The following is a 72,089-nucleotide window of genomic DNA, read 5'->3' as shown; positions in this document are numbered from 1 at the left end:
ATATAAGCCCAAAACACTTCTAGGGTTAGGGTTAAAGACAAAGGGCTTCACCAATGACTCTTAGACAGGAACTTTATGACCTTAATGGCCATCACAAGTCTAGATCTGAAGTAGCAACTTCAGATCTAAGCCTCAAACTCGAGATAACTCCCAACAAGCTAATGAATCCTACATCAACCATCATTCATGAAATAATAAGGAAGTAGCTTAAGGTAATGTCCTCTTACCTTAGAGATGAGTCTAAACTGATGTAGACTTCAGATCCACAAGCTCTCTTGATGCTATCCTCAAATTCCTCCAACTTCTCTCACCAATTTCTTCTTCCAAGCTTCAATCTTCTCAACAATGGAGTCTCTCACGATTTAGGGTTTCTCTGGAACACTCAGGGAAGATAGAGGCTGAAATGAAGGCATATTATTCTTTAAATAGGGTGCAAACCCTAGGAATTAGGGTTTCTCATTCCAGCACGGACTTGTCGAGTCCAGCCTCCGACTCGGCGAGTTCGGTCACTTAACATGTACCCGACACACGCTTAGACTCGACGAGTTGCAGCTCCTACTCACCGAGTTCCTCTTTTCCAAACTTACACTTTACCCCCCTGAACTCTTGATTCTGACTTGGGATGTTACAAAATGGGCACTCTAGGTCAATCGATCTACGATGAACCATATAACATCAAATCCCTTCGCCGTTCTCGACAGCTTGGTAATGAAGTCCATCGTGATATGTTCCCATTTCCACATGGGAATTTACAGGGGTTGCAGCTTGCCATGCGACCTCTAATGCTCGACCTTAACCATCCTGCAGGTCAAGCACCTATCGACGTACCAAGCGATTTCTCGCTTCATGCACGGCCACCAGTAGCTTAAACTCAAATCCCGATACATCTTGGTGGCCCCCGGGTGAATAGAGAAGTGAGACTTATGAGCCTCCTCCATGACTGTCTGTCTGACCCCACCCAACATCGAAACCTATACCTGACTGCATTGATTCAATAATCCTCGACTATCCTACACAAACGGGTGTTCTCACCCTTGATCCTCTCCAACTTCCAGTTCTCCGGTCGCATGCCCTCAACCTGGGCATCTTTGATCAAACTCACAAGCGGAGAATCCACCGCTATCCTCATACATACCGCTGGGGTTGAAGACCCAGCTGACTTGCGGTTCAAAGCGTCCGCAACCACATTCGCTTTACCGGGGTGGTAAAGGATCTCACAATCGTAGTCTTTGACTAAATCCAGCCACCTACGCTGCCTCATGTTCGGGTTTGGTTGATCCTTGATGTGTCTCAAACTCTTGTGATCCGTATATATGGTACAACGAACCCCATATAAGTAATGCCTCCATATCTTGAGAGCGAACACCACCGCTCCTAACTCCAGTTCATGAGTAGGATATCTCGTCTCAAGCGGCTTTAGCTTCCGTGGCGCGTAGGCTATCCACCCGGCCTCTCTGCATAAGGACCGCCCCCAAACTTATGATGGATGCATCACAGAATACCATAAAATCCTCAACTCCCTTCGGGAGTGTCAAGACTAGAGCCTCGTATAAGCGCTAACGGAGGGTTTCAAACGCCCTTTGCTGCTCAGGGCCCCACCGTAAATCTACCCCCTTCCTCGTCAGATGAGTGAGGGGTACCACAATCTTGGAGAAATCTCGAATAAATCTCCGGTAGTACCCTGCTAATCCCAAAAAGCTCCTGATGTCCGAGGGAGATCTCGACACCTCCCACTGCATGACTAACTCGACCTTGGCCGGGTCGACCAAAATCCCCTTCTGATTCATGAGAAGTCCTAGGAACTAGACCTCTCGTAACCAAAACTCGCACTTCGAAAACTTAGCATACAACCGTTCTCATCTCAGAACTTCCAACAACTCCCTGAGGTGCTCCTCATGCTGCTCACGAGTCTTGGAATACACCAAGATATCATCTATGAACACAATGACTGAGCGATCAAGCATCGATCTGCAGATCCGATTCATCAGTTCCATGAATACTGTTGGTGCGTTGGTGAGCCCAAATGGCATCACCACGAACTCATAATGACCATAACGAGTCTGAAACGTGGTCTTCTCCACGTCCTCCTCTTTGAACCAAACCTAATGATACCCCAACCTCAAATCTATCTTGGAGAACCAAGATGCACCCTGCAACTGATCGAAAAGATCGTCTATCCTCGGGAGTGGATAACGGTTCTTCACCGTCAACTTGTTCAACTCCCTATAATCAATGCACATCCGATGCAAACCGTCATTTTTTCTAACGAAAAGGATCGGTGCTCCCCATGGAGAACTGCTAGGTCGAATGAACTGCTTGCCCAGCAGTTCCTGTAGCTGTAAAGACAACTCCTGCATCTCGGGTGGCGCCAATCGGTACAACGCCTTGGCGATAGGAGCCGCACCTGGTACAAGATCGATCCGGAACTCGACCTGCCTCTCCGGAGGTATCCTTGGAAACTCCTTCGGGAACATGTCGGTAAACTCACTAACCACTAGAACCTCTGAAACTAAAATCTGATCCCTGACCCGCGTATCCACCACATACGCTAGATAACCCGCACACCCGTGATGAATGTCCTGCCGAGCCCTGGCGGCTGAACAAAACCTTAACCCCACTCTGGTGGCCTCACCACATACGATCATTTTGTAAGGGTCAAAGATCTGTTGTAATATGTCGAAGACTTAAGATTATTTTACAAGGCATTTTTTGTAACGAAGCGTACTGTTTTAGTCCTTGTAATTTTTTGTGTGCTTTCATATTTCCTATAAATAGGGAGATTACTTAGAGTTAGATAAGAGTCTGGTATGAACTTGTCTATTTTCTCTCTGTAACATTTGAAAGCATAATAGAGCTGAAACAAGATCATATTTACATCGTGTGTTCAATTACATTTTAGTTACTCTGATTTGTTACATTCTTGATTCATCACATCTTCAATTGGTATCAGAGCAGGAATCATTATCTATGATCTGATTTTCACTTTGATTTAAAAGGTTTTTGAATCAAATTTTTGGTTCAGAAAGTTTATGTGCCTTTTGAAGTGAAAAAGCTTTCTAGATCTTCAGTTGTGATTCGATTCTACAACTGATTTGTTGAATCGAGTGTTCTATTTGTTATTTCAGTTCAATTCAACAATTTGCTTTCAAATTCTCTTTGATTTCTCAAAAATTCTCAAAAAATTTCATCCATACATCAATGGTGAACTTCAATCTCAACACGATGACTTCATTATGTCATTTGCTAGGATCCTCAACTAAGATTCCTATGCTTATTCCTGAATACTATGATCAGTGGGCAGATCGTATGCAAGATTACTTGAATGGACTCGATGAAGAGCTCTGTTCATGTATCTTTGGGAATGTTAATCCTCCGACAAATGTTCAACCAATTGGATCATCGTCTGGAACTTCAAGTGTAGGTGATCAATCTGATCGACTGAAGAATCTTGAGAAAAGATGCATAAGAGAGTTACGTGGTGCATTACCTCCAGTTGTATATAACTTTGTCAGGAGTTGTACAACTGCAAAAGAGATCTGGAATAATCTCAAAGACAAGTTTCAGGGAAGTGAGAAGACAAAAATAAATTCAGTTAAAGAAATTTTTGATTGAATTGAAGGAATTTAAGCAAAAAGATGGTGAAACAATTTAATGTTATTATGATAGGCTGAATGAGTTGATCTACAAATGTAATTGTTATGGAATCACGAAGACTGCTATGGAATTTAATCTCATCTTAGTTATGGGACTTCGTAAAGAATGGAGGAGTGTTAGTATGATGGTGAAAAATCAACAGAGTTTCGCCACATCTTCGCTAAATGATTTGTATAATCAACTCAAAACTCATGAAAGTGAGGTGAATGAGATAGCAGAAGAGTCGAAGCTTAGTCTGGGAGGTCCATTAGCACTTGTCTCTAAAGTGTCTGAAAAGGAAGCAGTCGAAAAAGGTGATTCTGATGATGAATAGGGGTTTATCATGAATTCAGATGATGAGGCGGTAGCTTTTTACTAAAACAACAGAGTCAAAAAGTTTTTCAAGAAACCATTCGTTCTAAAGGTGAAGCAAAGTGAGGGAAAAGGTAATTTCGTGAATAAAGTTGCTGGTGAGGAGAAGAAGAAGTATGAGAGGTATGATGGGAAGGTTGATGAGGAGAAGAAAAAGAAGAAACTGAAAGGAGATTCGGGTATGGATTGCCATTATTGCAATGGAGCAAATCATCTAGCAAATGATTACATGCTTCGTAAGAAGGATGAGAAAAAGAATAGAGTAAAGGATGAAGCATATTATGTGGAGAGATTCGAAGAGGTGCGTACGAAGTCGAAAATTTTGTCTTTGGTGGCTCAAGGTGAACAGGAGGATGATGGCACGTATCAAATTTGGTCTTTGGGCTCAGATGATGAAGAAATGCATAATCCTACGCATGGAACCATGTATGTGAAGCTGGAGGAAGATTCGGACGAAGAGGTGACATGCCTATGCTTTGTGTCAAATTCTGCTAATAAGTCTCCAATGACAACCAAGGTACGTAATATTCTTCAATCTTTCAGTATTCCTTTAAGTGCATATGATTCTGAAATTGTTGCTTTTGATGACACTGTTTCTTATTTTGATAATTTGGTTGTTTCTGTTAGCAATGCAGCTAAGAAATTAAGCAATCAATTGTTAAAGACTCAGAAGAAGTTAGATTCGAAAATTGTCAAGATATACTGTAATTCCTTGTCTAGTGATGTAAAACTCTTATTAGTTCAACGAAATATATAAAGTAATTATGGTTGATAGGGATTCCTTGTCTAGTGATGTAAAACTCTTATTAGTTCAACGAAATATATACTGTAATTCTGCTAAACGTCTATATGGCAAATTAACTGCACAACATCATTCGTGTGAAATTAGCAAGGAACAACATAGGAAATTATTATCTTTCTTAGCATATGAGAGAGAGAAGGTTGATAATATTTCGTATGATTGTGAGAAAAATATTGCTGAGTTTGACAAAATTCCTGATGATAGATATGCTTATGGAATTGTCAAAATTGATGAATGTATGGATTCAAATGAATTAGTTAATATTGTGAATGATACTTTGACTAAACCAGAACAAATCAAAATTTTGAAAAAGAATGAGAATTCAACATCTGATTCTCAATCTAATTTTGCCGATATTGAAGATAACTTTGACAATATTAGCGAAATTAGTGATATTGAGGATGTTGATTGTTCTCAGTTTTCTGTCACTAATATTGCATCAAAATCTAAAGGAAAAGAAAAACTTAAGGATTTGATGGTTAAGATTGACACTGACAAACCTTCAACTTCGAAAGTTTGTGATCCTGATTTTGTGGATATCCGAGATAGTCAAACGGATAGTAGTGATGATGATAATGATGAAGATAATTTGCACAAAAAGGTCTCATCAATCAAAGATTTGAAAGAAACTGAAATTCCACGTGTTGTTGTTGATCAAGTGATTGGGGACACTGAAAATTTCGACAAAGTGTTGTCTGAAAAAGGAGCCCATTATTTGGAAACAAATCAAGTGGTGTATCCAAATTTTAAGTGTACTAATGATGTTGTTTTTCCAAATCAAGTGTTTGTCACTACTGGAAATGTAGATAACATTAAACCAGAAATCAACAAAATGGTCAAAGATGACAATAAGAAAATAACAGACGAAGGATTCTTTTCAAATAAGAGCACTGTCGAAAATAATCTAACAAAGAATTTGTATGTTTTTCAAAGACAAAAACCACAATGCAAATGGGTTGAAAATTCTAATGTTGTGAGAGAAGTTACAAAAGAGGTTGTTATGGAAAATGAAATTGTTTTCAAATTAAATTCAAAAGAATTTAAAGAACAAATTGACAAGTTTCAAAAGAAAATGAAATTTCAAAAAGACAAGCGCGAAAGAAGATTTTTTTGGCAAACTATGGAGTCTTGAAAGAAACAAAATGGTTTGACATTGCAAACGTCTAAAATCACAAAGTCTAAATCTGTTGAGAACAAGTCTTCAAATTTAACATCTTATTCAGATCAAAAGGAAAATTTTGCTCAATCAAAGAAAACAAAATCTGAATTTTATCCAAAAACAAATTCTTCGAAAGATCAAAATACAAAGTTTTCAACAAATATTAAAAATATCTCAAAGAGTTTTCAAAATCAACCCTCAACACAATAATTTTCTTCTAATCAACAATCAAGATTTTCTCACAAACAAAAATTTCACAATCGATTTTCTCAAAATAAAAGCATTGGAAACAATGATGGAAGACGATATACAATGGCATTTCGTCCTAAATCAAATGTTGATTTCGTTCCACAAAAACCGAATTTTTCAAATCCTTCAGGAAAACAAATCTTTAATGTTTTGTACACAAAAGGGTTGTATCGTCACAAAAACATTGATCATTGGCTTGAAGGAAAATGAAGAATGTATCAATCAAGGAAATACTCTCAACAACAAATTCAAGAAGCTTATGAGAAGTATGTGAATACTTTGTTAACTGAAAGCTCATCTTCAAAAGATTCGAATGTTTCGGTAAAAACTTGGCAACCGGTTTCGAAAGAAAAATGTCTTCATACTCAATCTAAAAAGACGAAGGCATGTGTCAGTGACAATCCCAAACTAACAAAAACTTATGTTTATGTTGCTTTACCTAGTCATGTGGACTTAATTGATAGTCTCAAAACTAAAGTTTGTGATTAGGTTAAAGGTTATGCATTTCATTATGTTTTTAAAGCTAATTTCCAAGGACCCAAATAGCCTTGGGTGCCTAAATTCTTTCAATGATCGTAGGTGTTATGTGACGAGTAATATGATGAGAAATGGTATATCGATAGTGGGTGCTCACGTCACATGATTGGACGAAAAGAAAAATTGAGAGATTTTAGAAGCTTTGAAAATGCAGGTGTTGTGAATTTTGGAAACAATGATAAATGTCAAGTAAAAGGATGTGGGAATGTAACGAATGGACAGTTTACTATAAATCGCGTTGCTGATGTCGAAGGTCTGAAACATAATTTGATAAGTGTTTCACAACTCGTTGTGTGCACTGGCAATCAAGTTGTATTTAACGAAGAAGGGAGTATTATCTCAAAGGTTGAATTGAATGAAGTGTTGCTAAAGTCAAAACGTTATGGCAATACATTTACTCTTGATCTAAAATTGATTGTTGGGAAACCTTCAGTTTGTTCACTTTCGAAAGCCACATCTGATGTTAGCTGGTTATGGCATCGTCGTTTATCACATTTAAATTGTCGCAATTTAAATTAGTTGGTACTTGATGATCTTGTTCGAGGCTTACCAGTTTTAAAATTTGACAATGATACCTTATGTGCAACTTGTGAACAAGGGAAACAACATAGGAAAGGACATCCAATTGTGATAGATTCAAAAATTGTGGAACCGTTATGGACCATCAACTGCTGAAACTCTCAACCAGAAACGATACATTTTGGTTATTGTTGATGATTTTTCTCGATTCACTTGGGTGTATTTTCTCAGGTTAAAATCTAAAGTCGCTCAAATAATGATTGATTTTATCAATAAAATTGAGATGAGTTTGAAAAAGAATGTTCGAAAAATCAAAAGTGATAATAACTCTGAGTTCAAAAACAATATGTTGGATTCGTACTTAATTGAGAAAGGCATTTCGCATAACTTTACGTCTCCATATACACCACAAAAAAATGGTGTAGTTGAACGAAGAAATAGATCACTTTGTGAAGCAGCCATAACAATGTTAACATATGCCAATCTTCCTCAATATCTATGGGCCAAAGCGGTGTCAACAACATGTTTTACTCATAATCTCTCTTTTATTCATCAACGTTTTAACATCACTCCGTGTGAAATTATCAATAACCGAAAACCAAATGTTAAATTCTTTCTTGTGTTTGGATGTAGGTGCTTTATCATGCATCTCAAGGATAATCTTTCGAAATTTCAAGCAAAGGCTGACGAATGAATCTTTTTGGGATATTCGCACAACTCGGTGGCATACCGAGTGTTGAATAAACGCACACGCAAAGTCGAAGAGACATTTAATCTTACTTTTGATGACTATTATGTCAAACAAGTTGAAAAACATTTCGAACAAAAGCCGATTATTAATGAATCAACAAATGAATCTGAAATTGTGAATTCATATGATTTTGATTATGATTTAATTTTTGGTGTTCCTGATAGGGCTGTGGATGCTGAAGTTCGTGTGAATGATAACCAATAATCTGAATCTTCGAAGCATATTGATAACTCAGAACCCACGCAAACTATTGTTGATAGGATTTCAAGCACGCATTCTCTAGAAGTTGGCGAAAGTATGCATAATAATCCAGTGGAGGGGGAGCACTTGGATTCGAATACTCTAATTGAGGGGGAACATTCTTTCGAGGGGGAGAATGGTTGAAGATGTTGAGGGGGAGCATCTTGTTGAGGGGGAGCATCAGAATGGTAATTCTGTCGAAAGTAGTCATAATGATGATGAGATGATAAGTCTTGATCAAAATGATGAATTTCACGAAATAAATGATAATGTTTCTATTGCAGGATCTGAAAATGAAGTGATGTACGAAGATGCACCTTTGGAATTTGAACCTGCATATCCACCGTTAGAGAAATGGACAAGGACTCATCCGAAAGATCAAGTCATTAGGAATTCTCAAGATGGAGTATTAACAAGAGCTCAGATTCGTGCAAAGAATGAGGTATTAAATACTCATCAAGAATTTTGCATGTTCAATGTTTTCATCTCAAAATTTGAACCAAAAATAGTTAAGGTTACAATGGAACACTCAGATTGGGTTGTTGCAATGCATTCTAAACTGGCTGAATTCGAAAGAAATAAGGTTTGGAGATTAATTCCTAAACCTGAAAATGTTTTGATTGTCAGGTTAAAATGGATTTTTAAAAAACAAAACCGACAAAGATGGAAATATTGTACGAAATAAATCACGATTAGTCGTAAAAGGATATTCACAACAAGAAGGTATTGATTATGAAGAAACCTTTGCCCCTGTCGCAAGACTTGAGGCTATTTGAATATTTTTAGCTTATGCAGCTCATAAGGATTTCGATGTCTATCAAATGGATGTGAAATGTGCTTTTCTCAATGGTGAACTCAAAGAAACTATTTACGTTGAACAACCTCCAGGTTTCGTAAAAGAAATGCATCCTGATCATGTGTACATTTTAGATAAAGTTGTATATGGGTTAAAACAAGCACCAAGAGCATGGTATGCAACTCTTACAAGTTTCTTAAAACAGTCTAAATTTAAACAAAGATCAGTTGATCACTTGATCCTACATTATTTCAAAAGAAAGTTGCGAACCATCTAATGCTTGTTCAAATTTATGTTGACGATATTATTTTTGGCTCTACTGACCCTGCTTTATCTAGTGAATTTGAAAATTTAATGAAAAGCCAATTTGAAATGAGCATGATGGGTAAAATCAATAATTTTCTTGGCTTAAACATTTATCAAAGCAGAGAAGGCATTTTCATCAATCAGGAAAAATATACAAGGAATTTTCTCGGAAATTTTGGAATGGAAAATAGCACGAAGCTAAGAGTATCAATGACAGTTGGCACAAGGCTATCACCTTCGTTAGAAATGCCTGCGGTTGATCTTATTATACAGAAGCATGATAGGTTCATTACTTTATCTTACCGCAAGTAGACCTGATATCATGTTTTCTGTATGTAATTGTGCTAGGTATCAAGCAAATCCACGAGAACCACATTTAACTGCTGTGAAGAATATCTTTCGTTATCTCAAGGGAACAATTTCGTTAGGATTGTGGTATCCTTCGAAAGCAAGATTTTTTATTCAAGAATTTTCAGATGTAGATCTAGGAGGGTGTACTTTGGATCGAAAAAGCAAAGTGGTGGCTGTCAATTTTTGGATGGAAAGTTGGTTAGTTGGCAATTGAAGAAGCAGATGTGTGTTTCGATTTTTACTGCTGAAGCTGAATATGTTGTAGCTGCTACTTGTACTTCACAAATTATTTGGATCCAGAGTCAGTTGCGAGATTATGCGATTAATATGAAAAAGATTCTATTGTACTGTGATTCACAGAGTGCTATACGCATTTGTCATAATCCAGTACAACATTCGAAAATAAAACATATTGCTCTTCATTATCATTTTATCAAAGATCATGTGGAAGATGGCAACATTGAAGTCCATTTTGTAAAAACAACTGATCAGCTTGCTGATATTTTTACAAAAGCTTTGGACAAAAAATCATTTGTTCAAATTTTGACAGGTTTGGGAATAATCGAAGCAAGTTCAGTTCTAGGAGTGATTTCGAATGTATAACAAAGGAGTGTTATACAATGTGTTGATTCAGAGGCAATTATACTTCATTCAGAGGTTACTGTTCATAGTCAACGCTTCGCCACGCTTCGAATTCGACAAAATGCGCATGTTGGTTTTGTGGTACAACCTTTTGTTAGTTTATCAACTTTTCGTTAGTTTACAAATTTTCGAATGTTTGAAAAAATTTCTTTAGTTAGTTTGTATCTTAGTTTTATTTTCAAAAAATCAAAAATTACAAAAAGATTTTTTTTTTGTCATTTTATTTTCGAAAAATCCAAAATTCCAAAAAGATTTTCTTTTGTTCATTGTTTTCCTTTTCGAAAAACTTGCAAAAACACAAAAATATTTTCTTTCTGTTCGAAAAATCAAAAATATCAAAAAGATTTTTGTTATTTTGTGCTTTGTCTTTCCTTTTTGCAGATTACATGAACGTTTTCCAAGGGTCATGCTTGTGTTTCCATGGGAACGTATAATTTCGAAAACTATGTACTAGTTAGACTGTCCCTAGAAGCATGTTGCAGCATGTCGACCTAAGCCTCCATAGACTCAATGTGTGTTTATGAAATCCTTAATGAAAATTTTCATACAAAAATTTCTTGCCAAGTCAGGCTTATATTCACATTAGTCAAATGAGCTACCTTACTATTCTCAACTGAGTTAAGAGTTTTCTGTTTGGTCTGAATATAACAGAGGTACATTTCATTTCTCAAAAACAATATTTTTCATCCCAAAATTCTAACACATATCACACACGATGACATATTTCCAATAGGTCATTGATCAAACCAATCATGACTTAGGCATATCAAACTTCTATGTTAATGATCTAACATCATGAGACAGTGATGAAAGTGAAACCCAATCTTACGAACTCATTTAAGGAATTAACATGGAACCAAGTTCCAGTTTTAATGAAACATGTGTTTCTGTACCAGTTTTCGAAACTCCAAATCATATTCAGTTCGTTTGAGTGGTCTTGATCAAATATTCGAAACCCACGATATTTGTTACCCAACAAGATCTAGCACACAAACTTTATTTTCTTGAATATGATTTTCGTGTGAGTTTCATTTGCTTTTTAAGTAACATGAAAACCCATTCAAAGCATACTTGTCCCTGACTTCACTGGTAAAACAGGTAATTTCTGTTACAATTACTCACCTTATGTTTAGGTTGATTTGTAACGAAACTGTAAATCACCCACAAAGCCTTGCAAAAGAAGCCCTTCGATACTTCTCTATAAGTATTCGATTGAAATTCATGGGAACATACACAAGCAGTTGATTATATCTTTTGATAATTAAGGAAGAAGCCTTTGCCCGAGGTTCATCTGCTTTTGTGTTGAAAATCTGTTTTTCGACATCACAGTTCCATATTTTTGTTAATTTGCTTCTTATCTTATATTTGGCACACTGCACTCACGAAATCCTTGAGGTTCTTAGTACTACCAACTCAGGCTGATGATTTTGAATGTCTAGCAAATGACTTCATCTCTAAACCCAAAGACGAAAGAGCTTTACCTCCATCCAAAAGTTGGTGACGGTTACAATTCTATGGGGAGACTCGAACAGACTATGTGATAAGACGTTTAGTATTCAGTCCGGCTTTCAAGGTGATGTCACAATTACTTTTTAACGCACGACTACTTTATTGGCAGACTGATGAGACTTTCAAGGTGCTACGTCAGATCTCATTTAATGTTTATCTCGCGTTAAATTCAAATTCCAAGGTTACATATAAAAGGGGATTCAAGGGTTCTTCGTCCGTTTACGCTCGCAAAAGAAAATTTCCCAAATTGTCTCTGTTCTTCAAAGCTTCAAAACCCTAATCATGGCTGCTCATGCTAGTGCTGATTCTGCATCCAGAGCAACTGAAGACATCACTTCCCAACCGATTATGAAGATTCAAAGCACAAATTATCAAGTCGAATGGGATGTTTCATTGTATCCTGGAGAATTGAAGATGTTGATTGTTGCGTTGAAAAGTTCTGTTCTGTCAACTGCTATGTTCAACTCGTTTGATGTTCCTCTTTCATGGCTTTCACAAGCAGGATCCGGTGCTACTTACAACAAAGCAATGGATGTTATTACCTTTCAACTAGCGAATGATAAGAAGATACGATTGACCAAGAAGTTATTTTGTCAGATTCTTGATATCCCTAATTCTCCACCTTATACTGATCTTTCTTTTGCTCAAGTTAACCACATGTTCAATGAGATGAGTCATCAACCCCCACTCACCAAGATCAATGATTTCAAGAAATCTGGACTTCCGACTGTTTGGAATTTTCTTTTTGGAATATTTCTATGCTGCTTGACTAGTCGTAATGTTGGGTTAGATAAAGGTCGAATGGAAGTTTATGCTATGGTTGCTGGCTTGTATTATGATATTTTAGTGGATTACTCAACTCAGTTGTGGAAAGAGTTTCAGAAGAGTGTCAAAAACACGAATGTTGTTCAAGGAATTTCGTGTGCAAGGTATTGGAGTTTGATTCTTTGTTATTTCTATTAAGGTGCCTGCTGATGAAGAGAAAGCTGAATTCCTGAAATATCACCTTCCAAAGGAGGTTTATGATGATGTTAAGGTGTTCACACACATTGCCAGGATCCCTGATGCGATGTTGAAGCGTGTTGATCCAACCAATATGATGTTGGTTGAGTATTTGAAGACCATCAATCCTGATGATGAAACTGGAAAATTATTATCCAAAGAAGACACTGGTCCTTCTAAGAAATTAAAATGTTCGAAGAAGGATGCAAAGGGTACTCCTGAGAAGCCTGTGCAAGAATCCAAGCAACAGAAGTCACCACAGAAACAAACGAAGCCAGAAGAACATATTTCGACTATTTTGATCAAACCAGTTGGACCTGTTGTTGATGAACACGCAAAGAAAACCATTCCATCAAAATTTGGTGTCTTTCGAAGACTTAAGAAGAAGTCTAGTGGTTCACGAAAGTCTCCTACCATGCTTCGTAAACCGCATCTTAATCACCAAGGGCTCCTTATCTGTGAGGTTCCAGCTACTGTTTCTCTTTCATCAAAGAAACGAAGAGCTGAAGACGTGGCCAAATATATTTCTAAGAAGAAGCTAAAGAAACGTAAGTTGGTTCTTCAAGAAGAATCGTCCGAAGGTGAGAAAATTCCTGAGACACCCGAAGCTACTCTTTTTGAATCAACTCCTGAGAAGACCGAGGTCATACCACCCGAAGTTTCATTAACCGAATCAGTAATTAAGGAGGTTCGAACTTCAGACATCACTACAAACGTATCTGATACGGGTGTAAATGTCAACATGGGTGAAGGAGTTTCGAATACAGAGCCTCCATTATCCACACAAGGTATTCCTATTTTCTCACAAGCGGATACTATTGTTTCTTTGCAACCTTATATCATCCCTGTTTCGAACACCACACACTCACCTACTTTTGAGGATGTGATTCAAAATCCGTTTACCACACTTTTTTCATCTCAATCTACTGATCCACCCAAAGATGTTGGTGAATCTGCAACTGATATTGATGAAGGAGGTTTTGGGGGGTACTTTTGAAGACTTGGAGTTTGATGATGAGGAAGAGAATTTTCCTGATCATATGTTGATGTCCATGAAGCAATTCAAGATTCTGAATAGGAAGTTGAATTCAATTATTCAGTCTCAAGCTGACATGGGGGGAATTCAATTTGTCTCAAGTATGAAAATCGATGGTATGCTCAAAGCGGTCAAGGCTAGGGTGATTAATAAATGTTCTGAACTGATTTCAGACTCTGAATCACGTTTAATGGGGAAGTTGGATCAGAATGATAAATGTAATGAGTTATAGATAAAGTCTTAATCTTCGCATTTTGTGTACGAAGTTAAAGATTTTTGACAGTTGGCTAAGGAATGACATGTCTTGTTTGTTCAAGATGTAAAGAAGGTGATGGAGGATGTGAATTTGCAAATTAGAGAACTTTGTGAAGATATGACCTAAGAAATTGTAGTAGTACAACATGATTATGCTTCTCTTAATCAGAAGGTTGATATTATTACGGATGTGGTTACGAAGTTTGTGGAGGTTATTACTTTGCTAAAGGAGCTGAAAGACTTGTTTGTCAAGCCTGTTTCATCTTCGATCATTACACCTGAGTTATTGTCTCAGAAGTTCACTCAATTTGAATCTGTTTTGCATAAACAGTTGGCCCCATTGTCCAGAATTATTTCAAAGTCTATTCAACAAAGATTCCAACAACAAAACCAATTATTTCATGTGCTGGGCCAGTTACTTCAACGGTTGTTACCACAATGCTAATTCCAAGGCTAATTTCTAAAGGAATTATAATTGGTTCTTCTGATGAAGGTGGTAGTAGTTCGAAGCCAAAGGATACCATTGATAGTTCTTCGCACAAATACAAAGGAAAAACAATTTTAGTTGAAGAGTCAAAAGAGGAGAAGAAAGCTGAGGCTGAAGCTGAAGTGGAGAAACTGAGATTAGTTCAGAGCATTATGATTGGACGTGCAAGTGATCCTCCTAGATTGAACAAAGGTGATCCAAGAAAACATTACAACTATGAAACGATCGAAGCAAGAGTTGCATATAATCATATGTATGCTTTTGATAAGAAACCAAAGCAGAGCTATGTTTGTTCGAATACATATATGATTCAACTTGACTTTCCTATCAACGAAATGATGTTCATCATGGCTCAGTACAAGATTGCTGAGAAATTCGACAATGATGATGAATACACATATATGAAACTAAGGTTTCATGCTGTTCTTGGGAAACTTCCAGAGGAAATGTGGTCTCTTGTGAAAATAAAGATGGTGATCAACATTAAGAAGGATGTTTTGTTTGAGAAAATGATGCAAAACTTTCGTTTTCATGTTGCAAGGGCTAATGGTCAATTATGTGATTTCTTAGTGGCTGATTTTCCGTTGATGAACTTGTATGATCTTATACAAGTTGCATTGCTTTTGAAAGACAAAGATGCTTTATATCTTCGAGAAACTGATCCAGAAGTTTTTCATCGTGGCGTTGCTCACATCAAAATATTCATAGATAACTACTATCAATGTTTGGAATTAACTGACGTGGAGTTGGCAACTGCGAAAGGATTGGAAGTGAAAGTTCCTATGGAACCAACGAAGCCCCAAGCTAAGTTAAAGAAGTATGCAGATGGGGAGATATTCTTGAATCCATTTGGAATGGTCTTCGCAAGGAAGGATAAGAATGGGAAGGACAAGAGATTTTTGTTTCAGGCATGCGAAGTAGAAAAATATACTACTTCCCAGTATACGAACTTTATTGTTTATATGAATAACTGCAAAAAGAATAATGAAGGAGACAAGAAATATGTAAGTCCCTAATTTGCCTGTGTATCAGTTAGATCCATTTGATGGTGCGGAATCCCAATCAAACGGATGATGTCAGATCAAATAGAAGAGAAGGAGAAGAAGAATATTAAGAATCTTGATTGTATTGATGATATAAAATGAAATTCCTTACAATAGATTCTCTCACACAATATGATCTCTCTTCCTCTCTCTCTCTTGGCCGTACAATCTCTAGGGTTCATCAATCTCTACTCCTCACCCTAACACCTATATTTATACTTGGAGAACATGGGCCGTAAATGGGTTTACGACCGTAAACTCAACCGTAAACATGACCGTAAACTTGAAAAATATTACATAGAAATACAATTGCCCAGAAAAGCAAAGTATAAAGCATATTTTGACCCAACAATCTCCCCCTTGGTTTATAGCTTTCTTTTCTTAATTGACCCAACAAGCTCCCCCTAAAAAGTAGCTGGCTCTTCTTGTCAATCTTCAATGAGAGCTTGGCTTCAGCATTTATCTTCAATGAATGACTTCATCTTGAGCACTTGGGAAATTCTTCAATATTTGTAATTGAACGCACATTGGGTGAAGATGCTTGATGTACTGATTCTTAAAAGATGACGCTTCCAGCTTGAGAATCTTCAGAGAGAACTTCAAAGAGAAATAATTTTCTGGATCACTTCAGCAGGTACAACGATAGCAGCAAACTGATTGAGAAGGCTTCAATGCAATCTGTCACATAATCTTCAATTTCAGCTTCACCTTGCTTCTGGGGTTAAAAGATTGAATTTGAAAGAATAATCTTCATTTCTTGCTCCTTCGAATGAGAATTCTTCGATGCTCACGGACGAGGCTTTGGCTCAGAAATCTTCAACACAAACTCCATGAGTTTCATCTTCACCTAAAATCACTTTTCAAGACAAAACAAAACTAAAAGAAAACTTAGAACAAAAGTAAAACAAAAATAACACCTTTTTTTATTTTTTATTTTCTGATTTTTCTTTGATTTTTGAATTTTTTCTGATTTTTTTTAATTCTCCCTTTTATTTAAATTAGAAGAACACTATGAACAAACTTAACAAAAATAAAATGATATCTAACTTTAAGAGTGATTTGGGATCAAAGTTGTTGGACAACCTTATTCCACTTGTTGGTACCCTTATCTTCACATCTTCGTATGACCGATCACCAATATTGTGGTCCACTTAAACACGAAAAATTTGTGACAATTTTGGACAATTTACCAATGACATGATACATGCATATATCTAATTGTAACTTTATTATCATGATTGGCCCTAATTCTTAAATATTTTTTTCTTAAGACCATTTAACTGACTACAAGCAGGGATATTGTTGTCCACCTAAATCGAGCAGCGAGATCTACAGAAAATATGTATGTGTTCAATTTTAAGTGTACTAGAACGTGTTTCCCGCTTCCTGATATGCCCCAGCCATCAAGAACTTCCAGAGTACTCCTTACACCGGGTGAGTAGACAACCATTCAGTGAGAGGATAGATTCATAATTCTATTACTTATTGTTTCAGAGGGGTTGAGAAGTAGAAGGTTGCACATGCTGTGTACCAGGTTGGATTAGAAGTCACGCAAAGGAGACATCATATGGCTAACAGATGAGAGGAATTTCATATATATAGCCTGCAGAGAAATAGAGTTGCATATGTTGTGTACCAGGTCAGATTGGAAGTCACGCAAAGGAGACAACATATGACTAACAGACAGAAAGAAAGAAAATGATATTCTACAGACCTAATTTATCGGAATTTACCAGTCGCCCCATCCAACCGGAATTAAGGACAAAATCCGCACATCGAGGAAAAGTGAATCCACAGTTCTAGATACGGGTTATTTAATGTGACTGGTAGATTCTCATGTATATCTCCTTACTCAACCTATCCGAGCGTCGTGACATCAGGTTAAACGGATCTAACTAGGTCAAAGTTTGTCAAGTCCTTAAATTCATTAGGTTCAACTTTCCCTAGTCAAGTCCATTTAAAATCTTTCGTGCCTACCAGCGCATCGAGCACAGAGCGTAGACGATTCAACTTAGGTACGTTACGCCGATTCAGATTTCCCGTTATCACTTGTTGATTTCATTTCCCAAAACATCTCCTGCAAGCACATTCCATTAACACCACATTTTTTTATTTTCTGATTTTCTAATGTTTTTGGATTTTTTTTAAATTTTCTAATTTTTGATTTGTTTTTATTTCTCCCCCTAAATTTGTGCATAGGAGAGAAACAAAAGTAAATGTGCAAATTTAAACTATGCTAAAACAAAAATTAGTCTTTAAAGCGAATTAGCTTAAGAAAAACTCCGTAGTATAGAGAAGAAAACGCAAACCGTAATTCACCGATTGAATCTGCATTCAGAAGGTCTGAGAACAGCACACGTAATCTCAGAACAGATCCGAAATTTTTTTACGTCATTAAACACTAACCCCATGAGTGATCCCTTCCTTTCTTCCCTTCCCGAAAAGGACACATACTCTCAAATAATGTTCTGAATGTTGTACAGTTGAGAGATGTTCCCAATCATATGCCAGGAGCAGCCACTACCAACAAACCGAAGTCTGATGATATGCTTCCATAGCTGCTCCAACACAGAGCGGGAATAGTTGGTCTTTGGAACCCGGTCCATTTTAAAACTGGGTCGACCCTTTTCATCCTTGCACGGTACTCTCTCCCATGACATATCCTGCTTATCACAAACAGAAGAGGTAGAAACATTAGAAGCATTAGGAGATTTTGGAGTTTTCACCTTTGGTACCCATCTATATTCGGGTTTAACCCATTTCTTGTTCGATCCGATGGGTGCCTCGGCACTTGCTTTGGAACTTGAAGCCGATCTTCGAGATGACTTTGACTTAGTCGGTCTTTGTTTCACTGGAGCATCTCTTGGATTTGGCTTCTTGACAGGCATTTTCTTCTTGCCATTGGGATTCAGATTCTTTGCCTTGTGGGTTTGATTCTTGGCCTTCTACGCGTTCCAGTCACCATTGTCTGAACGTGACCTGGAGAGGTTTCTTTTGAAAAATCTCCCTCTTGGTGCGTTCTACCATCCTTGTGTGCAGTAGGGAACTTATGCGTGATTAGGACAATTTCTGGCAATGTGTCCAGGTGTTCCACAGTGAAAGCATGTCTTTTTCTTCACTATGAAGTTGTTTCTTCCTGCCCCTGGTGGCGTATCCTTGCCTTGTCTCTTGTTGTTCCCACATGCACAATTGCAACAGGCACTCTGTTGCGCTGGAATTGGAGGCCTGTATTTCTCAACGGCAGGTTTGTTAGGAGGAACAGATTCTGAGTTCAAAGAGTCATTGGTTTGTTTAGTAGTGCTCTCCTTGTTCTCATCTTCTGCTACTTTACCTGCACATGTGTTAGGTGCAATTTGTGCACCTTTTTGTGCACCTTTTAGTCCCATTTCATGCATCTATTTAGCACAATTGTTCTTCATTTTTCTTGCATTTCATCATATTCATGTTAGTCTCTAGAACAACCTTATTTGCACACTTTCATGTCTTTTCAGGTAAACCGGAGCTTGGAACACGCTTTGGGAAGTGTCGGGAAGCATTGGTGAAGATTTAGGGATGATCGGGCGAAGAACGAAAAAGTTGGAAAAATCAAGTTTGGAATTGGAGTCAGAGAGGAACACGGGGCGTGTCAGTTTAGTGCAAATCAACACGGGGCGTGTTGCTGAACACGACCCGTGTCAGTTTAGTGCTAATCAACACGGGGTGTGTTGTTGAACACGACCCGTGTCAGTTTAGCCTATTTTAACACGGGCCGTGTTCAACCCAAAAACCAACTTTTGGCAGTTTTTCCTATCTTTCATATTACGGGTTGTGGGTCATTTTTACAGACACATAACATATCAGAGCACCATTGGAGAGGAGAATTCGAAGGTTTTTGCAAGGGTTTGTCCGCTAATTATTTGGAAACATTATTTCTTGTTTGTGTAAGTGGTAATTACACTTAATTTCATCTTTTAGACTTGTGATCTTGTTCTAGCCATGTGTGGCTAGACCCCTAACTTCTCCAATTTCATGTTTTGACTTCTTGGTAGTGACTTCAATCATATGACATGATGTTTGTTCTTAATTTCTATCTAATGAATTTGATTTTGCTTCAATCGAATGTTTGATTCTAATTGTGATTCTTATTGGCCATTTGAATTAGGGTTAGGTCATTCAAGTTACCTCTTTTACAAAATTCGTAATTGTTTTGTGAAATTGAATAAGTAACAAGCATTAAATTGATCTCTATTGAATGAATTTAGTGTAAATCTTATTCATACACTTTTACACTCCCAAGCTTATGAGGAGTATTGGGTGTTGTTGGGAACATTCACATAAAGCTTCATGCAATCTTATAATCTAATTCTAAGAGCTTGTTTAGATTAGGTTAATAAGGTTAGGGTTAATCAAATAGCTTGTTTTGGTTAATTAATATGGTGAATAGGAAGTGTTAGAGCTTATTAGTACTTTCAAGTACCAACTTAGATAGAATTGAACGGATATTGTGTCACCTTTGAGTCACATTGCTAAATTGTCATACATGGAGTTGGAGTCCTTACAAAATCTGAACTTAATTCATTCGTTTAGTTGTATACTCGTGTTTTAAATTTTTTTGTTTAGTTATTGCATTCTAAACCCCCTTATCACTGTTGGTGACCATAGTACCTTGCGCAAAGAGGTATAGACTAATTATCCCGTGTCTCTGTGGATCGACCCTGCTTGCCTTGTACTACCTTTTAGTGCAATATAGTGGGATTATTTTGGAGTATATCGTACCCCTTTATTTGTTGGGTTTGACACCCCTAACAACATGTCACAAAAACATCAGTATTTTCAACATTAATAACTCCTCCTGACACAAATCCAGCTCGTTTTCCATATCGAAGATGTGGCTCCCTGTCAGTTTCGTCCTGTGTCATAGGGATGGATGTGTAGTTATGATTATAAGGAGGAGGTACACTATCATACCCTAGACCCTTGTTTTGATTTTCTTTGAATTTTAATTGGGTTTCATATAAGGACTCGACTGTCTGACTTGACGCAGTAAGATTTTTGAAACTGACATTCGTTTTTCCACACTTAATTTTTAAAGCGTCAAGTTCTTCAGTTACAGCAGCAAGTTGTCTCTTAATATAATCATAATTTTCACACTTGTTGCTATACTCTTCTTGAAGTTTCCTAAAGTCTTTGGTTTTTGCTTCTAACTCAGCCTTTAGGGATTTCTGTCGTTTCATGAGTTGGTATCCTTCATATCTCAGGTCATCGACTTCCCTTTTTAGCAAATCAATTTGTTCCCGAAGAAATTTAATCGTAGTTTCACAAACTGGAGTACATGTAACTTCAGTGACCGGAATGTTTTCAGAACTCATTGTTTTTCTACACTTTAAAGCATCAAGTTCTTGAATTATATCAGTAACACTAAGATGATTGAGATCTTTTGTCTTCTTGATGATAGCCATGTTCATATCCCACGATTTCGGAAGTGAATTCAATAGCTTTTTGTTTATCTCAGACTTAGTCAAGAAGATCCTAGCTATATTCATCTCAGTCGTAAGTGTAGTAAATCGCTGCAACTGAGTTTCGAGGGTTTCTCCAGGGATATAATCGAAAATGTTGAAATTTTGTCTTAACATATCCTGACGGCTCTCTTTCATGTTTTCAACTCCCTCGTAGACCTTAAAATCAATTAAAAGCACAACTAGAAGCTAAAATAAAACTTAAAAGTCAAACCCTTTGATTATAAACCTCAAAAGTCAACCTTAAAAGTCAGATTTAAAAAAGTCAAACTTGAAAAAGTCAAACTTAAAAGTCAAACCGAAAAGCTAAATTTGAAAATTTTAATAGTCAAACGAGAAAGTCAAAGTTTAAAGTCAAAGGTCAAACTTGGAAGTCAAAGTCAAAATTTAAGGTCAAAAGTTAAAAAAATAAAAGTAAAAAAATTAAAATATAATTTTATTTATGAATTTTAATTTAATTTATTATTTATTTATTTATTATTATTATTTTTATTATTTTTTTTATTTTGGATGAAAAAAGAATTTAGAATCAAAAGGAATTGAATTTTGGGCTGAAAGTGTAAAAAATGCGAAACTTGAAGCGAAAAAGACGGGTTATGAATTAAATGGGGAAGGTGTGTATCAACTTGTGGCCTAGAGGAGTTGGTAAGGCGCTGAAGGAATGCGAGCTGGAGGTCGCGTGTTCGACCCCCAGCAACTCCAAAGTCCCGTCAGATTTTTTTTAAATGCGAAGCGAGGGTGGTTCTTGTGAGGCTGCGCTTGCGAGGCCGAGGTGCAAGGCCGAGAGCTCAGAAGCCGGAAACGTGCAAGACCGAGCCGCAAACTGCTGAGCCGTATACTCCGAGCCGAGGCCGCAAACTCCGAGCCGCAAACCTCGGGCTGTGAACTCCTCGGAAACCCTAGCTGCTGGCCGCCACCCCCTTGCAAGTTACGACAAAAAACAGTGATTTTTGCCCTTTTTTGCTCCAAAACTCGATCAAAAACCCTTTTTTTATGAAAAACACGAAGAACAAACCCCCCTTAATTTTCAGAGATCTATCCAAAAACGCAAGAATATTTCGAAAATAAGATCAAATAATTCCCCAAATCTAACAAAATTGACTGATACAACTTGGCTCTGATACCAATTGTAAGTCCCTAATTTGCCTGTGTATCAGTCAGATCCGTTTGATGGTGCAGAATCCCAATCAAACGGATGATGTCAGATCAAATAGAAGAGAAGGAGAAGAAGAATATTAAGAATCTTGATTGTATTGATGATATAAAATGAAATTCCTTATAATAGATTCTCTCACACAATATACTCTCTCTTCCTCTGTCTCTCTCTCTCTCTCTCTCTCTCTCTCTTGGCCGTACAATCTCGAGGGTTCATCAATCTCTACTCCTCACCCTAACACCTATATTTATACTTGGAGAACATGGGGCGGATAACATGGGCCGTAAATGGGTTTACGGCCGTAAGGTGTTTACGGCCGTAAACTCGAAAAATATTACATAGAAATACAATTGCCCAGAAAAGCAAAGTATAAACCATATTTTGACCCAACAAAAGAGTTGAAGATAAATTTTTCATGGTACTCAGAAATACAAAGGGTAATGTTGTATGCTATACAGATTCTATCGAATTGAAGAAAATCAACATTATTACAACGGTGGAGATTGTAAGGGTCGAAGACCTGTTGTAATATGTCAAAGACTTAAGATTATTTTACAAGCCATTTTTTGTAACGAAGCGTACTGTTTTAGTCCTTGTAATTTTTTTGTGTGCTTTCATATTTACTATAAATAGGGACATTACTTATAGTTAGATAAGAGTCTGGTACGAACTTGTCTATTTTCTCTTTGTAACATTTGAAAGCATAATAAAGCTGAAACGAGATCATATTTACATCGTGTGTTCAATTACATTTTAGTTACTCTGATTTGTTACATTCTTGATTCATCACATCTTCACAGTTCTCCCCCACTTGGGGTTCGAACCACCATCCGTTGACTCTCGCAATCAATCATGGCACCGAATCGACTGAGCCAGTCCATCCCCACAATCACGCATACATCCCTCATGGGAATCGGGATCAAGTCTATCGGAAAAGGTATCCCGAAGATCTCCATCTCACATCCTCGGTAGACCAAAGAAGCAGAAACCCCGTGTTTGTTAGCGATAGAGACTCGCAACGGACACTCTAGTTCGCCTACTGGCACTCTGTATTCCCTACTACATGTCTAGATACAAAAGACCGACTCGCCCCCGAGTCAAACAAAACCAATGCAGGTAAGGAATTCACAAGAAACGTACCTAATCACAGGTACAACAGATAAGCACACTACAGATATAGTAAATGAGATAAAAGACAGAAACATACCAGCAACCACATCCGGTGCTGCCTTGGCCTCCTCGACTGTAAGCTGGAAGGCAGGCCCCTGAGCCTTTGGAGGCTCTACCTTAACTGGCCTCCCATCGGAATTCCTCAATGTAGCTGGCACGGAAACCTGTGCCGGCTTGGCTGCAAGCAACGTACAGTTGGCCTTCACGTGGCCAACCTGATCACAGTGATAACATAACCTCATACCCTGAACCGGGACTGCCTAGAGACAGTCCTTCGCGTAATGCCCCTCCTTGCCATACTTGTGGCACCCACTACCAGCTCGACACATACCAGAATGACCATTGCCACACTTTCCACAAGTGCGGCTCTGTTGACCCCCGGTCTTAGAATCAGCAGTCTTAGACCGCTTCAGCGCCGACTGCGACTGTTCTGGGGCCTGCCACTGCTCCCTCGGCTGCAGCTCAATCTCCAACTCACGCCGCCTAGCGGCCTCCTGCAACTCCAAAAGAGTATCACATCGCTGGGTAGACACAAACTGAATGATGTCAGCCTTGAGCATGCTTAGATAACGAGTCATCTGAGCCTGCTCGGAAGCGAACTCTGGTCAGAACATCTCCCTCTCTATAAACATGTGGGTGATCTCCGTCACTGCTCCCCATCCTGTCTCAAACTCAAAAACTCCTGCGACAACCATTCCCGCTCGACCCGTGCAATGAATCGGGCACGGAACATATCCTTGAACTGCTCCCAAGTAACAACAACTCTCTGATCATCAATGTACGGCCCAGTCACAACCTCCACCAGTCCTTGGCCCCGGACCTGAGTAGGTTCAGAGCACACCTGACCTTTTTGTCAGTAGGGCACGAGCAGGTAAAGAAACACCCCTCCACATCTGAGATCCACCTCATAGCCTTGATGGGGTCCTGTGTCCCATCAAAAGTGGGGGCTTTGTGTTATCGAAGTCCCTGTACTGGAAGCCCCGAGTGGCTCCTCCTCCCCCTGCGGCTGTTATAGTCGATGCAACTGCAGCGGTAGCCGTCTCTGCAAGGTTTGTGTATCGGTCGTCGAAGTACTCGACCATGGCAGTCTTAATAGAACCCAAACATCACCGACCAATTTGCCTAGAAAGCAACAACAACCTCGTCATGCAGGATCTCCCGAATCCTGGCATCCAACTCCTTTATACCCATCTGCACCACGGGCTCAGGTGTTGTTGGCCCCTCCTGGCCTCCATCTCCTGATCCTGATCCTGACCAGATCCAGTCACAAAGCGTCTCGTCATCACCATTCTGAAACATACCACAAGATATCAGATAATCCACATAAATAACTAGGAGCCAACTCCCGACTAAACCCTAGGGTTGTGACTTCCTTGATACGTGTATGGGTCCTGTGCTTTCAGTAGTACGGGCCCATATTACCTTCCACACCTATCCATATTTGTCTCAAGTATCACCACAACACCCTACTAATACATAAACATAGCGAGCGCTCAATCCTCACTCCTAGAGCAATGCTAGATATCTCATAACCCATTCACCCATGAAACTTCCACCAACCCTATAGCACTAGTGTATGCTAGCCATACATAACACTGGACCCTATAGACTTTCGAATATCCGATCCTACCCTAAGCCCTAATCAATGAGAACAAAACATAAGGTCGAACCCAACATTCTCAGGCTATAAGATCTTACTTATGTGTAACCGTGATGCATGCACTAATCAACTACAGTAATGATGTCAATCTCATATAAGGAAAACCCTAGGCTAGCAGGCATCATATAATCAGGCAATTCTATCATGCAATTCCTGAAGATCCCTAGCCTATCTCTAGCATGTTGTTCTAATATATCACATAGCCAAATAACTGTATGGTATTTTGGGGTCTACATACTGGCTCCGGCTGATCGTACACCCTGCATCCTCCCTTACTTATTTTGAAAACCATTTTAGAAATCATTTTGAAAACCTTTCCTTGATTTGAGACTGGATTCACATGCATGTTCCTCCAATTCACTCAAACAAAGGCTCTGATACCAACTTGTAACACCCAAAAATTTCAGACCAAATTTAAACTTTTTAAAACATTTAAGATCCATTAATGATTACAAATTCGTTTTCCAAAATAGTTTATATCAGAGTTTTTCCCAGAACCATAAACAGAACAGGAGGATCTGTATGATCATGCCTTCGCCTTGTCGCGATCCCCTGATGTACCCGAAACAATAAACTAAAATTGTAAGCCTGAAAGCTTAGTGAGTTCCCCCAAAAATACCAATACACTTCACATAACACATATATAAACAACAAAATGTATTGGGTTGTTGGGCGTGTCAGACCCAACAAATAATAGGGTACGATATACTCCAAAAGAATCCACCTATATTGCACTAAAAGGTAGTACAAGGCAAGCAGGGTTGATCCACAGAGACACAGGATAATTAGTCTATACTTGTTTGCGCAAGGTACTATGGTCACCAAAAGTAAAGAGGGGGGGGGGGGTAGAATAAAATAATTAAAACAAACACTTAAAAACACAAGTAATCAACTAAAAGAGTGAATTAAATTCAGAAATGGTAAGGACTCCAACCTCATGTATGAGAACTTAGCAATGTGATTCCAAGATAACATGATATTTGCTTAATTCTATCTAAGTTGGTACTTGAAAGTGTTAACAAGCTCTAACACTTCCCATTCATCACATTAATTAACCAAAACAAGTTATTTGATTAACCCTAACCTTACTAACCTAATCTAAACACGCTCTTAGAATTAGGTTGAAATATTGCATTAAACTTTATGTGAATGTTCCCAACAACACCCAATACTCCTCACAAGCTCGGGAGCGTAAGAGTGTGTGAATAAGATTTACACTAAATTCATTCAATGGAAATCAGTTTAGTGCTTGTTACTTGTTCAATTTCACAAAACAATTACGGATTTTGTAAAAGAGATAACTTGAATGACCTAATCCTAATTCAAATGGCCAATAAGAATCACAATTAGAATCAAACATTCGATTAAAGCTAAATCAAATTCACTAGATAGAAATTAAGAACAAACATCAGGTCATATGATTGAAGTCACTACCAAGAAGTCAAAACATGAAATTGGAGAAGTTAGGGTTCTAGCCACACATGGCTAGAACAAGATCACAAGTCTAAAAGATGAAATTAAGTGTAATTACAACTTACAAAAATGAGAATTAATGTTTCCAAATGATTAACGGACAAACCCTTGCAAAACCCTTCAATTTCTCCTCTCCAATGGTGCTCTGATATGTTCTGTTTATGTAAAAATGGCCCTCAACCCATAATATGAAAGATAGGAAAAACTGCCAAAAGTTGGTTTTTGGGTCGAACACAGCCCGTGTTAAAATAGGCTAAACTGACACGGGTCGTGTTCAGCAACCAACACGACCCGTGTTGATTTGCACTAAACTGACACGGCCCATGTTCAGCATGGTCAACAGCTTCTTCTTGGTCAAACACGCCCCGTGCCCACTTTTCAGTGTAAATTCAACACGCCCCGTGTACCTCTCTGACACCAATTCCAAACTTGATTTTTCCAACTTTTTTGTTCTTTGCCCGATCATCCCGAAATCTTCACTAATTCTTCCCGGCACTTCCGAAAGCGCGTTCCAACCTCCGGTTTACCTGAAGAAGACATAAAAGTGTGCAAATAAGGTTGTTCTAGAGACTATCATGAATATGATGAAATGTAAGAAAAAGGAAGAACAATTATGCCAAATAGATGCATGAAATAGGACTAAAAGGTGTGCAAAAAGGTGCACAAATAGCACCTAACATGGGTCCACAGCTTTGCAAACTGGATCACCCTTGGGCCCACAGTGTGAGTCTGGATTGCCTTGCGGGCCCATAAATCACATCTGGATTGCCATCAAGCCCACAGTACGAGTCTCCCTTAGCCCGTATCTAAAATGCTCCTGGGTTTGTTGGTTACCGCACGGAGCAGTATCAGCTCAACCCATCCCGCATAGCACATCAACAAATAACATAACCACTAAGCATGTAGATAATCACATAACAACACAGGTAGCCATACAGATCTACCTAACTGGCATAACCACTAACATGCAACACTACTCATACTCAACATTCTAACACTACTAGGATAACATATTCAGTGGGCCGGCCTTGGTGCCTTAGACCCCTTAGTATAGTGAGGATAACTCACCTCACAATTGTCGTCTGAAACTAGAAAGCTCAACTCTCGGATCACCACCACAAACTCTACCACCTATATCTAACACATCACAAAGTTCATAAATTCCCAAGATACTCCCAGAAGTCCAATAGTCATCCCTCGGCCAAAGTCCAGGTCAACCTTCAAGGTCAACAGTCCATGTTGACCTCAACTCATTGAGTACCCTTAGCTACTCGTTGAGTTCCTGGAATGACTCGCCAACTCGTCGATTCACTTGGGTAACTCGTCAAGTTCCTAGTGTCAACGGTCGTAACTCCTTGGCTAACTCGTCGAATTTTCCCTTTACAACTCATCGAGCTCAGACGTGTCCGAATGTTGGGAAAACCCTAACCAAATCACCGAGTCATTCTACTTACTTGTCGTTTCTATGGCAATCTCCAAAGAACTCGCCGAGTTGTTCATCCAACTCGTCGAGTACAGGACCATCTTCATGTGGCTCGCCGAGTTGACTATGCAACTCGCCAAGCCCCCTCTAGACCTTCAACCATTCATGTACTTTTTAAGCAATGCAACGACTCCATATTGCAGATCTAAGCTCCTAGGGCATGCTTATCACTTAAAGTTGCAAACTTTACGTGCATGCAAGGCCCTAGGGACTCTAAATGACCAATCCAAGCTTTCAATGGAGATCTACACCTTAGGAGAGTCTCATTCTTGCAAAAACTGAAAACTTTAAGGACTTAGAGAACCAAGAGAGTTCAGATCTGAAGTTGCAACCTCAGATCTTAGCTCAAACACAATAAAGGCTTACTATTAAGATAGGAAAGCCCTAAAATCCGCCCAACATAGATCTAGAAAGAAGAGGGGTTAGGATAACGGCTTAATACCTTCTAGGAAGGATGCCAATCGAAGTATATTTCTGGTTCCACACGTTCCTTGCCCTTAGCCACTTGATTTCCAAGCTTCTTCCCACCAAAAATCCTCTTCCCAAGCTTAAAAACACAAATGGGGGTATGCTCACACAAATTAGGGTTTGAGGGTGTCAAGTAACTGTAAGGGGAGGCTGAGGAAGGCCAGTGATCCTTTAAATAGGTTGCAATACCCTGGGATTTAGGGTTTCATTTTCCAGCTCCTACTCATCGAGTCCCTTCTTGGACTCGACGAGTAGACCACTAAAATACGTGGACCAACCCGCTCCTACTCAACGAGTAGGGAAACCAACTCGTCGAGTAGGCCTTGAATCAAGGAAATTCTTTTACAAAATCGATACATGAGAATCGGGGCATTACAATAGAGATATGTAGTTCATAGTTTACAGATCAATTATGCATTGGTTGACTCAAACACATATCTTAACTGGATGCTATAAAGGGTTACTCCATGTGTGATTTGATATGTGAATCTTATGACTATGTAGTTAAAGTAATTCGTTCCTTTTTCCCTAATTGGAAAAGCGATATCATTGGACCCCTCGATAATTTGATGTTGACTATTTTTAATGATGGGTCCAACCAGGACTAATTGACGTGTTCAATTTGAAGTCTAGTAAAGTTTTTACAAATTGGGAAATAGAGAAACATAATCTTGGACAATGAGATTGATTTTGATCCATGTATCGTGTCCATATGATATCTTGTAAAACAAAGGAGTAGTTGATCATTTATCTTAGGGCCAATAACTGATTTGAATGAAGGTTTGGCAGTGGATTTGGAAAGCACTCTTTACAGACTTATCCAAGTGGGAGACTGTTAGATTAAGGTGTCTAAGCCAATAACTAAATTGATATATTCTTGAATTAAGAGTAAAGTCCTTTTTGGGTTGCCCTAATAACTGGTAATTGAATAAAATGGCTTTTAGAGAGAGAAGCTGATTTATTCATTTATTATATGATTAATGAATTAATTAGAAATCAAAATAAATGATTTATTAATATATATATATATATTATATGAATAATATATTAGTTAGAAATTATATTTATTAATTTAGAATTAATCGAAAATTAATTAGAATTAGTTTTGTGATTAATTAGATTAATTGAAAATACAGGGACTAAGGGTGACAATGTTCAAAAGTTGAGCATTGAAGAATTACAGAACCTTCCTATAGGGAGGATAGTTTTGGAGGATGCTTCTTAGAGTTTGTAGGAGCCTTAGGGAGCAAGACAAGGGATAAGGGTTATCCAAGGAAACCTGCCTTATCCAAGACTTCTTACTACCCTATATAAACCCCTTAAGGGTTAAGCATTTTTGTACACTCCAAATCCCTCACAAGATCCGAATTTTTGAGCTCCCCTCCCCTCTCCTAAAAGGTCTTCTAGTTACTAGGTTTTGGGTACAAGCCATTAGAGGCATCCAAGCTTTTGGTGGTCGCTTTCCAAGGAAGAAAAAAGAGGTTTTACTTGATTAATTGCTACATTAACCAAAAGGTATGTAACCTTAAACACTTTTGTGATTTTCGAAAATTACTAGGGGTTCCTATGGTTTCTTGATATTCATAGTTAGTTTCTATCAATAAAGAAAACATAGATCCTTTCTAGGTTGCATGTGCACTTAAGGGTTTAAGAGTTTTTCCTCCACATGAATTTTTGTTTATAACCTATAACACCCATCACAAAACACTCATCTTCTTTATATTGAAAGTCGTTGTGTAGCACCTGGTTCTAGGTACGTAAAATCTATCTAAGTATTTTTCATTCTTAGCCTTGGACTCGGCGAGTTGTAGGCCCGACTCACCGAGTAGAGACGAGTTTGGGGGCACGTTTAAGTTGGCGACTCAGCGAGTCCACATTCTGGACTCGGTGAGTCCCCGCTGTCTGATGAAACCCTAAATTTCAAGGGTTTGCACCCTATTTAAACCAACCTTATGCGCCCCAACCTCGCCCCCTTCACCCTCAGAGCTCCCAACATCGTTCAAACCCTTATTCCTTGTGAGATTGAAGTGCTTTGGTGAGTTTCTTGAAGATTTTGAGAAGAAGGAAGAGTAGATCAAGAAGAGAAGAAGGAGGCCATGCATCCTTGTGTTACCTCAATGATTTCCTTGAGGTATAACTCAATTTCCCTTTGTTTTCATGCTTATAGTCCCTTATAGCTCCATGAAAGTCCTTCTTGAGCCTTTCCCCAAGCTTGATTGTGTATTAGGGTTTGTAATAAGTTGTTTAGCCTCTAGATCTAGGCATGATTGAGCTCCAGGAGCTTGGATCTATTGCCTTTATGGAGCCATATTGCATGAAAGCCCTATATCTACTATTTTAGTGAATTTTGAGCCCTAAAACCTTCATTGGTGTTTATTTACATGTAAAGTTGGAAACTTTACGTGTTAATCAAGCCCTAGAAACCCAGATCTATGTATGGCATGAGCTAGATTCAAGCAAAATCGGGTTTATAGTATTTGCATGTGGCAGACTCGGCGACTCGAGTCGCGAGTCCCCGAGTTTTCCCCCTTTTCGTGTTGCGGGTTGGAGTAGTGAGTCATGGGGTGTGACTCAGTGGGTCGGAAGCTAGACTCACTCATGAAGTAACTCGGCGAGTCAATGCCATGACTCGGCGAGTTCAAGGCAATCTTCTTGCCTCAAGAACAGACTCGGCGAGTTGTTCATACAGCTCGGCGAGTCTCAGCATAGAGTGTTCTTCGGATGAAGATGAACTCGACGAGTTGTTCATACAACTCGGCGAGTAAGATGAAGGACTATTGGCCTTTGGTTTACAAGGAAAACTCGTCGAGTCAATGCTTAACTCGACGAGTAGAGACGGGTTTATGGTCAGACAAAGGGATAGGGACTCGGCGAGTCGGGTCAACTGACAGTTGACTTTGACTTTGACTCTTGGTTTGGTTAGGGGTAAATGGTCATTTTACCCTGAGGTCGGTTAGCAGTATTTGACTAAGGGTTTTGTGGGAATTATAGCCGGAGGATTTCCGAAGCAGCAGCAGCAGAAGACATTCAGATCCCACACCGATCAGCAGCTACTTTGAGGTGAGTTACCTTCCAGTAGCGGTGGGTCTACGACCACAATGTCGGCCCACCAATAGGATTGTATGATAGATGTTTTTCTTTGTGATATTTATCTAGGGTTGCTACTACCTGTGGTATGTTATTATGCTAGTATGATATTATGCTATGTGCTAGTGACAGTAGGGGGAGATAGTCCCCCAGAATACCGGTCGATAGGGCCGAAGGGGCGGTCATGCCCAGTCATGCTAGATAGATTATGAGATATATGTGCTATGTGGTAGTAGTAGGGGGTGAAATGGTCCCCAGTGTCCGGTCGAGAGGACCGAAGGGGAGACCAGCACCCATATATGCTAGTCAGTATCCAGTCGAGAGGACCGAAGGGGAGGCAAGCGCCCAAATATACTGGTCAGTATCCGGTCGAGAGGACCAAAGGGGAGGCCAGCTCCCAGATATACTAGACAGTATCCGGTCGAGAGAACCGAAGGGGTAGGTCGGGCGCCCAGATATGCCTGACAATAATTATATGTTATGTGATTGTTTGGTATGTGGTATGTTGGGGGAACTCACTAAGCTTCGTGCTTATAGTTTTCAGTTTTGGTTTCAGGTACCTCTTCTTCGAAGGGGAAAGAGCTGGAGCGGTAGCGGCCCATCACACACATGCCTCGTATTCCGCACTATGAGATCTTCCTGGGGATTTGTACTCTGACATTATTATGTTTTATGAAAATGTTTTCCAGACATGCAATATCTTTATGAAATGTTATGATCGGTGAACGTTTTATTTCGAATGTTTTGCTAAATACATGTTTTAAAAATGAAAATTTTGGCTCGTATTTTGGGATGTTACAAGTTGGTATCAGAGCCCTGGTTTGAGGGATTCAGACACACCTTCGGGGGTGTTTGAACTCAAATCGAGGGATTAAAAGATTTTGAAAAAGAAAATGTTTTCTAAAAGGCTAAGTAAAGGGTTTTAAGAAAGAACAAAGTGTTTGATGTGCTCGACCGGCCAAGCTCAAGTAAGTATTCCCCAAAGTACCCATACAAGCTTATGTTATGTTTATCAGTTTCAGTAGAACAGCATGCTAGAATAGGACTAAGGATCTAGGAGTGATGCCTTATGTGCCTGCTTGAAGACTGTTTTTGGGAAAAAGAAGAGCAGTAAATCAGGAGCTTCTAGCGCTTCCTTGACAATTGAGGAGCCAATTCAAGAAGATATTGGATACGAGACCGAGGAAGAAGACGAGGCAACGTACGAACAAGAAACCGAATTGGAGGAAGAGTTAGCATTCACTATGGCTAACATTGATGAAATTCCCATGGGAGAATGGAAGAAGAGGATGCGCGACGACCATGGCCCGGGACTTGTGCAACCCGCAATTCCCGCAATTGCTACCTTCGAGCTAAAAGGTCATATCCTAGCTGCGCTCAAGGAAATACCTTTCCATGGGAAAGATCATGAAGATGCCTACAAACATTTGGATGAAGTAAATGATGTTGCTGATTACTTCAACATTCCAAATGTAACCCGTGAAACTCAACTACTTCGGATGCTTCCGGTAACCTTCAAGGGTGCTGCTAAAGACTGGCTCAAATCACTTCCCCCCGGGTCAGTCACTACTTGGGCCAGAATGAAGGAAGAATTTATTGATCACTTTTGCCCACCATCCAAAATAGCCAAACTCAAGAAGGCCATTGCAAACTTTGAACAGCAAGCTGGAGAGTCTTTATATGAAGCATGGGAGAGGTACAAAAGTCTGTTACGAAATTGCCCACACCATGATCTAAACAACCAGCAAGAAGTTTCCATCTTTTATGATGGAGTCAATGTCACAACCCGGCAGTTGCTAGACTCACAAGGCCCACTTACAAAGAAGCCACCCCCGGTGATTAAAGAATTGATTGAAGAATTCTCTAAACACTCTAGAGAATACCACAACCCTAGGAATGATGTCACGAGGGGAGCCGCGTACGCTGCTACTGAAGATTTATCCGCGGTCATGGCCATGTTAAAAACCATGGATAGGAGAATGGACAAAATGGATCAAACTATCCATGCCATACGGGTGGGTTGTGAAAACTGCAATGGACCTCACCTCACTAGAGATTGCGATTTGGATGAGAACGGCAACAAAAAGGCACAAGTATGTTATTCGAGTGGTGACCGGTATGATGAGGACTGGCGCAAACAAAAGAAGGAGTGGCTGCCTTACGAAGAGTATCAAAAGGCCAAGGAGGAGAAGTACAGACAAAAAGGAAGAGGTTTTTACCAAAAGGAGGAGCCGGTGCAAGAGAGGAAGCCAAGCTTGGAAGATATGCTAACTAAATTTGTGGCCGCTTCCGAGAAAAGACATAGTGACCATGATGCTGCTATCCAAGAAACAAGAACAATGCTCAGGAACCAGCAAGCATCCATCCACAACATAGAAACGCAGCTTGGGCAACTTGCTCAACAACTAAACCAAAGGTCACCGGGTGAGCTTCCTAGCAAAACCGAGAACAACCCACGAGGCGCACAAGTAAATATTGTTACCACAAGAAGTGGGAAGATCATTACTCCCCTGGTCCCCATTCGAACTGAAGCAACCAAGGACTCACAGAAGGAAGGAACGGAAGAACAAGTTGAAAACCAACACTCACAATCTGAGAGTCCTACTCGCCGAGTAGGACCGATGGACTCGGCGAGTACCCCTACTAAAACAAATGAACAGCTGCCCTTGAAACCATACCAGCCTCCAATGCCATACCCAGCCCGAGCCAAGAAAGAGAAGCAGGAAGAGGAATATTAGAAGTTTCTAGAGCATATTAAAACTCTTCAAATCAACATTCCTTTCATTGAAGCCGTCATGCAAATGCCCAAGTATGCAAAGTTCCTTAAGGAACTCCTCACTAACAGAAGAAAGATGGAGGAAGTGCAGAAGGTAGTACTTAATGAGAATTGCTCCGCCGCAATGTTAAACAAATTACCAAAGAAGAAGGGTGATCCGGGGAGCTTAACTTTACCTTGCCAATTTGGCAACTTGGCTGCAATTCATGCCTTAGCTGATTCTGGAGCAAGTGTGAACCTTATGCCATACTCGTTCTTTAAGAAGCTGGACCTCCCGGAGCCAAGGCCAATTCGAATGGCAATTCATTTGGCAAACAAGACTGTTACTTTTCCAAGAGGCATTTGTGAAGATTTGCTAGTAAAAGTAGACAAATTTGTCTTCCCGACTGATTTCATCATTCTCGACATGGAGGCGGATCCGCAAGTGCCAATCATCCTTGGAAGGCCTTTCCTCAACACCGCTAGCGCTATCGTAGACATGAGAGATTCTAAGCTCACTTTGCGAGTTGGAGACGATTCAGTGACATTCGGGGTAGACCAAGCCATGAAGTACTCAAGGAGTAGTGACGACACGGCTTTCTCAATCGACATGCTTGAAGAAATATTGGAAGAAGACATACCTAAAGATTCCAGCAAGTTTGCAGCTTTGGATGAAGTATTTGATCCAGAAAAGGACTTACTAGAGATTGAAAGACTGTTGGAAGAAGCGGAGTATGAATAAATAAAGAAGCAAGCTGAAGGAACTACTCGCCGAGTAGACCCGATATACTCGCCGAGTACATCTGAAGAAAAGCCAGAAGTCGTGAATGCAGCCACCAACTCGCCGAGTACCAAACCTGCACTCGGCGAGTCCGTCACTATGCACAACAAATTGGAGCTCAAAACACTACCTGATCATCTGGAGTATGCCTTTCTGGAAGAAGGAAATCAGAAGCCTGTGATCATAGCCTCGGACCTATCCAAGACGGAAAAGGAGGAGCTTGTACGCGTGTTGAAGAAAAGGAAAAGAGCCATCGCATGGAGCATCTCCGACATCAAGGGAATAAGTCCATCCTACTGCTCTCACAAAATCAATTTAGAAGAAGGAGCAGGGCCGGTGCTGCAACATCAAAGACGATTAAACCCGAACATGCAAGAAGTCGTCAAGAAGGAGGTGGTCAAGCTTTTGGATGCAGGAATCATCTACTCCATCTCCGATAGTCCATGGGTGAGTCCGGTCCAAGTGGTGCCCAAGAAAGGAGGAATGACGGTCATTACCAACGAAAAGAACGAGTTAATTCCAACGCGAACGGTAACCGGTTGGCGAGTGTGCATCGATTATCGAAAGCTAAACGATGCCACTTGCAAAGACCATTTCCCCCTTCCTTTCATAGATCAAATGTTAGAGAGACTATCGGGCCATAGCTACTATTGCTTTTTAGATGGGTTTTCAGGGTATTTTCAAATACCCATAGACCATATGGACCAAGAAAAGACCACCTTTACATGCCCCAGTGGGACTTTCGCCTATAGACGCATGCCATTTGGACTATGCAATGCACTTGCGACATTTCAAAGGTGCATGACCGCCATATTCCATGATATGGTGGAAAAATTCATGGAGGTCTTTATGGATGACTTTTCTGTATTTGGATCTTCTTTCAATGACTGCCTCACAAATCTTGACTCAATGCTTGCTAGATGTGAGAAAACCGACTTGGTCCTAAATTGGGAAAAGTGTCACTTCATGGTCAAGGAGGGTATAGTTTTGGGACATAAAGTCTCTAAAAAGGGAATTGAGGTGGATCGGGCAAAGATAGACACCATTGCCAAATTACCCCCACCAACTAATGTGAAGGGCATTAGAAGTTTTTTGGGACACGCAGGTTTTTACCGGCGTTTTATAAAAGATTTTTCCAAAATCACGAAACCTCTAACACAATTATTACTAAAAGATGCACCCTTTAATTTTACTAAAGAGTGTTTAGAGGCATTTGACTTTCTAAAGGAAAAATTAACTAATGCCCCGATCATTATAGCACCAAATTGGAACTTACCCTTCGAGATCATGTGTGATGCTAGTGACTATGCACTAGGAGCGGTCCTTGGACAAAGGGTTGATAAGCACTTTCAACCCATCTATTATGCAAGCAAGACCTTAAATCCTGCCCAAGAGAATTATACTACTACTGAAAAAGAACTGTTAGTCGTGGTTTACGCTTTTGACAAGTTTCGCCCTTACTTAGTTTTATCTCAAACCACTGTTTTTACTGACCACTCGGCTATCAAGTATTTGTTTTCCAAACAGGATGCCAAGCCAAGACTAATACGATGGGTGCTGCTTCTTCAAGAATTCGATATAGAGATATGAGACAAGAAAGGAATGGAGAACGTAGCGGCCGATCATTTATCTAGGCTCGAGAACCCGAAATTGCAAGAAGATAAGGATGGAGACGACTTTCCGGATGAATACATTATGGTGTTCGTGGGAGAGGAGCCATGGTTCGCAGACATAGCTAACTATTTAGTTACAAATTACGTTCCGAAGGATTATAGTAGTCAGCAAAAGAAGAAATTCTTTACGGAGATCAAATATTACTTTTGGGACGATCCATACCTCTTTCGAAGCTGTGCGGATGGAATTATAAGAAGATGTGTGTTCGGAAAGGAAAGTCGAAGAATACTTGAACACTGCCATAGCGGGCCCACGGGAGGCCATCATGGAGCACACTATACCGCAAGGAAGATCTTTGACATTGGGTTCTATTGGCCTACAATCTTCAAAGATGCAGCCCAATATGTCAAAGAATGTGATGCTTGTCAAAGGGTGGGAAACATTTCATCTCAAAATGAGATGCCACAACATAGCATTCAAGTGTGTGAGGTGTTCGACGTGTGGGGCATTGACTTCATGGGACCTTTTCCCACTTCCAAAGGAAACAAGTACATCCTAGTGGCGGTAGATTATGTTTCGAAATGGGCGGAGGCGCAGGCTTTACCTACAAATGACGGACGGGTAGTGGTACGATTCTTAAAAAAACTATTCTCCCGGTTTGGTGTTCCGAAGGCCCTAATTAGTGACCGTGGCACACACTTTGCCAATGATCAATTGGAAAAGGTGCTCAAGAAATATGGGGTGACCCATAAGTTCTCCACGTCATACCATCCGCAAACGAGTGGACAAACTGAAGTGACCAATCGAGCTTTGAAGCGTATTTTAGAGAAGTCGGTGGGAAGCAACCGCAAGGAATGGTCAGATAAATTGGATGACGCGCTATGGGCATTTCGTACCGCTTTCAAAACACCTATTGGTACTACACCATATAGGTTAGTTTATGGAAAGCAATGTCATTTACCGGTTGAAATCGAGCATAAGGCATATTGGGCGTTAAAGAGGTGCAACTTTGACATGGAAGAATTGAAGGCCAACCGTCTAATGCAAATGAATGCCCTTGAAGAACTCCGAAATGAGGCTTATTTTAGTTCATGGCTCTATAAAGAAAAGACCAAGAGATGGCATGACAAAAGAATCAAAAGCAAAGAAATCCATGAAGGCCAAAAAGTACTACTTTTTAATTCCCGATTCAAACTTTTCTCGGGCAAACTCAAATCAAGGTGGGATGGTCCCTTTTTGGTCAAGACGGTGTTTCCTCACGGGGCTATAGAATTGATCTCAAGAGACGGCACACCATTTAAAGTCAATGGTCATAGAGTGAAGAAATATGAAGAAGGAGTCCCCCGAAATGAAGGATTGGAGGAGCTGCTACTATGCGGAATCGCAAAAACGTAGACGGGGCGGAGTCCAGCTAATGACTCCATCAAAAGAAGCGCTTCTCGGGAGGCAACCCGAGTTTCACGTTTGCATTTTCTTTCCTTTTCTTTATTTTTCATATTGTTTTTTTCATTCTTCTTCATTTATTCTATTTCTCTAAGTGCTTGAGGACAAGCTATACTGTGAGTATGGGGTGGAAGGGCTAAACAAAGGAATTCATACAATAAAATTGGCAAATTTAAATTTTTTTTTCAACCTGAGACATCTACTCGGCGAGTATTTCGACCATACTCGGCGAGTAAATGTTCACTTACAGCCAAAAGTCGATAAGACGCGTATCTACTCGGCGAGTAGATCCATTCTACTCAGCGAGTAGATCCATTCTACTCGGCGAGTAGCCGATTAAAACCCAGTAAATTAAAACCTGTAAAAATTATTATTACTCACCAATTCATCCCCACACTCGCCGAGCATATCCTCTCAGCCGCATCCCTAAGTGTTCTTCAAGATCTCTCCAATTTTCTTCTTCTTTCTCTTCATTCAAGCAACAAGGTAACATCTTTACCCTTTAATTTTATGAAAGGACCAATCTTTATCACATATCTTCCCATATTTGTTATGATTCCGGATTAGAGGTTGTTTGGAGTTTTTCCCAATTTTTAGGGCTTTGATTTACTCATGAATTAGAGGTTGTTTGGAGTAATTTCTTCAAGATCTATGGTTAGATAAGTAATTACAACAAAACCCTATGAACAAATTGGACTATTACACAGATTACACAGATCCGATCTCGATCTGTCAAAAAGTTCATACTACTCGGCGAGTATGTTCGTGTACTCGGCGAGTAGGTCCCAGTAAGATCAAAAAATTTCCTGTTTTAATTATGGGATGTTGTTTGTTGCTGTGTTCTTGGTATGTTTATGCAGATAGCATGGCAAGGAGAGGACAGTCATCACGTGGAGGAGGCCATGGTGATATGCCATGGTTAGCCTTTCAACAAATCACCTCCAAATCCTCCAAAACTCGAGCCCTAAAAAGGTTGGGGGTGCTGCGACAGAAAGAAATCCACTTGCCCAATGCAGTGGATTGGGGATGGATGGGCAATGTCGGCTTGGAAGAGGAACTTACTCCATATTTGGTGAAAGATTGTAACTTGGGTTATGCCAACATCACTTGTGATGGTTGGTTGCAATTGTTTAAAATACAAGAGCCAGTATACGCGGAGTTGTGCTGGGAATTCTTTGCTACCATTTCATTCCGAGGTGGTAGTGAGTATTACAATCCAAACACGATCTCGTTTTCTTTGGGAGGAGAGCTGCGACAATGCAGCATGGTTGAGTTCTCTTGGCGGTTGGGCATCTACGATCAAGACATGTCGATGACGGACTACTTTGAAGCCTTCTTGGAGAATACCTACAAAGAACTTCCCGAGGGGGTGGTGGCATCGACATGGTGGAGTACAATTGCTAACCGGGTCTACATACCTTCCACTGCTCAAGAAGGTCATATCCGTTCTCCAATCCATCGACTCATTCACCGGTTCGTTGCAAGCACGATCAACATGCGGAAGGATTGGGACAAAGTTCCCACCCTTGATGTCTTTTACTTGTGGAGTATCATCACTCCCGATGTCTTCTGCAACCTCCCGTACTGCGTTGCTAAATTTCTTGCGGAGGGAGCGGTTAAGGAGAAGATAAACTCGAAGATCAATGGGGGCATGTTCATTACTCGGCTTGCGAGATCATTTGGGATTTTGGAATTGCCGCAAGCTCAAACGCTAACGATTATCCACCCTCCTCCGTTCAACACTGCACTTTATAGGAGGGCTCGGATAGTTGAAAAATTTGGTGATTCTTTTATTATTCCGAATGAGGATGAGCCAGCGGTCCCCGAGGAGCCGGGAAGGCGGGTTAGGCCAAGGAACGAGCGGGTACGAGAAGATCCACCGGTTATTCCGGTGGAGGATAACGAGGGATGGAACCAAGTGGAGTATCGACAATACTTGGATGATATAGGGCGAGGGGTTAATTACACCAATCAATCCTTCGAGTATCTTTTCCAACAAATGCATATTGAACCGCGACCGGGACCCGGATACCCTTACATTATGGATTGGGACGAAAGGATGCGAAGAAGGGGTGGAGAAGGAGGTAGTGGAGCTGGAGGAGCCGGGATGGAAGAGGAAGAATAAAGAGTTTATTTTATTTTGTTTCGTTTGGTTATGATGTTTGTTTTAAGACAATTGTGGACATGTTACATTTGGCTATGTGGTTGGAATATTAGTGTTATTTTTAGTTTTCTTTTCAGGTATTGAAGCTAGGAAGCATGCTATTTAGGAAGGGTCAAGAGAGGAATGAGAGTCTTTATGAGTGATTATGGAGTCTTGTTTCTAGGATTGAGTCCGTACGAACCGAGAGTTTATTGAAGTGTTGCTGCTTAGGAAGTTCACAGGAGAGTACATTTTTACACTAGCGTAAAGAGAGACAGCGGTTCATAAAACTCTGAAATATATGCTCAACTCGCCGAGTGCACTAACACTACTCGGCGAGTACATCTGCTTTTGCACGAACTACTTTCCCAATCGAGTTCTACTCACCGAGTTTGATCACCTACTCGCCGAGTAGCCTGCTGCAAGAGGAGTTTCTGATTTGTTCTGGCTAGTTTTTCTGCGCCATTCATACACTCTTTATGAATTACTACTGAGGATTGTGCAGCAACCCTTTTTCCTTGGAGTTTTCGAGCTATCAACCACACGAGACGTATGACGCCCGTGCCATGGATGAGCTGTTTCCATGGTTAAACTCACTAGAAGAAGGAGTTGAAGAAGAAAGTGTCAACCTAGCGACTGCTACCCCAGGGGAGTTTCTTCCAACTTTCTCTCTATTTGCATTTTTAGTTGTTATAATATGCAATGAGGGCATTGCATAAAATAAGTGTGGGGTAGGGGGTTAGTCACATCTTAGAACATTTAGAATCTTAATGTAGGCTAATTTTTAAAAATTTTTTGTTGCATATCAAAAATGCTTAGGTCTCAAATTAGAAAATTTTGGTAAAAATTAGGATTCCATATTAGAATTGTGTTAATAATTGCATGAGAACCCAAATGTTTAGTTGAGCCTATACACGTTCTAGTGCATTTGTGGCTTCCTTATTTCAGTGAAATCATGAGACAAAAACACGACCTTGCTCAGCCTGAGGGATGCAATATGTTTAGCAGCCTAAACCTGAAATGTATCCAGGAAAGTTTTTATCATTAGCCAATAAAGGTTGAGATTGAGCGCCGCTGCTTAAGCATGTAGGGATTTGAGTGAAAAAAATATATTGAGAAATACATGAAAAAAAAAAGAATTGCTAGAAAAGTTGTAAGAATTTTGGAGCAAATGAAGTGAAGATCAAAAGATCAAAATTCCAAGAAATCCAAAAAGATGAAGATACCAAAAGTCAATACAAGTTGGTGAATTCAAAGATATCAAAGATCAAATTATCAAGAAAGTGAAGAATTCAAAGAATTCCATAGTGGTATCGAAAAGTTGTAATTCTAGAATATGTATGCTTGGGTTGCTCAATTAAAAATACCTTGAGGGTAAATAGATTTTCTGAGGATGGATTCGGAGGGTTGCATAAAATGAGCATAGTTCGGGGTGAGTGGGCAAATGTTTATGAGGATTGTGAGTATTTGAAGTATGGGGGGTTTTTAGGAATTTTAGACACAAATGCATGCGTTGTGGTCTTGGCATAATGGTTGGGTTGGATTGGAGTTATTAATGTGATTTTAATGTGTTTAAAATTTAGTTTTGCTTGGGGGCAAGCAAAAGTCAAGTGTGGGGTATTTTGATATGTGCATAATTAGTTAATTATTTATCATATATTCTTAGTTATTTTTGATTAATTATGAGAATAATGTGGACAAAAGGTACTTAAAATGTTGTGAATTGTGTTTTCAGTCCAAAAGATATGTTTGGAGGCAAAAAGGAGAAAAGGAAAGCAAGTGAAGATTAAAGAGTGAAAGAAGGAGATATACTCGGCGAGTAGATCGACCCTACTCGGCGAGTGCACGACGATATGCCAGAAGATAACTACAACTGCTAATTCAAGACGGATAAGTATGACCCTACTCGGCGAGTTGATTCTGCTACTCGCCGAGTACCCTCTGTTTTGGGATATCTATAAAAGACGAATCCTTATTCCATGGGAATTCATTCCTGGCGATTTTTGAAGGATCAGTTGCGACTAAAAGGTTCAGAAGGCGCTAAGGAACCCTAAGCTTCAAGAGTTGGAAGAATTCAAGCAATTAGGTTGATTCTACCACTTAGACTTAGGAATTAAACATGTTTGCACTAATAAACTTTGTTTTTGTGTTTGTTTCTACTGCAACTATGAACTAAATTCGTTTTTGTTTCTGTTTGGGGAATACCAAAGAACTCCTATGGTTTAATTATTAATTTTTGCTTAATTGTCTATTGGTGATTTATTAAATTAAGTTTGTTAAAGAACCTTATGTATTAATCACTACTATTTTCTGTTAATTGGAAGGCAATTAGGTTGCATGAACATCACTTAATTGTTAACCTCATATGTCTATGTGAATGCTAAAACATATGCTTAGAAGTAATGATTATGAAACTAAGATTAATAAGAAAATAGGAAGATTAATGTGTGAGCTTGTTTGAGAAACCATCAACAAGAGGTTAATTGAATTAATAACTTAATTAACCATTACAAATCTTATTTAATCCAAATAATTAATCTAGGGAATTAATTAGTTTAAACACTTGATCAACGCTTAAATTAGTTAATTGTCTAAGGGTTAGGAGTAATGAATATGAACCTAACTATTATAATTGGTAATCAATAGCAATTAATCCATCTTAACTTAAATAACTATAGGAGTGAATTGGTTGAACCTAAATAGAAACATCTTTATCAAATTTGGTGAATAGTTGTTGCTTTAGTTAATTAGTTAATTTAGTTTGTCTAAGTTTCTAGTCTTGCAAAACTAGAGAAAAACCCTTTACTTTTATTATTTGTTTTAGTTAAAATTAGCTATTAGTTTAATTACCCGTTCCCTAAGTTCGATACCTCACTTATCAATCTATACCACTTAAAGACAGGTTCACTGCCTTTGTGTGCTCAAATTATTAATAAAAAGTAGGGATAAGACTAGTTGAATTTACACACATCAGAGGCACCAATCTTAGCCCTACTGGAGAGTGTAGAGGATTTCGTGGTATACTGTGACGCGTCTATCTCGGGCTTAGGCGCAATATTGATGCAGATGGGACATGTCATTGCTTGTGCCTCGAGGCAGCTGAAGCCTCACGAGGCGAACTACCCGACGCATGATTTAGAGTTGGGGTGGTGGTTTTCGCCCTCAAGATTTGGTGGCATTACCTCTACGGGGTTCAATGTACCATTTACACGGACCACAAGAGTTTGAGGTACCTCATGGATCAGCCGAATCTGGACATGAGGCAGCGTCGGTGGTTGGAATGGTGAAGGATTATGATTGCGAGATCGTTTACCACCCGGGAAAGGCCAATGTGGTGGCTGATGCGCTTAGCCGTAAGGCGACACCGATCAGGGATGTGTGTATGAGGATGACGGTGGTGACTCCACTGTTAGAGCAGATTCGGGAAGCTCAGCAGGAGGCTATGAAGGAGGAACATCGGAAGAGCGAGCGAATAGTGGGCCAAGTCACCTCTTTTGATTATGATAGCTGAGGATTATTGACACTACACCGTAGGGTGTGGGTGTCGTATCACGGAGGTGTGCACCAGATCTTGATGGAGGAGGCGCACAAATCTCGATTCTTTATTCATCCAGGGGCGACGAAGATGTATAGGGATCTTCATCTAGACTATTGGTGGCCCTGCATGAATCGGGATGTGGTGTGGTACGTCGAGCGGTGCTTGACCTGCAGGAAGGTCAAGGCCGAGCATCAGAGACCGCACGGCAAGATACAGCCGTTGGACATCCTGTTGTGGAAATGGGAAGATATTACGATGGATTTATCACGCAGCTTCCCAGGACTGCACGAGGGGTAGATTCGATTTGGGTCATCGTGGATCGATTGACCAAGAGCGCCCATTTTATTCCGATCCAGGAGAATATCTCGGCCGAAAAGTTGGTCGATATCTATATCAGGGAGATAGTGGCGCGACACGGGGTGCCAGTGTCAGTGATATCAGACCGAGATGTGCGGTTCACTTCCAGGTTTTGGAAGAAGTTTCATGATGAGTTGGGCACTCATCTGCATTTTAGCACCGCCTTTCACCCGCAGATGGATGGTCAGAGCGAGCGGACCATCCAGACCTTGGAGGATATGTTGCGGGCATGCGTGCTAGATTTTGGTGGTAGCTGGGATACCTATCTTCCCTTGGCTGGGTTCTTGTACAACAACAGCTACCACGCGAGTATTGACCGTCCCTCATTCGAGATGTTGTACAGACGGAGGTGCAGGACCCCGATATGTTGGGGCGAAGTTGGCCAGAGGGTCACGGGGAGCACCGAGGTGGTGCTCAAGACGACCGAGAGGATCCAGCAGGTTCGAAGCAGGCTTCAGACTGCGCAGAGTCGGCAGAAAAGTTACGCCGACAAGCGTCGTTCAGACCTGGAGTTCCAGGTCGGGGATATGGTTCTCCTGAAAGTGTCGCCTTGGAAAGGCGTCATTCGATTAAGGAAGCGGGGCAAGTTGGGCCCGAGATACATTGGTCCGTTCAGGGTTGTAGCCCGGGTAGACAAGGTGGCATATAGGCTAGATCTGCCAGCCGAGCTTAGTCAGATCCACAACACTTTCCATGTCTCCCAGCTGCGGAAGTGCCTAATGGATGATTCAGCGGTGGTGCTGCTAAAGGATATACAGGTTGATGATAACTTGAATTACATTGAGCGCCCATTTGCAATCCTTGACCGGAAGTCGAAGGATCTGAGGAACAAGAGGGTGGAATTAGTAAAGGTGCAATGGCAGCACCAAAAGGGTTCGGAATGGACTTGGGAGCTGGTGGAAGAAATGATGGAGCATTACCCCGAGCTGTTTCAGGATCGAACAGCAGACTTTGAGGACGAAGTCTAAAATAAGTGGGGGAGATTTGTAGCACCTGGTTCCTAGTACGTAAAATCTATCTAAGTATTTTTCATTCTTAGCCTTGGACTCGGCGAGTTGTAGGCCCGGATCGCCGAGTAGAGACGGGTTTGGGGGCACGTTTAAGTTGGCGACTCGGCGAGTCCACATTCTGGACTCGACGAGTCCCCGCTGTCTGATGAAACCCTAAATTTCAAGGGTTTGCACCCTATTTAAACCAACCTTATGCGCCCCAACCTCGCCCCCTTCACCCTCAGAGCTCCCAACATCCTTCAAACCCTTATTCCTTGTGAGATTGAAGTGCTTTGGTGTGTTTCTTGAAGATTTTGAGAAAAAGGAAGAGTAGATCAAGAAGAGAAAAAGGAGGCCAGGCATCCTTGTGTTACCTCAATGATTTCCTTGAGGTATAACTCAGTTTCCCTCTGTTTTCATGTTTATAGTCCCTTATAGCTCCATGAAAGTCCTTCTTGAGCCTTTCCCCAAGCTTCATTGTGTATTAGGTTTGTAATAAGTTGTTTAGCCTCTAGATCTAGGCATGATTGAGCTCCAGGAGCTTGGATCTACTGCCTTTATGGAGCCATATTGCATGAAAGCCCTAGATCTACTCTTTTAGTGCATTTTGAGCCCTAAAACCCTCATTGGTGTTTATTTACACGTAAAGTTGTGTAACATCCGGAATTTCAGGTATTATATTTATTCGTTGAATTTCAAGTTTTAGAGACGCGAATCATTATCCGGGTGGATGGCTGGACTCGGCGAGTCGCCCCAAGGACTCGGCGAGTCCACGCTGTTTAATGAAACCCTAATTCCTTGGGTTTGGGGCCTATTTAAGGGGCCTTATGGTCGTCATTTGCGGCTACCAGACCCCAGAGAGAAACCCTAAGTGAGCTAGAGCGTTTGTGAGAGGAAAGGAGTCATTTCTTGATCATTGTTAGTGGTTTTGCAAATAGAAGAGGACCAACACAAGAGGAGGCTGAAGAGGGTGCTAATCCAGCGATTCCAGGGATCAAAGACTTCATTTTGAGGTATTCATTCGACCCTTCTTCAGTTTATGGTATAATTCTTAGACTTAGGGCTTTTTAGCCCCTTTAGAGGATGGTTATATGGAGTAATTGGTCCCCTCTCGTGTTGGTGCTGTAGATCTGGACCCAAAGAGGTCCAGAGACCCTTTTCCCTTGAGCTTTATGAGTGTTAATGGGGGTTATGAGCTTTGGATGTCATTTTAGAGGTCATATCTTCAAATAAGGCCTTTGAGCCTTTGCATGAGCACCAAGATGTTAGCTTTACGTGATTATAATGCTTTGGGAAGCTGGATCTACGGTTTAGAGGAACGGATCTGACCTCAGGAGGTCAGTTCAACTTGAGCATGGCATGAACTCGCCGATTCCAATAGCCGACTCGGCGAGTAGGACGAGGGTTTTCCCGATAATCACACAGTTGGTGACTCACTGAGTTGGGGAAGTGACTCGGTGAGTCAGAGGGAATCTAGAGGACATAGTGCACGATGGTACTCACCGAGTCAGGAGCCGGACTCGGCGAGTTGGGTCGGGACATTTCACAGATTGTGATCTGTGATGATTTGCAGAGTTGAGGATTGACTCAGTAAGTCAAAGGAGGACTAGGAGAGTGAAGAAAACGTGTGGACTCGCCGAGTCACAGTTGTGCACTCGGCGAGTTTGGTCAAGGTTGACCGTTGACTTCGTTGACTTTTAGGGTTAGTCAATGTTTGGACCTTAGAGTCATCGGAACGGTAGGATAGTCTTTTACCCTTCCTAGAGGATGTATATATAGAGAGAGAAAGATTAGCCTAGCCCTGATGGTTGTATAAATTAGAGTATTTATTTCATGTGATTAGGCAGGGGCTAGACTAGAGTTTACCGAGTTAGAGATTTACTGAGATATCCGAGGTGAGTCTTCTCACTATACTTTACCTTTAGTAGGTAATCAGAGTTATGTGATAAAGTGTTTGTATGCTATATATGTGTTATGTGTTGCACTTCATTATTCTATGTGATTTATGTTGTGCATGTTTACAGAGTTAGAACCTGAAGGTTCACAGAGATAGAACCTGAGGGTTCACAGAGTTGGGGTGCATGGACCCATAGAGTTATAGCCTCGAGTGGCTAATATGTGTTATATATGGTATTTTGGGGAACTCACTAAGCTTGTGCTTATAGTGTTTCGTGTTATGTGTTTCAGGTACTAGTGAGGATCGAGGAAAGGCGCCGACTTGATCAGTACACACACGGGATTTTTATGTTATGAGATCTTGGGATTGATATATGTTATGAATTGAGTTTTAAACAATGATGTTTTTATAAATAATGAATGAATTATTGTAACACCATAAATTTTCAAAATAATTTTTCGTTTCAAAATCACATAATGTATCACATCACAATTTCAAATCCATAATCAATATTGTTTTCAAAACAAATCCCAAGATCTCTACACAAAATAAACTCCATCGGTGAGGGTGTACGTGTCAAGCCGTCGCCTTCCCACGGTCCTCGCTGGCACCTGAGACATCAAACACAACAACTGTAAGCATAATTGCTTAGTGAGTTCCCAAAATACCACATACCACAAATACGCCACTCAAGGCTAAAACCGACCCTCTGGTCTAAATGTCTCGGCGGGACCCTCCAGTCCCACAGCTCGTCGGACCCTCCGGTCCAGTCACAGCTCATTGGGCCCTCTGGCCCGGTCAGAATCGTTGGGCCCTCCGGCCCGGTCTATTTAACCATACAACATACAAATAACACATAGCACGAAATCTCTAAGACAACACATAATCTCATACATAACACATAAGACCCTCTGGTCAACTCGAAATACCACTCAAGGTAATGTATAGTGAGAAGACTCACCTCGCGTGTCTCGGTAACTCGTAAATCTCCGAATCACTAGTGCTCGATCTCCCGAGCTATCGTCCTCCTACAACACAAGCGTATTTCTACTTAATACTACTCGACTCTGGCTGACTAATACCATGAAGTCAAACCAGTCAACACTAGTCAACGGTCAACCCGACTCGCCGAGTCTGGCGTGGACTCGCCAAGTTCCTACGGGAACCCGATCCCTCTGAATCTCTTCCGACTCACCGAGTCACTCACCCGACTCGGTTACTCAACCCCTGGTTCATAATCGTTGAACAACCCGCACCAACTCGCCGAGTCTGGGGAATGGACTCGGCGAGTGCATTCCATGCACAACCCCAAACGACCTTCTGAGGTCAGATCCGCTTCACTAACTCATAGATCCATACTCCTTAAGCTTATTGACCACGTAAAGTCCAAGTCTTGATGCTCATCAAGCATTGAATAGCTCATGAATGGTGTTTTAGCCTCAAATACATTGATCCCAAGCCAAAACCTCCATGGATGCATATAAAGCTTTGGTAAAGAGGTGCTCTGGACCTCTATGGGTCCAGATCCAGGACCTTAACTCGCTAAGGGACCATGAGGACACTAGATCTAGCCACAAATGGGTTCAAAAGCCCTAAATCTACATGAACATCACAATAACAGAGAATGATTCGAGATTGTACCTCAGTTGTGATGTTCTGGACCTCAAATCTTCAAGAATCCACCCCTCTCTTGCTTCCTCTTGGCTAGATCTCCTCTTTCCTTGCTAGACAACAACTCCAAGATCAATAATGGCTCCTTCCCTCACTTGAATCACTCAATCGCTCTAGGGTTTCACTCTGGGGACTGATGAGTGCAAATGACGGCCATAAGGCCCTTTAAATATGCCTCAAACCCGAGAAATTAGGGTTTCATTAAACATCGTGGACTCGCCGAGTCCACTCTTGGACTCGCCGAGTCCGGACGCGAACCCGCCTCCAAATCCGCGATCATACTCGGCGAGTCTAGGCTCCAACTCGCCGAGTCTCCTCACAAATCACCAAAATAAATAAATGAATAATACCAGGGAATCCGGGCTGTTACAATTCTCCCCCACTAGAACTAGACTTCGCCCTCGAAGTCTCGCTCTGCAAATAACTCCGGATGCTGCTCACGCATCTCACGCTCCGGCTCCCAAGTCATCTCGGACCCCCTTCGATGTTGCCACTGAACCAAAACCAAGGGTACCTCCTTGTTCCGTAGAACCTTGATCTTTCGATCCACAATCGCAACTGGTCTCTCCGTGTAGTTCAGGCTCGCATCCACCTGAATGTCCTCTAACGGCACTACCGCCAACTCGTCGGCTATACACTTCCTCAACTGAGACACATAGAAGGTATTATGAATCCGCTCCAATTCCGCGGGTAGCTCCAAGCGATATGCTACCCTGCCTACCCTCGCGATCACTCGAAACGACCCAATATACCGGGGCCCTAGCTTGCCCCTCTTCCTGAATCGGATCACTCCCTTCCAAGGAGATACCTTCAGGAGAACATAATCACCGACTTGGAACTCGAGCTCGGTTCGACGTCTATCTACATAACTCTTCTAGCGACTCTGAGCGGTCAACAACCTCTGCCTGACCTGCTGGATCTGCTCTGTCGTCTGAAGCACTATCTCCGTACTACCCATCACGCGTTGCCCTACCTCACCCCAGCAAATAAGGGTACGACATCTCCTCCCATACAACAGCTCAAAGGGTGGCATACCGATGCTTGAATGATGGTTGTTGTTGTAGGAAAACTCCGCCAAGGGCAAATACGCGTCCCAGCTCCTGCCGAAGTCCAACAGACATGCTCGAAGCATGTCCTCGAGCGTCTGAATCGTCCGCTCACTCTGCCCATCGGTCTGTGGGTGGTATGCGGTACTAAAATGCAACCTCGTACCCAACTCCTCGTGAAATTTCTTCCAGAATTTGGAAGTGAAACGCACATCTCGGTCTGACACAATCGAGATGGGTACGCCATGTCGCGATACCACCTCCCTCACGTACAGCTCTGCCAACCTCTCCGCAGAAGAACTCTCACTAATAGCGAGAAAGTGGGCGCTCTTCGTCAATCGGTCCACTATCACCCAAATCACATCGACACCCCTTGCCGTTCTCGGCAATTTGGTGATGAAATCCATGGATATCTGCTCCCACTTCCACTCCGGAATCTCAAGTGGTTGCAACTTACCATGCGGTTTCTGGTGCTCGGCCTTAACCCTACGACAGGTTAGGCATCTCTCAACGAACCACGCCACATCTCTCTTCATGCAGGGCCACCAATACTCCCTCTTCAGATCCAGATACATCTTAGTGGCCCTAGGATGGATCGAAAACTTCGATCTGTGCGCCTCTTCCATCAAGATAGTACGCGTCCCGCCCACAAACGGTACCCAAATCCGACCCTAGAAGGTCATAAGCCCACGACTATCAGTAACAAACTCTGACACCTGCCCGATAACTCGCTCTCTCTTACGGTTCTCCGGTCTCACCGCCTCGGCCTGGGCCTCTCTGATAGTATCCAATACCGGAGTCATCACCGTCAACCTCATACAGATATCTCGCATCGGGGCACCCTCTGCCCTACGACTCAGGGCGTCGGCTACCACATTAGCCTTGCCCGAGTGGTACAGGATCTTGCAATCATAATCCTTTACCACATCCAGCCATCTCCTCTGCCGCATGTTCATGTTGGGCTGATCCATCAAGTACTTCAAGCTCTTGTGGTCCGTGTATATCGTACACCGAACCCCATACAGATAGTGACGCCAGATCTTGAGGGTGAACACCACAGCCCCTAATTCCAGATCGTGGGTGGGATATCTCATCTCATGAGGCTTTAACTGCCTCGATGCATACGCAATCACATGCCCTATCTGCATCAACACCGCTCCCATCCCCGATATCGATGCGTCACAGTACACCACAAAATCCTCCATCCCTTCCGGTAGTGCGAGTACAGGAGCTTCGCACAATCTCTGGCGAAGGGTCTTAAACGAGGTCTGCTACTCTGGACCCCATGAGAAAGCAACACCCTTCCGGGTCAACTTGGTAAGTGGCACGGCGATCTGGGAGAAATCTCTGATAAATCTCCGATAGTAGCCTGCCAGCCCTAAGAAGCTCCTGATCTCCGTAGGTGACCTCGACACCTCCCAAATCATCACAGCCTCAATCTTGGCCGGGTCAACCAAAATCCCATTCTGATTAACGAGATGCCCTAAGAACTGGACCTCCCGTAACCAAAAATCGCACTTGGAGAATTTGGCGAAAAGCCTCTCCGCTCTCAGAACTCCGAGGAGCTCCCTCAAATGTTCCGCATGCTGCTCTCTGGTCCTCGAATACACCAGGATGTCATCAATGAAAACAATCACCGAACGATCCAACATCGGCCTACACACCCTGTTCATGAGATCCATGAACGCCGCTGGTGCATTGGTGAGCCCGAATGGCATCACCACGAACTCGTAATTCCCGTAACGAGTCCTAAACGCCGTCTTCTGGATATCCTCATCCCGAACTCTCATATGGTGATATCCCGATCTCAATTCTATCTTGGAGAACCAAGACGCCCCCTGCAACTGATCGAATAGATCGTCGATCCTCGGTAATGGGTAACGGTTCTTGATCGTCAACTTGTTCAACTCCCGGTAATCAATGCACATCCGGTGTGAACCATCCTTTTTCTTGACAAAAAGGATCGGCGCTCCCCAGGGAGAGCTACTGGGACGGATGAACCCTTTCCCCAACAGCTCTTGTAGCTGTGAGGATAACTCCTGCATCTCTGGCGGTGCTAGCCGATACGGCGCCTTGGCGATAGGCGCAGCCCCGGGAACCAAATCGATACGAAACTCCACCTGCCTCTCGGGAGGCACACCCGGAAACTCTTCGGGAAACACGTCTGGGAACTCATGCACTATCGGCACCTCATCCACTGAACTTGGCCTCCCAGCGGCCTCTCGCACATCTGTCACATAGGCTACGAACCCCTTGCAGCCCTGCTGCAAACTCCGCCTCGCTCTAGCGGCCGAACAGAAAACCGAACCACCACGAGTCCCCTCGCCGTAAACCGTCAGCGCTCCCCCACTAGGATCTCGGATCGTCACCAATTGACGCTCGCAATCTATGACAGCCCCAAAACGGCTCAACCAATCCATTCCTACTATGACACAAACATCCCCCATAGCGATCGGAATCAAATCAATCGGGAACTCCACCCCGAAGATCTCCAGCATGCATCCACGTATCACCTCGGTAGCACATACCTCACGCTCATCTGCTATGGAAACCCGCAGAGGTCGACTCAACGCCTCCCTCGGAATACTAATGTGCCGACTGAAAGCCAAAGATATGAAAGACCGACTTGCACCCGAGTCGAATAAAACCAATGCAGGTACAGAACTCACAAGAAAAGTACCTACGCATAACATATAGCAATTACAATAGCATAAACTCAACATAAAAAAGATAAAGATTACATACCCGCCACGACGTCAGGTGCTGCGCGGACCTCCTCCGCAGTCAGCTGGAAGGCTCTCCCCCTAGCCTTCGGTGCTTCGGCCTTCACTGGCCGGGTCTCAGCAGCTCGAACCGCAGGTGCAGATCCCTGCGCTGACCTTTGAAGCTGGGGGCACTCAGCCTTCCGATGGCCGGTCTGGTTGCAATGGAAGCAAACTGAGAACCCCTTCGGACAGTCCCTCGCAAAATGTCCTTCCTTCCCGCATTTGTAGCATACCCCAGTCTTGCACGGCCCATCATGGCTCTTGCCGCACTTCCCACAAGTGCGGCCCCTCAAACCGCCCGTCCTCGAATCAGCGGGCTTTGCCCGCTTGGCGGTCGGCTGCGACTGTGTCGGTCGTCGATCACCCCTCTGCAACTCAGTCTCCTCCCTCGCCTGTGTCTCAAGCTCGATCTCTCTCTTCTTGGCATTTGCCTGGAGCTCGGCAAATGTCTGGTAAGTCGAGTTCGCCACGAACTCACGGATGTCCCTCCTCAAAATACTCAGATAACGGCTCATGCGAGCCTGCTCAGTGGACACCAACTCCGGGCAAAACAGCGCCCGCTCATGAAACATCCTCGTAATCACTGTCACCGACTCTGTCCCCTGCTTGAGGGTCAGAAACTCCTGAGCTAAACGTTCCCTCTCCACCTGGGGAACATACTCGTCACGAAACATCGCAGTAAACCTCTCCCAGGTCACTGCAGTCAGCTCAGCTGTAGAATAGCTCGTGGTCACGAATTTCCGCCAGTCCTTCGCCCCCAAGCGAAGCTGGTTGAGTGCGAATCGCACCCTCAAGTGCTCCGGACACGAGCACGTATAGAAACACCCTTCCATGTCTGAGATCCACCTCATAGCGGCGATCGGGTCCTGCGTGCTATCGAACTCTGGTGGTTTCGTGTTGCTGAACTCTCAGTACAGCAACGAATCACCACCCTAGGGTCTTGCAGCAGCAACAGCTGTTGTGGCTGCAGCAACAGCAGCATCAGTCAAGGCAGCATAACGCTCGTCAAATGTCTCGATCAGTGTGGTCTTAATAGACCCAAACATCTCCGGAATCTCGGCTCTGATGGCAGCAGCCACCTCCTCATGGATGATCCGACGGATCTCCTCGTCGCTCACCCCACTGCTCTCGGGGTTGTGGCGTGTCCCGACCATGATCAACCTCTGAAATACAACATAAGGAAATATCAGGGAAACTCTCGAGTATACTCACACTCGATAACTCAATCATCCTCAACTTCTGGTACCCCAAGGATTCTTACTTGGACTGCGCACCAATCCGGTGTCTTCAATAGTACGGGCCCAATACTATCGTCCACACCGAATCGATATACAACCCAAGTCCTCCTCCTAGGATCCCAAATCGCAATTACTCTACTCTCGCTATGCACTGGCTACCTTCAATAGCCCTCTCCTGAGCTCCTCACTACTACCTACTCACTCTCAAAGTATCTCATAGCAGCAGCGATCTCCTAAGCTAAGGCATCACAAATCAGGCCCACTTTAGTCCTAATAGGAATACCTAGCCTCTCTAACATGCACAACATAATATCTCATAACTCATAACATATAATGTAAGGGTATTTTGGGGATTCACCGTTCGGGTGTTGGCTGACCGTACACACCTTCCACTCTGCTCGTTTCCAAAACCTCTTTTTCTTTTTAGAAAATTTTAGTTTTATTTGGAAATTTCTCAAATCCTCGGTTTGAGTTCAAATACACCCGAAGGTGCATCCGAATCCCTCAAACCAAGGCTCTGATACCAACTTGTAACACCGTAAATTTTCAAAATAATTTTTCGTTTCAAAATCACATAATGTATCACATCACAATTTCAAATCCATAATCAATATTGTTTTCAAAACAAATCCCAAGATCTCTACACAAAATAAACTCCATCGGTGAGGGTGTACGTGTCAAGCCGTCGCCTTCCCACGGTCCTCGCTGGCACCTGAGACATCAAACACAACAACTGTAAGCATAATTGCTTAGTGAGTTCCCAAAATACCACATACCACAAATACGCCACTCAAGGCTAAAACCGACCCTCTGGTCTAGATGTCTCGGCGGGACCCTCCAGTCCCGCAGCTCGTCGGACCCTCCGGTCCAGTCACAGATCATTCGGCCCTCTGGCCCAGTCAGAATCGTTGGGCCCTCCGGCCCGGTCTATTTAACCATACAACATACAAATAACACATAGCACGAAATCTCTAAGACAACACATAATCTCATACATAACACATAAGACCCTCTGGTCAACTCGAAATACCACTCAAGGTAATGTATAGTGAGAAGACTCACCTCGCGTGTCTCGGTAACTCGTAAATCTCGTAATCACTAGTGCTCGATCTCCCGAGCTATCGTCCTCCTACAACACAAGCGTATTTCTACTTAATACTACTCGACTCTGGCTGACTAATACCACGAAGTCAAACCAGTCAACACTAGTCAACGGTCAATGGTCAGCGGTCAACCCGACTCGCCGAGTCTGGCGTGGACTCGCCGAGTTCCTACGGGAACCCGATCCCTCTGAATCTCTTCCGACTCACCGAGTCACTCACCCGACTCGGTTACTCAACCCCTGGTTCATAATCGTTGAACAACCCGCACCAACTCGCCGAGTCTGGGGAATGGACTCGGCGAGTGCATTCCATGCACAACCCCAAACGACCTTCTGAGGTCAGATCCGCTTCACTAACTCATAGATCCATACTCCTTAAGCTTATTGACCACGTAAAGTCCAAGTCTTGATGCTCATCAAGCATTGAATAGCTCATGAATGGTGTTTTAGCCTCATGCTTTTTTTTCTTTCGTTTTTAGTTTTGATTGTTTCCTTTACATGGTTGAGAGCATTTACTTTTGTTTAATAAGATACTACTATGTGCCCATATCTATGCACTCCCCTGAAATACACGTCTCTAATGACAAAATACATGCCTATGTTATACATGCAAGTTCATGTAAAAGGGCCTTATTATGAAATACACAAAATATTTCTCACTTGAAGATGAAAGGAATGACAAACACCACATTTCCATTTTATGTTTAAACTTTATAAAGTCCACTTTCGTTGTACTTATATATGAGTTACTTGTAAAACAAGGAATGAGCTATAAGAAGAGATGGTTTGAATGATTTTTGTATTAAACAAGAGAAATCATATATCATTTTATTTTTTCATATTATTTTCCTAAGCACTTAAAATTATGATACTTGTCATATTTAAAATTAATAAATTTTTATTATATTTTGTCATTATCTAAAAATGATAGGACGATGACAAAAAAAAGGATATTTAATATCTCATTAAACAAATGTACATGAACCCTATTTAATACTTATATTATAATTGGTACTATAATCAAGATTAGGATCAAAGTAATTGATACACAACACACCTAATCAAAGAGATAAATTCTTAATATAGACTAATGTTAATGGACTTTGTGAGATGGAATAGATTTATTCTTTAACATTAACAACCATTGCAATGAATATAACAATCAAAGTCAACGTGTGTTTTCTTATCTGTATTATAACTTAAAATTCCCAATTAACCGTTGACTGGGTATAAAACCATTATATGGATATCGAGATTAGCTGATTTTGCTCTCTCTCATTGTGCAATTTTAAGCAAATGCAACATTATAAAGTATAAACTAATACACTTGAATCACTTTCCGCGATTATTATACGACTAAATTACCTATTATTTAGTACAAAGATTGAATGTTAAAAAGTTAAAACACTAGATTCTTACTTTTACGTTTTACCTTTCATGGACTTGTTAAAGTTTTTTTCTTTTCTCGTTCTCGCCGGGCACTGATATCGTATCGTATCTTATCGTCGACGTCGGCTCCGTAATAAATGGGCATCAATTCATTCAAGATTTACTATTCACAGATCCAAACTGGTAACGTTTTATCGGAGATTGTATATTCTGCTTTTCCTCAAGTACCTTTCGCTTCCTTTTACACCATCTATCTCCATATAATTTCCCTTCTTCAAACCCAAAGCAGCTACATACACTATCATCGTCATCATTCACAACCCCTTATTCCTTATTCTCCTCTCTTTCTCTTTTTTGCTGGCATTTTGCAATCAGCAAACCCGGGGATCGACGATTGATCAATCAGATCGAGTATAGATTCTGATTCTTTTTGCTCTGTGATTGACCAGTTCATCAATCGTTTCGAGTTTGTTTTTGATTCATCACGATTGGTTAATAGTTGTGATTGATCAAATAATGTGCGGGGGTTTCTGATTTAGGGTTTTGGTAGAGTTTTTCGCGGTGTTGATTGGGGGATGTGCAGATTAAGAGGCGAAAAATGGTGATTGTTGTGATAATTGTTAAGTAGATCGGGGTTTAGTAGTGGAATCGACGCCACATTCGTCATCCGATACTTCCCCTCTCTTAAAAATGCAACATTCTTCATCTGGTGGCGATGACGGTAACGGTGGGTCGGGTGTCGGTAACGGCGCTTTTGGTTGTATTCAACACACTGTCTCTAAATACGATACACTTGCTGGCGTCGCAATCAAATATGGCGTTGAGGTAGTTTCTTAATTCATTGTAGGAATTGCAGAAAGTAATGTCTTCCATTTCCATTTCGTTTTACTGCTTCATTCTTGTTTGATTGTTTGTTCAATGAATTTGTATAACTTGATGATTTTGATAAGAATATGATTCCCCCACATTCATACTACCCCCTCATGTCTGAAAATAGCCGCATTTTGTTTCTGTTTTTGATGTCAAACTTGTAATACGAAGATTCATATGCTTGTTATCATCAAAAGTTGTTATATTGTCTTCTTTAGTTGTATCTTTATGTTAATTGTTGCATTCAGATCTCCATCACAACTTTCATTGGTTTTATATGTAATGTAGTATTGTAAATTTGTAATGCCACTTTCTTTCTTAGGTGGCTGACATCAAGAAGATGAATGGCCTAACAACCGATTTACAAATGTTTTCCCGCAAGTCGCTTAAGATACCGTTACCAGGGAGGCATCCACCATCTCCCATAATCTCAAACGGACACGACACTCAAGGGTATATTTGTACTTTCACTTCCTATCGAATATTTATGAAGAACCATAAATGTGTTGTATAGAGAATTAAAGATTGCTTATTTTGGTGAGATATTCTTGCAGACAAAGTAGCTCAGAGATGACGCCACCCAATCGTAGATATTCCGATTCAATTAATTCACTCAAATCACTCAAATTATCATCTTCATCTTCACCCCCGCGAAATATGTCATCATCCATCGATTCTTTACGTGACTATTACAGACTTACACCAAACAATCACAACAGCGTGAAAGAAGGTTTTGAAATGACTCAAACGCCCCTTGGTCTTCACAGAAAGTCAAAAAGCGAAAATAACGGGTTTTCCAAGATATCTAAAACGGATGTGAAAGAAGCTGGTTCTGATAAAAGCATTGAGAAGTTGGTGAGAAGAAGAAAGTCAGAGGTTGACCTTAACAACCACACCCCGGACATGATGATGACATCATCAGCAGCCTATGTGAAAGGGTTGGGACTGCGGCCAAAAATATCAGAAGGTGCTTCTGATGTAAACATGGTGCCTGTGGTTCAGGCGTTTAGTGGGGTGAGGAAGTCTTCAAGTGCACCGACTTTTCAACTTTCAGAAGCTGCTAATAACAGCAACAGTATCAGTAACAGTAATAGTAATAGTAACAGTAGCCCATCTTCATCGTCTTTTTGGCCAATGTCTATGTTGAACTTCACGATGGATCTTCAAGCAGCCATAACAAGTCCGCTGTTTGATGGATTGCCAAAGCCTACCAGTGGTCGGAAGAAGAAGCCGGCTCGTGATTAGTATTTTTGGATCTATTTAAATGAAATCCGATCGAATCTTCCATTATGAGAAAATAGGAAGAATCGGTGATAGGGAAATAAGAGGATTTATATTTTATATACCATGATTGTAATTTTTGGGCAGGGATAATATACACATTTAGATAGCACAAGTAGGAAAGGAGGCAAATGAGCATCAGGGGCTTTCTATATTGTATATTTGAATTTGAGGTTTAGAAGCAAGAAATTGTTTGATATGTCTGTTTTGACCCAATATATTTATGTATTTTTTTTTCATGGTAAAATCATGTTGAGTTGTTGACATGGGATTTATTTTTGTTTATTTAATCAAACATGTATGATATTAGACTATTAGTACGTATATGTATCATATATATTCGAAAAAGAATCATCGAAACGATCTCATTTTGGCTAAAAAAATGTCTTGCCTGTTTATGAATACGCAACACTTACTTATCATAGCTTGAGAAACCAAGTACAAAAAATACTTTGTTCTATGTTTGTCACATCTAAACTTTTCTTTTATTTATAAAAAAGCCAAAATATTTATTGCATTGATGATGATATAAGTTACAAAAAAAATGTTCAGCTTGGATTTAAACGAAAAGTAACAGATCAAATTTGGCATCTAAAAAGTAAGTTTGAAAATAATATATGGAGATGCGGGGTATCGATCCCCGTACCTCTCGCATGCTAAGCGAGCGCTCTACCATCTGAGCTACATCCCCATTTTGAGTGTTCCGTCCTGACTATTTTTAAAACAACAATTGGATCAAATAGGTAACCATTTAATGATATATAAAAATGGAGATGCGGGGTATCGATCCCCGTACCTCTCGCATGCTAAGCGAGCGCTCTACCATCTGAGCTACATCCCCATTTGCACTGATTTCCTGTGGATGTCTAACTAGATCATATATGTAAACAGTTGATAATACATGTACGAAAAAAATATATTTTTGTATGCTTCTTATGGAGATGCGGGGTATCGATCCCCGTACCTCTCGCATGCTAAGCGAGCGCTCTACCATCTGAGCTACATCCCCGTTGTTGGTACTGTTCTTCAGAAGAGTTTCTAAACAATAGATTAGGTATTAAGTAATTCTATCCACTAATAAACGCTCCCGCGAAGGTGGTTTCCAGATTTTGGATAAGAGGCCGGGGAGCGAGAGGAAGAGAGAGGGAGTGAAAAGTTGAAGCCGGACAAAAATGGTGGCTGCGAAGCTGGTACCTGATTGTTCAAATGCAATTACAGCGATAAAGCCTTCGTCTCTACTCAATTCTTTGTTCAATCATCGCCATCCTACTCCTATTGGTGCCTTTTGCCATTCTCGAAACTTTCAACAACCTCCTCGGAGTTTAACTACCATCAGAGCTTCTGCGCTGAACCGTCGGGACTTCATTGCCGACACTGCCACTGCCGCTGCTGCGCTTTCGCTTGCGCCATTGATTGGGCTGGATACCACCTCCGTTGCCAAAGCTGATGACCTTTCTGAATGGGAGAGAGTTTACCTTCCGATTGATCCTGGCGTTGTCCTTCTGGACATCGCTTTTGTCCCTGAAGACCCTTCTCATGGTCTCCTCCCTCCCTCCCTCCCTCTCTCTCTCTCTCTCTCTCTCTCTCTCACGCACACACACACACATACTTTTAGCTAGTTTCCATCTTCACAGTTCACATTGTGATTTAATGTCGAATTTTATGGTAATTGAGTTCATAATATCAATTGCTAGATGGAGAAATGGAGAAGACGAATGGGGCTCTAGTTGCTTAAGCATTGTTCAATGATATCTTAATTCAAATTTATTAGACGTGGCAGACATTTAGTCATTCCAAACTGATAACATAAGAGATTTCACAAAAGAAAAATGTATATGTTTGGATTTTCATATTCATAATTTGATATTTCTTGGAGGAAGATGAATAGTAATAGTATTTCATTCTTCCTTTAAGTTCGAATCTTACCACATGTTTGGTCACTTCTGTAATTATACAAACAGTTCAACTTAGATGAAATCACCGAACATAGATCATCAGCAGTTTGCTCTATCAAATTATTCTTCCCTAGTCGCTCTTGTCCCTTGTGAATTTTTTGACATAATTTTGATGATCATTTGATTTGAATGGTGTTTTTTGGTAGGTTTTTTGTTGGGGACAAGACAAACTCTTTTAGAGACTAAAGATGGTGGAAGCACATGGGTGTCTCGCTCAATATCTTCAGCAGAAGATGAAGATTTTAATTACAGGTTTAATTCCATAAGTTTCAAGGGAAAAGAAGGGTGGATTGTTGGAAAGCCTGCAATTCTTTTACATACATCAGACTCTGGAGATAGTTGGGAACGCATACCATTAAGTGCTGAACTCCCAGGGGACATAGTAATCCCTAAACCTAATCCACTTTATAATCATATCCTTAATACTTTTTTCATGATACTCGGTTAAAAAGAAGCTAAAACTCTACATTTTTATAAAATTGCAGGTATATATAAAGGCAACTGAAGAAAACAGTGCAGAAATGGTAACCGATGAAGGTGCAATATATGTTACATCAAACAGAGGTTACAACTGGAAAGCAGCAGTGCAAGAAACTGTTTCGGCTACTCTTAACAGGTGATCTATTCAATATCCCTTTTCTATTAACATGATTATCATGTTGATTTAACCATGATTTGTAACTTTATGCAAACTAACAGTTAAAATGGTGTAATTCAATTGCAGAACAGTTTCTAGTGGTATTAGTGGGGCTAGTTACTATACAGGCACCTTCAACACAGTGAATCGTTCCCCTGAAGGAAACTATGTTGCTGTTTCTAGTCGTGGTAACTTTTACCTCACTTGGGAACCAGGACAGGTTAAACTCTTTTTTGATGATATATTTTTAGTAACTATTTAGCTTTTTGACGATAATAACCTTGGAGAATTGTAAAAATTGTAGCCATACTGGCAACCCCATAATAGGGCAGTTGCAAGAAGAATTCAAAACATGGGTTGGAGAGCAGATGGTGGTCTTTGGCTTCTTGTACGTGGTGGTGGTCTTTATCTCAGCAAAGGCACAGGGGTAAGAAAAGCTTTTTCTTCATTCCATTGACATTTAGCTTGGTGCTAAATGCAAGAAATATAATGTTGTATTAAGAAGAAATGAAAGTATGATGCAAATGAATGAAATCACATTGCTATTTCTTTCATTTAACCATTTTGGTCTAACGACCTGAAGTTTTATACTGTTATCCCCCCAGATAACAGAAGAGTTTGAAGAAATTCCTGTACAGAGTCGTGGATTTGGTATTCTTGATGTTGGTTACAAATCAAAGGTAAATATTATTAACCTTGTTGCTTGATTTGGTATCATTCGATTTTATTTAAGTAAGTCATAATTGTATCAAATATTTCTGAAAGCCGGATGATAATGTACAGGAAGAAGCTTGGGCTGCTGGAGGAAGTGGAGTTCTTTTGAAAACCACCAACAGTGGAAAGTCATGGAGTCGTGATAAAGCAGCTGATAATATTGCTGCTAATCTTTACTCAGTAAAGTGAGTTTTTTTCTATAATATAACACCCTTCACATGACCATTCTTGATGTTTTTTAAAATATACATTTTGTTATGCCTTAACATCCTCTTCTCTTGTGTATCTGGTGTAGGTTTATCAATGATAGACAAGGATTCGTGCTAGGAAATGATGGAGTCTTGCTAAAGTATCTTGGTTGAATTCATGGTATGTAATTTGTTTGGTTGTTACATCTTGGGAAACATACACATACACATACACATACACAAATACACTTGACTTTCTTCATATAATCGATTTAGCCACTTTACTATATTTTATAGTGTTTAAACCATTATACTTCGTTTTATTGTTTAAAAAAACCATTTTTCCTGGTTTTGATATGTGGCCCAATTTGGCAGTGGTCCATTGGGAAATTGGGTGGTTATTTTGTAGAAAATGGAAATATTTTGGTTATTTTGTGAAAAGCCTTATATAAATATGGCTATATTGGTCTGATTCTCTAATATAAATCCTAAAGAGGTTATCTAGTTAGAAGATGATTTCTGAAAAAGATTAAACTTTAAAATAAAACTCTGAAAATAATATAGCCCTAATTACTTAAAAAGGAAGTAGCTTGAGTTAAACTCCAAAATTGGTCTTAGCATTTGAACCCCTTGGATATTGTTGTTTTCCCTTGTCTTTAAGTTGTTCCACTTTGCATTATTTAATATAATAACAAGTCTGTAAAATATAGATAAGCAGCTAAATCGATAAAATGATGAAAGTACACTGTTAGCAGAGAATCTGACTTTGTGCATGAAAACTTTGTGAACTTGATGCAGGTTTTGACAAAACTTGTAATTTTGTAATGCGAAAAAAGTACCATATACATAATCGGGATAGCACGGATAAAATAAATTCTTTTATATTGAATTTATGATGTATTTACTGAGCCACCCGACTTTGTTGCAATTGTTTGTAAATGAATTCAACAATGACACAACAATTTAAATATTCTTTTATGGTGTCTTAATTCTTCTTTTGGTGTTGTTGGATCAAAAGCGATTTACCTTTGGGTTTTCATATACTTTTTGGAAACCTTGTCTTGTGGTTTTCATCTTAATGAGAGTTCACCTAACTACTGGCAAATTTGTGTTGGCTTTAAAAAATATAGTTTTTGTTTCGATGTTTAGTTCAATAATTGTTTTTACTAATAGTTAAATACTTGTAATAATCTCTAGCAAGATAAAATGATAAATTTGATGTAAGTTAGAGATGACAGTCAGTTTTTTGTTAGGGCGTGTTTCGTAGGATGAAATGGAATCATAACATAATTGTATCATATATGTAATGTCATGGATCAATTATATTCATTTGACACGGTTAGTTGGTTCGAAAGAACGGAATTAAACATGTATGTTGGTATGTATAAATAGTAAACTGAATATATGTAAATTGATTAATAAACAAAAAAAATATATATTATTTTATATACCAAACTTTAAATAAAAAGGTATATGGTTAAACAAATTAAATATAAACATATTTCATTTCATTTAAAATATATGTTCAATGTATTTTAAGTAGTTAAAAAAGAATTATATAAACCATTAAAAAATTAATTATCATGAAACCTTAAATGGAAGGTATTTTATAATTGTAATGTATCATTCCGTAAGGAATGAAAAAAAAACACTCCATCGTATATAATGTAAATTAGTCCCGAAGAAAAATCACATTGCATAAGGAACATTTCATTCCATTTTTTATGGCAAACAAACAAGAATTTTACCTTACATGGTAAGGTTTCATTCCATTATTCTTCCATTACAACATACCAAACACTACCTGATGTTTTTATGTGATTATTAACGAACAAATGTATGAGTTTTGATTGATATATATCCCATAAGAAATATTCAACTTTTAAAGGTTATACCTTTATTTAGCTTCTAAGCATCGTAGATGTTCGAATTTGGTCATTATATATATATATATATATATATATATATATATATATATATATATATATATATATATATATATATATATATACTATCTTATAAAACAAATCTCACTATTTCTAAAAATAGATTGAATAAAATAATAATATTTTTTAAGACGTCCAAATCATTAAGCTAATTGTACAACTAATCACTAATAAAATAATATTAAAATTTAAACAAACTCCTATAAATCTTCTCTTCCAAGGTTTTGACCAGATCTTTTTTCATCCAAATAAATACTCAACACCCTATAATTTGGTCATTTCATGAATTTTCTTTATTTTTAATATAACATGTTTCCTAAAACAAACTAATGATTGAATTGAAAATAATCATTCTCCATCGAAAAGAAATTAATTGTCGAAACAAACTATTTGTCAACCGCCGCTTTGTGCGGGTAAATGGCTAGTATATATATATATATATATATATATATATATATATATATATATATATATATATATATATATATATATATATATATGGAGAGAGAGAGAGAGAGAGTTAGATGTGGATTGACATCTATTGTGCGGACGTGTGGACAGTCCTATTCTGTGAGAATGACAAAGAAAATATGTTGTTTGGTAATGTGAATACGTTCAATCTTACATAACTATTGTCATTGTCACGCATTCTCACTAATTAAATCATCTATAAGGTTATTATAGAATTTTTTTTATTATTCTCATTCTGTTAAAATGTTTATTGAGTCGTATTCTGTAAAAATGAAAATGAGTAAAAAACGATGTGTGAGAACAAAAATGAATAAGAATTAATGAGAATGCATGAAAATGATGATAATTGTGTAAGGTTGAACGTATTCACATTAGCAAACAACCTATTCTCGTAGGAATTCTAATAAAATAGCATTGTCCACACGTCCGTACAAAAGTTGTCCATCCACATTATAACCTAGCCATATATATATATATATATATATATATATATATATATATATATTGGATATAGTTTATTAGCTGTCATTAGCTGTCATTAGTTTATTATTTATTTATCTCTTTGTAACCTATATAAAGTCATTTTTGGCGTATTGAATAAACAGGTGCATTATTCCAATTCTGTATTATTGTTTTTTAGATGGTATCAGAGCGGTTGTTTACAACCCTAAATCGTACCTGCTTTCGTTAAAACATGACGGGAGAACCAAAAGACAAAGACAAGAATGGAGATGGATCCAGCAGCGGGTTCGATCACAGCTCTCCCTTTTATCTTCATCCATCCGACATACTGAAACAGCTTCATGTCAATGAAGTACTTACCGACGCAAACTATTCCGATTGGAGGCAGGAGATGGAGAATTTCCTGTTTGCCAAAAATAAATTTGAATTCGTTGATGGTACAATTCAGAAACCAGAAAAGGGAACGAAAGAATACATGCCTTGGATGCGATGTGACGCTATGATCAAGGGCTGGCTCACCACTGCAATGGAGAAGGGCATACGCGATAGTGTGAAATATGCTAACACGGCTGCACAAATCTGGAACGACCTTCATGAACGTTTTGGAAAAGAAAGTTCGCCAAGAGCATATGAGTTGAAACAGAAGATTGCAGTTACACGTCAAGATGGTAACTCTGTTTCAGTTTATTACACAAAATTACGTACACTGTGGGATGAAATATCCTCAATTCTCCATTTTCCAAAATGTTCCTGTAAAGATTGCTCCTGTGAAATTGGTAAACAATTAGTTGAATTCCAAGAAAAGGAACGTTTGTATCAATTTCTAATGGGTTTAGATTCACAATTTTCGGTAATTAAAACACAGATTCTTGCAACAAAACCCATCCCGTCGATGGGGGTGGTGTATCACCTAGTCGCCGAGGATGAAAGACAGAGGGCTCTATCTGATGACAAGAAAACCCCACCTGAACCGGCTGCGTTCAAGACTTTTCAGAAGGGAGGTAACCCTAAATTGATGAATAAAGAAACGAATCCCAAATGGGCGAACAAGGAAGTGAAAGATAAAAAGGACGAGTATTGTACCTTCTGCAACAAGAGTGGTCACAAGCGAGATGGTTGTTTCAGATTGGTGGGATACCCGAATTGGTGGCCTGGTAAGAAAACAACAGACAAACCCAAAACCATGGTGGCTCATACAGGAATAGAAAAAAGTCCAATACCTAAGTTAACTAAAGAACAGTACCAAATGTTCGTGAAACATTTCAGTTCCTCAAAGGTTGATGATGAGACAATTCGAAGTGCTAACATGGCTGGTAAGGCTGACTGGGTTGTTGATTCAGGTTGTACGGAACACATTACTCACACTCCTCAATTACTTACAAACAAAATTGCTACTCCCTTTGAACCACCTGTCTTTATACCTAATGGGGACTCTATACCTGTTAAAGAAAAGGGAGACTGTATCCTCCCAGGGGGAGTAAAAATTAGTGGGGTTTTATGTGTCCCAGATTTCAAGTGCAATCTCCTCTCTGTTAGTCGTATTAGCAATGATTTACAATGTGCTGTAACCTTTTTCCCTGATTTTTGTGTTATGCAGAAGCTCAACACAGGGAACTTGATTGGTGCGGGTAGACGCCAAGGGGGACTTTACCAGATGGGGATGACTCAAGACAGAAGAGCCATGACAACCATGACGGACACTTGGCACAGAAGGTTAGGCCATGCCTCAAAAGAAAAGATTGCAAGAATTGATTTTCTTAAGAACAATTCAGTTAGTTTGAGTGAAAAGATTTGTGATTCTTGTGCTAAGGCTAAATTAGTCAGAACACCTTTTCCTATTAGTCGTAATAAAACCAATCATATTTTTGAGCTAGTTCATTGTGACATTTGGGGAGGTTACAGAATACCTTCATACACGAATGCAAATTATTTTCCTACTTTAGTAGATGACTACAGTCGGGCTGTTTGGGTTTTTCTTATTAAGCACAAGAATGATGCTAATGCATGCTTGATTAATTTTCATAAAATGGTGAAAGTCCAGTTTGATAAAAACATTAAAAGGTTTCGTTGTGACAATGGAGGTGAGTTCACTTCCAACTTTATGCGCGAATTTTACAACAAAGAAGGTATTCTACTTGAAACTACTTGCCCACACACACCACAACAAAATGGTGTTGTGGAGAGAAAACACCGACATTTGTTGGAAACAGCTCGGGCAATTAGGTTCCAAGCAAATGTTTCAAAGAAATTTTGGGGTGAGTGCATTCTTACAGCTGCTTATATAATTAATAGGTTACCTTCAAAAACTATCAAAAATAAGACACCTTACGAAATTATTTGGAATACAAAACCCCCATATGACCACATGAAAGTGTTTGGCTGTCTTGCATATCATAAAAATACAAATACAAAGGGGGATAAATTTGAGCAAAGAGGAAAACCAGGTGTATTTATGGGATATCCACAGGGTACAAAAGGGTACAAAATTTATGATATAGAGTCCAAGAAAATAATAGTTAGTCGGGATGTGATTTTTGATGAAAACAAATTTCCATTCCAAAACATTCATTCGGGACCTCAGCTAGAAATTGGCGAGCCAACTAGAATATTGAATGATCTTTGTGAGCTTATACACACTGATGAACCTGAATTAAATTTGAGCCAAGAAAGGGGAGTTAATATAGACTCGGCTACTCAAGATCAAAGTGCATCAGATCATGGGAGTCCAAATGCAATAGGCTCATCAGTTCCGACCAACCCAGTCCCCTCGAGTCCACCTGCAATAATCAATCAGAACCCATCTGAAGGCCCAGAACAGCATGAAAGCATGAGCCCAATTATCGAAAACTTGCAAAACGAGTTGGAGACTCCAGCCAGGTCCACACGAACTCGAGTGCAACCCCAAAGATTTAAAGATTTTCTCGTGAATCTTCCCCCTTCGGTTAGTCACCAACAACCCGACACCAATCAAGAATCCTCCACGGTACATCCTATATCAAATTTTATTTCTTATAAAAATTTCTCTAACAAACATAAATGTTTCCTTGCGGCCATTACTTCAAAGTTCAAACAATGAGCCTGTTTCCTTTTCTCAAGCTGCTAAAGATCCTCGATGGCGTGATGCTATGAAGACCGAAATAAAAGCACTTACATCCAATAATACTTGGGAATTGGTGGAACTACCAAAAGGAAAAAGGGCGATTGATTGCAAGTGGGTTTACAAGATCAAATTCAATCCTGACGGGACCGTGGAAAGGTACAAAGCGCGGCTAGTTGCAAAAGGGTTCAAACAAATGGAGGGAATCGACTATCACGACACTTTTGCTCCGGTAGCAAAACTCGTAACTATTCGTACTCTCTTGGCTGTTGCGACTAAGAAAGATTGGTTCATTCATCAGCTTGATGTGAACAATGCTTTCTTGCATGGCGATTTGGATGAGGAGGTCTATATGAAGCTTCCGCAAGGGTTTGCTACAGAAAACGACACTCGTGTATGCCATCTCAAAAGGTCTCTTTACGGGCTTAAACAGGCTTCACGAAATTGGTATCACAAATTCACGTTTTTTTTGTTAAGTATTGGGTTCTCTCAGTTAAAAGCCGACCATTCTTTGTTCATTTGGGACAAAAATGGTACTTACATTGCTATCCTCATTTATGTGGATGATGTTATAATTACCGGAAACAATATTGAACGAATTCAGCAAATTAAGGCTCAATTAGATAATGCTTTCAGTATCAAAGATTTGGGCCAATTAAAGTATTTCCTTGGCATAGAAGTTGCTAAGACTGAAAATGGGCTCGTTTTGAGCCAAAGGAAGTATGTGCTCGATATTCTTCAAGATAGTGGCATGCTTGGTTGCAAACCAAGCAAATTTCCTATTGAACAGAATGTGAAGCTTGACCGGGGTGAGAATGAAGAAAAGGTTGATTCAAGACAATATCGACGGCTTGTAGGTAGGTTGTTATATCTTCAAGCTACGAGACCGGATATCACTTATTCGGTGAATATTCTGAGTCAATTTGTTGCTGATCCAAGACATAACCATTTGGATGCTCTACATCGAGTCCTACGCTACTTAAAAGGTACTGTTGGACAGGGAGTGCTCTTCCCTAAAGCTGGACATCCACATTTGATGGCCTTTTGCGACTCTGATTGGCTTGGTTGTCCTTACACAAGGCGCTCCCGTACCGGTTATCTCATTATGCTTGGCGGAGCTCCTATTTCATGGAAAACGAAGAAGCAGTCAGTGGTTTCACGGTCATCTGCAGAGGCAGAATATCGAGCTATGGCATCTACAGTTAGTGAAATACTTTGGATTCGTTGGCTTTTAAAGGATTTACAAGTTCACATTACATCTCCTACAGATTTGTTTTGTGACAATCAGGCAGCCCGACACATTGCCAACAACCCTGTGTTCCATGAAAGGACGAAACATGTTGAGATGGACTGTTTCTTTGTCCGTGAGCGTGTTCTTTCTAAGGAAATAATGACTTTAAAGATTGATAGCAAATTACAAGTTGCTGATTTACTCACTAAAGGCCTTGGTTCAAATCAATTTCACTTTTTACTTGACAAGATGGGCGTTATTGACTTGCACGCTTCATCTTGAGGGGGAGTATTGGATATAGTTTATTAGCTGTCAGTAGTTTATCTAGATTACTTTATTAGCTGTTATTAACTGTCATTAGTTTATTATTTATTTATCTCTTTGTAACCTATATAAAGTCATTTTTGGCGTATTGAATAAACAGGTGCATTATTCCAATTCTGTATTATTGTTTTTTAGAATATATATATATATATATATATATATGAATTCATTTTGCGCTTCAAAATTATGAAAATATTAGCTAGATTGGTTATGATGGCGAATGTGTATTAACTAGTGGGGATTCATTCGTGTGTCGTTACGGTTTATTAATCCAATATATGCAAGTTTACTATTCAATAGAGATTATTTTTGTCATATTTATTTACTTTGAGGACCATCCTGCCTAATTGAAATTCTCTTACATCAGTATTATTATTGTTCTCTTATGTAGGAACCGTTACTGTAACTATGTCTTATATATAGACCTTGCATTGGTACTATTATTGTAACTTTCTCTTAAGTAGGGATCGTTACTGTAACTATGTCTTATATATAGACCTTTTTGGAAAATAAATGGGTCACTATTAAATATCAATTTAGTGTAGAGATCATTTTGTCTACCTGGAAATTAAAAGGACCAAGAGTGTAACTAATTCATTTCCAAAAGGAAAGCATTAGATTTAACATTAAATATACTAGCCTAAAACCGTAAAATGTTGTATAGAATGTTTGACATAGAAATTATTGTATACACATTCACAAACATTCTAATTGCTTCAATTAACATGTAATATGTTTTATTTATTATTATTATCACCAAGTTGTAAGAATGTGTAAATATGGATACAAAGATATTGATTTTACAAATAGGTTTTTAAAAGTCGTGTTTCGAAAATTGTTGAAACAAACAATATGAATTTTACCTCAACAACCTTAGATAAATTCAAGCACAATAGTTGTTATATAATGCATAACATTTTGTAGCTCCACATAGATATGCTTGTAGCACCAATTGTATTATGTGCATTGGGCACCACATATCTTGGATGCAGATGGTGTAGCATATGTTCGGTGAACAACATATATAGTATGTTCAATGTACATGTAAATTTATAGCAACCGATGATTTAATCAAATGAGAGAGTAAATGATATCAATATTGGTCTATAATAAGAAAAATAGCATGTTGAGTAGGATTTTTTGAACATAAATACATATATGATCTAATACCATTTGTTTTGACAAAAAATGAATTAAACTTTGCTCTAATACAATCAAACAATTTAAAAAACATCGTCTAAAAATAGAAACACAAGTTTTGTGTAGTATATTTCTTAAACTAAACTTAGAAATTATAATGGTGAAATTATCTCATAAAAATTGAAGAACACATTTCATGTTCCTAAGATAATGATCTAAACAATGATAAAAAAAAATTTCCATAAGAAAATTGTTCATAAATTTAGTATAGTGTGTGAGTGTATCAAGTTTCGTTAAACATCCATTAATGATGATGTTATTTATAGGGATCGAAGATTGTGCACTCATAAAGGAATCTTTTTTGTTACACATTTTGTCGTAACCATATATTTTATGATACAATTGATGACATGTTATCCAAGATCTAAATAACAATTAACAAGGATGCATTATGTCATAATCATATTTAGTCATACCGGACATTACAAACAACTTTTTATAAACATCTAATAATAGAACAACTACTTTGATCATATAAAGTCACTTTGACCATACAAGTTTCAAACGATAAATATCGACATCCTAAGAAGAGATTGAATCACCATGAAAGAGCTGATCAAATTTGATCATATAACATCAAATTTGATCAAGATATTCATCCAGACAGAATGCCATAGATAACCTATAAAATGGTTGTGCATGCTTTTCCTTTGAGCCATACAAGAGGTTTGACCATTTGTGAGTTAGGTTTGAGTTTTGAAGAAATTGGATATGATAATGGATAAAGTTGGAAATTTTATCCATTAAGACCCTTAGAAGAATCATATATGAGCTTTTAAGCTCTTGAGCTTTGGAGGTTATGGGTTAAGAGCTTACTGAATTAAGTTGTTATGAATGTTTACAACAGTGCGGTGGGGTGCTGGCCACGACACGATGAACAACACATATAATATGTTCAATGTACATATAAATTTATAGCAAGTGATGATTTAATTTTATTAGCACCAATTGTGTTCGATGCATTGGACACCGCGTGTAACGTCCCAAATTCCATAATAAGTTTTTCATTTTTAAATAGAATAAACATCCATTTTTAATAAAGTTACATTCAGGTCAAACTATTTGTTCCTAAACCATTATTCAGATATTAGAGTTATAAGAAGACAATGTTGAAATCTCAAATAATAAAACCGTTGATATGTGTATAGTCCCGCCTTCGTAATCCGATAAGTACCTGAAAAATATTTAATCAACAACTGTAAACACAAAGCTTAGTGATTTCCCCAAAATATCACATACACCACAACATAATAATCAACTATGGGTTATCAGCAACCCTGTGACTATCAGCAGTCCTGAATATC

At 39.9% G+C, this 72,089-nt stretch overlaps 3 protein-coding genes and 4 non-coding genes across 7 annotated transcripts; 3 read left to right on the top strand and 4 right to left on the bottom strand.

Annotated features, from left to right (window-relative positions):
- Nucleotides 1–33,309: 33,309 nt before the first annotated feature.
- Nucleotides 33,310–33,416, bottom strand: LOC145096605 (small nucleolar RNA R71). The gene has a single exon (XR_013703981.1). It is a non-coding gene; the product is annotated as a small nucleolar RNA R71 (small nucleolar RNA).
- Nucleotides 33,417–34,533: 1,117 nt separating this feature from the next.
- On the top strand, nt 34,534–35,178 carry LOC145095220 (uncharacterized). The gene has a single exon (XM_079033139.1). It carries the CDS (start codon nt 34,534–34,536, stop codon nt 35,176–35,178), a length of 645 nt encoding a protein of 214 aa, XP_078889265.1.
- A 21,756-nt stretch (nt 35,179–56,934) lies between these two features.
- On the top strand, nt 56,935–58,759 carry LOC145092190 (uncharacterized). Its single transcript, XM_079030108.1, has 3 exons — nt 56,935–57,234; nt 57,602–57,732; nt 57,834–58,759. The coding sequence occupies exons 1-3, from the start codon at nt 57,100–57,102 to the stop codon at nt 58,522–58,524; spliced, it is 957 nt and encodes a 318-aa protein (XP_078886234.1). The 5' UTR covers nt 56,935–57,099; the 3' UTR covers nt 58,525–58,759.
- Nucleotides 58,760–59,178: 419 nt separating this feature from the next.
- On the bottom strand, nt 59,179–59,251 carry TRNAA-AGC (transfer RNA alanine (anticodon AGC)). The gene has a single exon. It is a non-coding gene; the product is annotated as a tRNA-Ala (tRNA).
- Nucleotides 59,252–59,328: 77 nt separating this feature from the next.
- Nucleotides 59,329–59,401, bottom strand: TRNAA-AGC (transfer RNA alanine (anticodon AGC)). The gene has a single exon. It is a non-coding gene; the product is annotated as a tRNA-Ala (tRNA).
- A 95-nt stretch (nt 59,402–59,496) lies between these two features.
- On the bottom strand, nt 59,497–59,569 carry TRNAA-AGC (transfer RNA alanine (anticodon AGC)). The gene has a single exon. It is a non-coding gene; the product is annotated as a tRNA-Ala (tRNA).
- An 87-nt stretch (nt 59,570–59,656) lies between these two features.
- HCF136 (photosystem II stability/assembly factor, chloroplast (HCF136)) lies at nt 59,657–63,043 on the top strand. The gene is made up of 9 exons (XM_079030107.1): nt 59,657–60,099; nt 60,662–60,897; nt 61,001–61,131; nt 61,240–61,372; nt 61,457–61,579; nt 61,758–61,832; nt 61,936–62,051; nt 62,162–62,235; nt 62,853–63,043. Exons 1-8 carry the CDS (start codon nt 59,733–59,735, stop codon nt 62,226–62,228), a joined length of 1,248 nt encoding a protein of 415 aa, XP_078886233.1. The 5' UTR covers nt 59,657–59,732; the 3' UTR covers nt 62,229–62,235; nt 62,853–63,043.
- Nucleotides 63,044–72,089: the final 9,046 nt, after the last annotated feature.

The sequence above is a fragment of the Lactuca serriola genome, chromosome 3 (genome assembly GCF_051521515.1).
Source record: "Lactuca serriola cultivar US96UC23 chromosome 3, Lser_US96UC23_V15, whole genome shotgun sequence".
NCBI classification, from domain to species: Eukaryota; Viridiplantae; Streptophyta; class Magnoliopsida; order Asterales; family Asteraceae; genus Lactuca; species Lactuca serriola.
The sequence above is the reverse complement of the archived record's forward strand: the minus strand, read 5'-3'. Positions and strand labels throughout refer to the sequence as shown.

What these genes read in the sequence shown, in the direction of transcription:
- LOC145095220 (XM_079033139.1), top strand. Translation starts at nt 34,534, where the DNA reads ATGGAGGAAGTGCAGAAGGTAGTACTTAATGAGAATTGCTCCGCCGCA.
- LOC145092190 (XM_079030108.1), top strand. Translation starts at nt 57,100, where the DNA reads ATGCAACATTCTTCATCTGGTGGCGATGACGGTAACGGTGGGTCGGGT. An exon ending in CAATCAAATATGGCGTTGAG is followed by an intron (nt 57,235 to 57,601) that starts GTAGTTTCTTAA and finishes TTTCTTTCTTAG; the next exon opens with GTGGCTGACATCAAGAAGAT. An exon ending in AACGGACACGACACTCAAGG is followed by an intron (nt 57,733 to 57,833) that starts GTATATTTGTAC and finishes ATATTCTTGCAG; the next exon opens with ACAAAGTAGCTCAGAGATGA.
- HCF136 (XM_079030107.1), top strand. Translation starts at nt 59,733, where the DNA reads ATGGTGGCTGCGAAGCTGGTACCTGATTGTTCAAATGCAATTACAGCG. An exon ending in TCACTTGGGAACCAGGACAG is followed by an intron (nt 61,373 to 61,456) that starts GTTAAACTCTTT and finishes TAAAAATTGTAG; the next exon opens with CCATACTGGCAACCCCATAA. An exon ending in ATGTTGGTTACAAATCAAAG is followed by an intron (nt 61,833 to 61,935) that starts GTAAATATTATT and finishes GATAATGTACAG; the next exon opens with GAAGAAGCTTGGGCTGCTGG.